We start from the raw sequence: 72089 nt of genomic DNA on the forward strand, positions 1-72089 counted from the left end.
TGTGAGTTTCTGCGTGTGGGTGTGTCTGTGTACCAGTGTGTGTGCAAGTCTCTTAGTGTCTGTACATGTGACAGTGTGTAATAACGATGCTGTTCATGACATAGTGAGTACACACATACATATATATATTTGTTGTTGTTGTTGTGATTGTTGTGCAGCTCTGCATGTTGGTGGGACCCTGCCATTCCAATCTCCGGAGGTATTGCTGGGCTACAGATTGACCTGTGCAGTGGACATGTGGGCACTGGGCTGCACGGTGGCGGAGTTGGTGACCGGCAGGGAATTATTCCAGTCGGACAGCCGCGACGACCACCTCCCGTGCTGCATGGAGGTATTTCCAACTGGGCGTTCACCCACTCGTGATTCCCCCCTCCTTCCTTGAAGTTGTAGGCTCTGGGGGAAGTAGGAGAGGGGGGGGGCGATTGGGTACTTGGTGACCTGGCGAATGGCAGCCATCGTATGTTGTATGTGTGTACACGTGTGTGTCTTGTACGTGTGGGGGAAGCAGTGGTGCAGCGGTTTGCGTGCTCAGCTACAAACCCGGTAATGCGAGTTTGATTCCAAATCACGGCCAACATCAGTGAGGATTATCTGAACCGGTACTGGGCATCCCCTTGTTCGACTCGGCCTCAAATGAGTACCTGGTGCGGTGTGTACCTGCTTCAATATGGCCAACCATCCCCTCTCTGTGTGTGTCACAGTCCTGGCCCTCAACAGGTGCCGCTACTGTTGCTGCTGTTTCTACTCACTACTATAAGCACTTGCCCCTACAGTCTGCTGCGGCTACATGGGTGACCTTTGCCTTTATCTCAACCATGTGCAGATCCTCGGGTTGCCTCCAAGATGTATGATGGATGCAGCTCCTGACGGAATGCACTACTTTGGTGAGTTGAAGGGTGGGGCGAGCAACCGACCGGATTCAGTGTTAGGGTGTGGCTTGGAGCTGTTGGGGTGGCCATGGGGGGGGCCTCTTTGTATTTTCAATTCCTTGGGTGAGTGGGTGGGTGGGCAAAAGGGTGTGTGGGAGAGTGGGTGGGTGGGTAAGTGGGCAAAGTAGTGGTTGGTGACTGTGTCTCTCCTGCTGTGCATGTCTCCTGCAGATCGTGTGGGCATGATGTTCTGCCCAGTCAAGAGAAGGGTGCCAGGGAGCTTGTCACTTCACGGGGCACTCAATAGCCAAGACCTGGAGTTTGTTGAATTCGTCAGCTCCTGCCTGCGGTAAGAATCATCCCCCCTCCCCATGAGGATTTCCCCCACCAAGGTGATCAACGATCGCTCTCCTCCGATCACCAGGAAGATGTGGAGCTGAGTGAATCTGCCGATGACCAGTACCACCGGTGTTAAGATCGCCCTCTTTGGAGGTTCATTAAAGATTCTACTCGGCAGTGCGAGGCTCAGGGCATTTTTAGAGTACTGCGTATTGAAGGATTGCCGCGGCTACCACGACTACCGCTGCTGCCGTGCGTTCCTGGACCTCGTGGGAGAAGGGAAGAAACGTCAATGCTCTCACCACGCCTCTCTCACCATGTGCGCCGCGTGTGACCCCCGTGTGTCTCTCAACAGATGGGATCCGGATTGTCGCATGACGCCAGCGCAGGCGCTGGGTCACAGCTGGCTCCGGACCGCGGCCACCAGCACCACCAGCAACGCCACCACCACTGCTACTCCTGGCAGTGTACAGTGTTTTGGAGCTGCTGAGCGACGGTAAGCCACGATCTGCTTGTCAAATGTTCAAGACAGTCCATAGGGAGGTGTGGAGCCCGGGGCAAGTCACAATTAAACCGGAAGTATTACTAATGATACAGGTTTGTTTCGGTTAGATCGCGTAGATATACGTGTGTTGTTAAACCCACCATCACCCAACACAGCCAATTAGTAAGGTGTATCATGTAAACAAAATGTGACAATTAGTTACTAGATCAGCACACCAGTGTGTTGGAAAGTAAACGCACCACATTTACAATTCGAGTACGACATTTTGCCAGGGATTGCAACCAAGCCTCATAAGGTGACGGCCAGAATTATGGAGAAATACTCCTGTTTCAGTCTTAAATAGTGATAAATGTGATGTCATCATTTGTGAGCCAATCTGGTACGAAAGCCTACGTGTTAAAAAGACATTACATCTGACACCGTGACATCGAAGCACAGGGCCGCCAGAAGCACGGTGCCCGGGGCGGTTTCCCCAGTACACCGTACCCGGCTCTATATTGATTACTACTACCCTTATTTAGCCAGCATGAGCCTCACTCAGTCTCAAGACTCTTTTTAATTAGAGTCCTGCCAAGTTGTTTGCAGTACAGAACAAATTTGCTTTTGCTACTGCTGCTATGCGATTCCTATTGAGTGATTTGGGGGTTCAATTTCTAACACTGCCGAGGATGTCCATCCAACACTGGTTGTGTGGCGTGTGTGTCAGGGTTCGGTTACGTGGAGGAAAATGCCAAACTCCAAGGAATGAAAGTTACATTTTAATGTACAATTTTATTGAGGGACTGTGTGTTGTCTTGGTGAGGTCTGGGGCTGTTTTTGTTGATGTTTTGCTGCCTTGCCCAAGTTTGTATTTAGTGCTGAAAAACTGGCAGGATTTTACGTACTTTGTGCTTATATGCTCAATTATTTTGTGACTTGCTTACATTTTACATGTTGCACTCATTTTCTTATGTTTGTTGTTGTAACTTGCTGACCCTGTGCCTCGACTGAATATCTGTGAAAGAAGAGCTTCATAGCTTATCGGATTCCTCTTCATCCAGTCTAAATAACACTGGTCAACAAAAAAACATGTTTTTCTGGCCTGGACTTTTGCAGCTGTTTTAGACTAATTTCAGTGTGCTGATTCCAAATCTTGTCTCAGATTTGCTCGATCACATCTCATTTTTATGCTATCGGCATACCCCATTTTCATTGATTTTATCCTAAATTAACTCTGTCACTTATGATTGCAAGTTGTTGCGAGTCAGTGACTGCTTTAGTGTTAAAATATGGTGCTGTATTTTTAGGATAGTGTGTTTATAATATCATTTTATGTAGATATCCACATTTATTTAATATTTTTCTTCTGCAGTTTTTATTGAAAGTGCAATATTTGAGATCTCAAAAACCTGATGTGATAGACACAAACTGAAGCCAGATTTGGAATCGGCACCCAAAAACCGTTGGAATACCTTATTCCAGAAAAAGTGTTGACCAGTGTAATTTTCCACATTCCACACGGAGAAAGTGGCCCAAGTTTGGGCATCAAACCCAGGTCCCTCTGACTGGGAGTTCCAGCCCTGCCGCCTGCAAACGAACACATGTACAGTTCAAACCCCACGTGTACATTCGGTATATATACGGATGTATTTTTATAATTGGTTTCTGGGTGAGGACAAATAATTAAGCAGCCATATCTTTGCCATGTAGCCTTTCATCCAGTGTGATATCGCAAGACTAATGCCCATTTTGTAACCAGACACACGATGGGCAAAGGTATGCTGCGTTACTGCAGCATCGTTATTAACCTGGTTAATCTATCTCCGCACGATGGTGGGGGGGGGGGTGCAATCTCTGCTGTAGCAGGAAGTTGGAACGGTGTCGTTCGCATCTCTTTACAGAGCAGAGCCGGCGCTGCCCCCATCCTCCGCGCTTGCCCAGGCCTCTAAATGGCTGACGGTTGTTGTGGAGGAGACCCTGACCCTGGTGGAGGAGCTGTTGGTGCAGGAGGAGGAGACCCTGGTGGAGGAGCTGGTGGTGCAGGAGGAGGAGACCCTGGTGGAGGAGCTGTTGGTGCAGGAGGAGACCCTGGTGGAGGAGCTGGTGGTGCAGGAGGAGGAGACCCTGACCCTGGTGGAGGAGCTGTTGGTGCAGGAGGAGACCCTGGTGGAGGAGCTGTTGGTGCAGGAGGAGGAGACCCTGGTGGAGGAGCTGTTGGTGCAGGAGGAGGAGACCCTGGTGGAGGAGCTGGTGGTGCAGGAGGAGGAGACCCTGGTGGAGGAGCTGGTGGTGCAGGAGGAGGAGACCCTGGTGGAGGAGCTGTTGGTGCAGGAGGAGACCCTGGTGGAGGAGCTGTTGGTGCAGGAGGAGGAGACCCTGGTGGAGGAGCTGGTGGTGCAGGAGGAGGAGACCCTGGTGGAGGAGCTGGTGGTGCAGGAGGAGGAGACACTGGTGGAGGAGCTGGTGGTGCAGGAGGAGGAGACCCTGGTGGAGGAGCTGGTGGTGCAGGAGGAGGAGACCCTGGTGGAAGAGCTGGTGGTGCAGGAAGAAGAGGAGATGAGGAGGGAGACAGAGGAGGTATGGACGAAGGAGCAGGAGGAGGAGATGGTGGTGCAGGTGGAGGAGACATTGGTGGAGAAGATGGTGGAGGAGATGAGAAGGAAAGAGGATCAGGTGATGGTGATGCAGGGGGAGAAGAGGAAGCGAGGGAGTCTGGCCCGCATAGGGAGAACCATCCGTTCACTCCTCCGACGCGTGCTGCTGTGTGGTGGCCGGTCCACCACACAGTAGAGGTGGTGGTGGTGGTCACGGATCTTTGTGAACCACGACCACTATCACCATACCCACCACACACACCCTGCACTCACCCACCCCATGATCCCACCCCCACCACATTCCACACCAAGGGTTAGGGGTTTAGAGGGTTAGGGATTTATAAAGTTAAGGGTTTAGAGGTTTCGGGTTATTTCAGGGATAAGGGGTTTAGAGGTTTCGGGATTTCGAGGGTTATAGGGTTCAGGGGTTGAGAGTGTCAGGGGTTGAGGGGATTCGAGAGTTAGGGGTTTAGAGGGTTAGGGTTTTCAGGGTAAAGGGGTTTAGAGGGTTAGGTGTTTAGAGGATTAGGCTATTTGGGGTATAGGGGTTTAAAGGGTGAAGGGTTTAGAGGTTTAGGATTTTAGAGGGTTAGGGTTTTCAGGGTAAAGATGTTTAAGGGTAAAGGGGTTCAGAGGGTTAGGGGTTTAGAGGGTTTTGGGTTTACAGTGAGGGAAAAAAGTATTTGATCCCCTGCTGTTTTTGTACGTTTGCCCACTGACAAAGAAATGATCAGTCTATAATTTTAATGGTAGGTTTATTTGAACAGTGAAAGACAGAATAACAACAACAAAATTCAGAAAAACGCATGTCAAAAATGTTATAACTTGATTTGCATTTTAACGAGGGAAATAAGTATTTGACCCCTCTGAAAAACATGACTTAGTACTTAGTGGCAAAATCCTTGTTGGCAATCACAGAGGTCAGACGTTTCTTGTAGTTGGCCACCAGGTTTGCACACATCTCAGGAGGGATTTTGTCCCACTCCTCTTTGCAGATATTCTCCAAGTCTTCTTTGGTTCTTTCGGTAAAGTCACGTAGAAGGGAAGTAATAAAATAATAAAAATAAAACATAATAAAACAATTCTCACGACGTTTCAGTCACAACGCAAGCAGCCGTCCTCAGGTGAAAACCAGGTCTGTTGAGGTGACAGCGTCTGAATAAAACAGCACACGTGCTTGGAGCATATATATAAGCTGGGTTGGAAGGGGGGAAAAGGGCGCCTTGACAAAAGAATATGCATATCAAGAGGAATTTAGCATATTTATGGGAAATGCAGGTATGTGATTAGTACTACTTATGACCGTGCATTATGCAGGATTAGCAGCATCAAAGGGAAGGGATATGGGAAATGCAGTTATGTGATTAGTACTACTTATGCCCGTCCATTATGCAGGATTATCAGCATCAAAGGGAGGGGACATGGGAAATGCAGGTATGTGAATAGTACTACTTATGTCCGTGCATTATGCAGGATTAGCAGCATCAAAGGGAGGGGATAGGGGTAGCATTAATAAAGGGAAGGAGTGTTAATAGTATGTAGCTGCAGTAACTAAAACCACAACGTAAACAACTAAAGTATAAACTACATAGTATCATCAGTATACTAAATATACTCTACAATAAGCTGAGTTACTAACAGTAAGTAATACATTACAATTCTACGTCGTAAAAAATATATAATATGCTTCCATCTAAACTTTATTCTCTTACATCACACGAGTCTACACCGTACTATATACTGCCATAGACAAACCCAACATTAAATTACATACTGTATTGCTATGAACCACCTTATACATTGTAATATTACACTATGTATTATTCTACCCACCCTAATGTATATCACACTGCTGTATATTGACTATACAATTACGATACTATATATTACTTTATACATTGTATTAAGCATATAAATGTTATACTATTTGTTATTATACACTGTACCATTGACCGTCGTGTGAAAGATACTAAGAGGAAGCAACGAAATATGTCAATGGGTCAGTATTGGTAGAAACTTGCAGCGGAGCAAAGAATCCATTCCCTGCGGAGAATACAATGTCAGTGAGTGGAACGCGGTCTGAAAGTCACCGTAAACGTGAACACAATCAGTTAAGATCCGAAATGGTTTATTACGTCCTTCCAATGATTGCTAAGCCAGAATCCATCTTCTCGGTTGAAATTGTCTCTGTGTTTGTATATGTGGATCACCTCATGAACGAATCTCTCATGGTAGCCAGACGGCTTGCAGAGAACCTCTGTCTTGGAGAAGTCAATATCATGTGAGCCCACTGAATTGTAACAGTGATCTGCCACAGTTGAGGTGTTTGTCCTACCGTGTTTCAAGTCTGCTTTATGTTCACGGATGCGGTCTGCGACATGTCGTTTGGTTTCTCCAATGTAACTGCTACCACAGAGGCAACTTAGTTTGTAGACGCCAGGGTACTGTATGTCTGGAACCACATCTTTTACAGACGGGACCAGATCATGGATTTTATGTACTGTGTTGAATCGGACCTGGATCTTGTGTTTTATCAGGATTTTGGAGATCTTTTTTGTGACCCCAGCAATGTAAGGTAAGGCGATGGTCTTGAAAGGCTCCTCAACAGGATCCTTTTTGATGGTTGGAGTAATGGCTTTGCGTATTGTGTAGTCGGAGTAACCATTAGCCTTAAGAGCTTGGCGTACGTGTTTGAGTTCACTGGCAATGTGTTCCTGGTCGGATATGCATTGGGCTCTATGGTATAGAGTCTTGATGAGGGAATTCTTCTGGGATGGATGGTGGTAGGAATCCGGTTTTAGGTAAGCATGCGTATGGGTGGCTTTCCTGTAGACAGAGTGGCTCATTGAACCATCAGGTCTCCTTTTAATTAGGACATCCAAAAAGGGTAGCTTGCCATCTTTTTCGACTTCCATGGTGAATCTGATGGCTGGGTGTATGGAATTGATGTGGTCGAGAAATTGGTCTAGAGCAGGCCGGCCATGTGGCCAGATGACAAAAGTGTCATCTACGTACCTCTTCCATAAGGTCGGGCGTAGAGTGGCAGTCTGGATGGCGTCAGTCTCAAATTTCTCCATGAACACGTTGGCTACAACCGGAGATAGGGGGGGGGGGCCCATTGGGGTGCCCTCAGTTTGATTTGTAGAAAGTTCCATTCCAGGTGAAGTATGTATTGGTTAAGCAGTGTCTCACCAGGGGGGGTACCCCAGCGTTCAGTCCTTGATGAACCAAGTCTTCAATGATTGCGATGGTGTCAGGTACAGGAACTTTGGTGAATAAGAAAACCACATCAAAACTGACAAGCAGGTCGTCTGGGGACAGGGAAATCCCCTTGATTGTCGATACCAGGTCAGTAGAGTTTAGTACCTCAGAGATGTTTTTTCCAGTGAAAGGCCGTAGGATTTCAGACAAAAAACGAGCCAGTTTGTAGGTGGGGGAGTTGATAGTAGAGACAATGGGACAAAGAGGTGTATCTTGTTTATGTATCTTTGGCAAGCCGTATAATCTTGGTGGCCTGGCTGCAGAAGGTTTCAACGAGAACTGTTTGGTCTGATCAATTAATGCGGTTGAAGCAGAAATGATTTTGTTGGTTTTAGAAACGAGGCTGTTGGTGGGGTCTCTTTTTATTTTTGTATAGCTGCCATCGTTGAGTAGTTCTTGAATTTTGTTGTTGTATTCTATTTTGTCCATGATGACAGTGGCATTGCCTTTGTCGGCTGAGAGGATGACAATGTCATCCCTCTTTTTTAATTGAGCTAATTAAAAACGCTCATCTTTGCTGATGTTGCTAGCTGGCATCTTAGCGTTTTTGAGGGTTGCAGAGATTTCAGATCTTGCTACGTCTGCAGCGATGTGACTCAGGCCCTTGAGAGCTACATGTACTCTAGCAATTATATCATTAACTGGTATGTGTCTAGGTGTGACTGCAAAGTTTAGTCCTTTAGCTAAAACGGATTTCAGACCTTCAGAAATAGAACTGTTAATGCGATTAATTACGACTTTGTTAACGTCTAGCTTTTCAATGTGTGGGTCCGGTCTCTTGTTTGAGAGGCGGTTGAATTTGGAAATCAAGTTGTCCTTACATTTGGTCGACATAGCGGCAGCTGAAGAGGCAGTCATTTTGTCTACATGTTCCCAATCCGATGTGGACATTGTTGCACTCAAAGATAAGTGTGATTTGTAGAGTGTCTTGTCTAACTGATCTAGATCGGTGTGCGTAAGTCTGATTTTCTCTGAGATAATGCTAAACTAATTCTGTCTAGAACTAGCTAAGCTCTTATCTCAGAAAATCCGCTGCAAGTTTCCCGTTCACTACTCACCCATTGACATATTTCGTTGCTTCCTCTTAGTATCTTTCACACGACGGTCAATGGTACAGTGTATAATAACAAATAGTATAACATTTATATGCTTAGTACAATGTACAAAGTAATATATAGTATCGTAATTGTATAGTAAATATATAGCAGTGTGATACACATTAGGGTGGGTAGAATAATACATAGTGTTATATGGTTTATAGCAATACAGTATGTAATTTAATGTTGGGATTGTCTATGGCAGTATATAGTACGGTGTAGACTCGTGTGATATGAGAATAAAGTTTAGATGGAAGCATATTATATATATTTTTACGACGTAGAATTGTAATGTATTACTTACTGTTAGTAACTCAGCTTATTGTAGAGTTTATTTAGTATACTGATGATACTATGTATTTTATACTTTAGTTGTTTACGTTGTGGTTTTAGTTATTGCAGCTACATACTATTAAAACTCCTTCCCTTTATTAATGCTACCCCTATCCCCTCCCTTTGATGCTGCTAATCCTGCATAATGCACGGGCATAAGTAGTACTTATCACATACCTGCATTTCCCATATCCCTTCCCTTTGATGCTGCCAATCCTGCATAATGCACGGTCATAAGTAGTACTAATCACATACCTGCATTTCCCATAAATATGCTAAATTCCTCTTGACATGCATATTCTTTTGTCAAAGCACCCTTTTCCCCCCTTCCAACCCAGCTTATATATATGCTCCAAGCATGTGTGCTGTTTCATTTAGACGCTGTCACCTCAACAGACCTGGTTTTCACCTGAGGACGGCTGCTTGCGTTATGGCCGAAACGTCGTGAGAATTGTTTTATTATGTTTTATTATTTTATTACTTCCCCTCTACGTGACTTTACTGAAAGAACCAAGAAGATGAATCCCTGCAGTCACTAAAGCTTTAAATAAAAAAATTCTCCAAGTCATTAAGGTTTCGAGGCTGACGTTTGGCAACTCAAACCTTCAGCTCCCTCCACAGATTTTCTATGGGATTAAGGTCTGGAGGCTGGTTAGGCCATTCCAGGACCTTAATGTGCTTCTTCTTGAGCCACTCCTTTGTTGCCTTGGCTGTGTGTTTTGGGTCATTGTCATGCTGGAATACCCATCCACGACCCATTTTCAATGCCCTGGCTGAGGGAAAGAGGTTCTCACCCAAGATTTGATGGTACATGGCCCAGTCCATCATCCCTTTTGATGCGGTGAAGTTGTCCTGTCCCCTCAGCAGAAAAACACCCCCAAAGCATAATGTTTCCACCTCCATGTTTGACGGTGGGGATGGTGTTCTTGGGGTCATAGGCAGCATTCCTCCTCCAAACACGAGTTGAGTTGATGCCGAAGAGCTCCATTTTGGTCTCATCTGACCACAACACTTTCACCCAGTTGTCCTCTGAATCATTCAGATGTTCAGTGGCAAACTTCAGACGGGCATGTATATGTGCTTTCTTGAGCAGGGGGACCTTGCGGGCGCTGCAGGATTTCAGTCCTTCACGGCGTAGTGTGTTACCAACTGTTTTCTTGATGACTATGGTCCCAGCTGCCTTGAGATCATTGACAAGATCCTCCTGTGTAGTTCTCACCTCCACAAGGTGAGACCTTGCATGGAGCCCCAGGCCGAGGGAGATTGACAGTTATTTTGTGTTTCTTCCATTTGTGAATAATCGCACCAACTGTTGTCACCTTATCGCCAAGCTGCTGAGCGATGGTCTTGTAGCCAATTCCAGCCTTGTGTAGATCTACAATCTTGTCCCTGACATCCTTGGAGAGCTCTTTAGTCTTGGCCTTGGTGGAGAGTTTGGAATCTGATTGATTGCTTCTGTGAACAGGTGTCTTTTATACAGGTAACAAGCTGAGATTAGGAGCACTCCCTTTAAGAGTGTGCTCCTAATCTCAGCTCGTTACCTGTATAAAAGACACCTGGGAGCCAAAAATCTTTCTGATTGAGAGGGGGTCAAATACTTATTTCCCTCATTAAATGCAAATCAATTTATAACATTTTTGACATGCGTTTTTCTGGATTTTGTTGTTGTTATTCTGTCTCTCACTGTTCAAATAAACCTACCATTAAAATTATAGACTGATAATTTCTTTGTCAGTGGGCAAACGTACAAAATCAGCAGGGGATCAAATACTTTTTTCCCTCACTGTAAGGGTTTAGGTTAAGGGTTCAGTGGGTTAGAGGTTTGAGGGTTTATGGGTTAGGATTTTAGAGGGTGATGGGTTTAGACCGTTATGGTTTTAAGGGTAAAGGGGTTTTGAGGGTTGGGTTTTAGAGGGTTACAGTTTAGAAGGATATGGGTTTAAAGGGTTCTCGGTTTAGATAATTAGGTGTTTAGAGGATTTATGGGGTTTGATTGTTAAAGGGTTAGTGGTTTAGAGGATTAGGAGTTTATAAGGCTTATGGGTTTAGAGGTTTGGGGTTTTTAGGGGATAAGCGGTTTAGAGGTTTTGGGGGTTTCAAGGGTTATGATGTTTTGGGGTTGAGTGTGTTAGAGGTTGAGGGGTTTAGAGGGTTAGGGATTTCGGTGTATTTGGGTTAGGATTTAAAAGGGTGAGTTTAGACGGATAGGGTTTTAAGGGTAAAGGGGTTGAGGTTTTTTTTATTTGATTAGAGTTTAGAAGGTTATGGGTTTAGAGGGTTCGGAGTTTAGAGAGTTGGGTGTTTAGAGGTTTAGAGGGTTCATGGGGTTTGATTGCTCGGTGTATTGGTTTACAAGGTTAGGAGTTTTAGAAGGTTATGGGTTTAGAGGTTTTGATGTTTAGGGAATTAGCGGTTTATAAGGCGAGGGGTTTAGTGGGTTACGGTTTTACAGGTTTAAGGGTTTCGACGGTTTGGGGTTTATACGTTTAAGGGTTTTGGCAGTTAAGAGTGTTGGGGGTTTATGGGTTGCGGTTTTATAGGGTGAGGTGTTTAGACGGTTGGGGTCTTAAGGGGAAAGTCCTTCAGAGGATTTGGTGTTTAGAGGGATAGAGTTTAGAACGTTTTGAGTTTAGAGGGTTTAGAGAGTTACGTGTTTAGAGGTTTATGGGTTTTAGAGGGTTAGGGGTTTAGAGAGTTACATGTTTAGAGGTTTATGGGTTTCAATTGTTGGATGTTGAATGGTTTAGATGGTTAGAAGTTGAGGAGGTTATAAGGGTATGTGTTTAGGGGTTTAGAGATATCGGGGTTTCAAGGGTTAGGGATTTACAGTGTTAGGGGTTTAGTGGTTTGAGAGTTGAGGGTTTAACACCTAGACTTTCACAACTAATATTGTCCGTAATAAAGTGTTTTTTTTCGTTAGTCTCCAACACTTAATGGCACTTTTTGTTGATGTGACAAATTTTACTAATTGGCTGTTTCAGGTGGTGGTTGGTTTAATGACACGTTTATATTTACATAATCCAACAAAAAAAACCTTTATGGGTTTAGAGGGTTACGGGTTTAGTGGATTATCTGTTTGGAGGGTTAGCATTTTAGGGGCATAGGTGTTTTAAGGGTTATGCGTCTAGAGGGTTCGTTCTTTAGAGGGTTGGGGTTTAAATGTGTTGGGATTAGGTTACGGATTTAGGGTTTTAGAACGTTTGGGGTTTGAGGGTTAGGGTTTTAGAGGTTGAGGATTTAGGAGGTTATGAGTTCAGAGGGTTAGGGGTCTAGAGGGTTAGTTCTTTAGAGGGTTGTGGTTTAGATTGGTTGGTATTTATAATGTTAGGGATTTAGGGTTTTAGAAGGTTAGGGTTTCAAGGTTTAGAGGGTTAGGGATTCCGAGGGTTTGGTTTTTTAATGGCTTAGACGGTTAGGGTTAAAATAATAAGGGGTTTAGAGAGTGAGGGTTTTGGTGGGTTAGGGTTTTAAGGGTAAAGGGGTTGAGGGTTAGGGGTATAGGAATTTAGAGGGTTAGGGGTTGAGTTGGTTAGGGTTTTGGGGGTTTAGAGGTTAAGCTTTTAGAGGGCGAGGGGTTTAAAGATTAGGGTTGTAAGAGTAAAGTGGTTGAGAGGGTTAGAGGTTTAGATGGTTATGGATTTAGATAGTTAGGGGTTTAGAGGGTTTTAATTGTTCGAGGTTTAGTGGTTAAGGTCTCTGTGCGAGTCCAACATGTTTGTATGAGTCTATGGTAAGATAAAAAGAGTTCAGTTTAATTTGTATATTTCGAAACAATTTGTTTACCTTTCCTGTGATGTTTTTGTATTGTATTTTTGTTGTTATTTTCTGACCCACCCGATTGGACGTCTGTGAAAACATCGTTATAGCTTATCAGATTCATTCAGTATAAATAAATATTCAAATTCAAATTCTATTGACCTCTGTGCGAATCTATGGATTTCTGTGTGAGTTTTTGGGCCTTTGAGTGTATGGATCTCTGTGTGAGGCTATGGGTCTCTGTGCATGTCTATCGGTCTCTGTGAGTATGGGGTCGCTGTGTGAGTCTGAGTGTCTGTAGGAATGTATGGGTCTCTGTTGGAGTCTATGGGTTTCTGGGTATGGTTGTTTGTGCGAGTCTTACATGCACACATTTAACTTAAAAAGGCCATTGAGGGTTGCGGAATCCAAGTTGAATATTAAGTTCCCTGCAGTGCAAGCCAGCTCTCTAGTCGTGTCATCAAACAGCCCCTTTAACTCTTTATAATAATAAAATAGACTTTCTCCAGGAGATCCACACTGAGTCACAGTCGGGTCCTGAATTGTTTTTTTACATTTTCGACGAATGAATGATGAGTTCTTACACAAGTGGAGGAAACCGGAGCACCTGGAGAAAACCCACGCATACGAGGGGCAGCACTTTAAACCGTACAGGCAAAGATGGCGATTATCCCACTTTTTGTCCTGCCTTCTCCTGGCCAGCCAGCCAGGAGAAGGCGCCTCGATGCCCACGGGAAGGGGGTTTCACAACATTCACTGTGTGATCCACTCACCCTTGCTGCCTTCCACTGCTGATTACAGGCTTGCAACACCACCGCCTGGCGAATAATAGTAATAATTTAAAGTTTTATAGCGCGCACAAGAACGACTCGGAGGCAGGAGGAACCACAGCCGTGCAGGAAGGAAGCCACGTGGTGAGCCAGTCCCAACAATTGTCCAAGCTCTGCAGTCCTCTATGGAGGCATTATGCGCTAATTAATGACGAGTGTTTATACCAGTGGGGGAAACCGGAGTACCCGGAGAAAACCCATGCGTGTGAGGGTGAAACACTCTATCCCTGTACAGGTGAAGATGGCGATTAGTCCACTTGCTCTACTGCCTTCTCCTGGCGAGTCAGGTTATGGCACCTCGACGCCCACGGGAAGGGTATTTTCCAACATCATTGTGCGGTGATTCACCAACCCTCGCTACCTTCCACAGTGCTGGATTAGAGACGTGCGCTACCAACACCAGGCGAATGATAACAACAATAATAACTTTCTACTTCTAACTTGATAACAATAGGCGAAAAATAACAACAGGCAAATGATAACGACAGGCGAATGAGAACAGTAATTATTATTTCCACTTATAACCTGATAACAATAATTATTTCTACTTTTAACGAAATAACAATTATTTCTACTTATAACGTGATTACAACAATAATAACTATTTCTACTTTTAACTTGATAACAGGCGAATGATAACAGGCAAATGATAAAAACAGGCACCACATCTACGCCTCTATATAAGGAACGAAACAGGTGAATGTCTCCACAAATGCGGCTGTTGCCTGATGAAGGTAGTTGTAATTACTGGCGAAACGTTGTACTCAGATTGTAAATGTTGTGGCTTGACTCTCCAACACACCGTGAGCTCTACTAGTTACAAATTGTACTAGTTACAAATTGGCATGTTCTGCATATGTGACAACCCTTACTAGTTGGCTGTGTCGGATGGTGGTGGGTTTTAACGACACATTTATATATTTACGCAATCTAACCCAAAAATAAACCTCTATTATGGATGATATTGGTCGCGAAAGTCTACGTGTTAAACAAACCCGAAGGAATCAGAGGAAAATCGACGTGACCACGGGAGAAGATGCAAACTCCAAATATACAGACATCAGGGTTGGGGTCAAAAATACGAATTCCAATATACCAGTTTAACACGTCGTCTTTCGCGAGGGAGTTTGCATCTCGCTCTGTGGTGCCTCATTATCTGACTCACTCAACCACTAAACTACGAAAGCCACCCACACACTCACTCACCCATTCACTCTGCCACCCACTCACCTTGCCACCCACTCAACCGCTAACTCACTCGTTCAAGCACACACTCAGCCACTCAATAACTTACCTGTGCACCCACCTACACACCCACTCATTAACTCAACGACCCACCCACCAACCAACTCAGTCACTTACTGACTTACTCACTCTAGACTCCACTCACCCACCCGCTCACCCAGCCACTTACCGACTCACCCACCCACCCAACCACCCACGCACTCAATCACCCACCTACCCACTCACCCACTCAATAAACGAAAACTTAACTATTTCTCACTGTACAAGCTAAGGCCCACAGAGCTATATAGATCTTTTTCAAAAGCGACCTTGTTACAAATAACAGGTAAACAAAGTGGCTTATCACATATACATTTATTGCAGCCAAATCCTCTGAATGCAAGTTTATTCTCAATGCAGAGGTAAAACCCCGAGGACCCGGAGAAAAATCCACGTGGCCATGGGGAGAACAAGCACACTCCAAATAAACAGATGACAGGGTCGGGATCTAATCACGACCACCTGTATACTAGGCGAGGTAGTTAACATCCCACCACCGTGGCCCCCTACTCTGACTCACCCACTAAACCAACCACCCACTCACTCACTCAATCAGCCACCGACCCATTCATCGATTCACTCACACAACTTACCCAAATACCCACTCAATCTCTAACCCATCCCACTCACTCACCGACTCGCCCACCCGTTAATTTGCACCCCCATCTTCTCAACCATTCATCAAGCCACCCAAGCACCCACCGAGTAACACTCACCCACTCAATAACCCACTAACCCATCCAGCACTCACCCACCGAGCTAATCAATCTCTAACCCATCAACTCGCTCTGCCACTGACTCTTTCAACCACAACTCACCCACGCACCCGCCGACTCACTCACCCAATCACTAACCCACCCACTCACTCAATTTCTAACCCACCCACTACCCACCTAACCTCCTACCCACACACTCACTCACCCACTCACACACCCACTCACTCATCCATCCACTCGCATTCTCACCTAGCCACTCACCTACTCACCCAGTCACATACACATCCACGTACCATGCCACATACTCCATTTTTAACCCACACACCCAACCACTCCCTCAGCTACTCACCCACTAACCACGTCATTATTCACCCACCCACCCATCACTCAACCACCCAATAATTCAACCACCCAATAATTCAAGCACCCATTAACTCAACCATCCACTACTACCCACGAGCCTCTCACAAGTACCCACCCACACACTCACCAACACACTACACTGAATCTAAATTATGTTTATTTTACCAGGTAAGGCTGACAGAGCTATATAAAATATTTTTCAGAAGTGACCTGGTTACAAATGATCGGTCAACAAAGTGGCTTATCACGTAATCATTTATTGCAACCAAATAAAAAAATGCTTGCTGATTTTAAATGTGGAGGGAAATATACAGGCGTCAAGGTTGGGATAAAACCCACAACCTTCTGCATACCAGGCGAGGTAGTTAACATCTCGCCACTGTGGTGCCCGATGTCTGACTCCCCCACCTACTAACCCACACACTCACCCACACACTCACCCACTCACACACCCACTCAAACATCCACACACTCATCCACTCAAATACCCACTCACCCACTCAAACACCCACTCAAATACCCAAACACTCACCCACTCAAACACCCACACACTCACCCACTCAAACACCCACTCAAATACCCACACACTCGCCCACTCAAACACCCACTCACACACCCACTCAAACACCCACACACTCGCCCACTCAATCACCCACCCACTCACTCAACTACCGAGCCACTGAACACACTCACCCACTCACCATGCCACCAAATCAATCACTAACCCACACTCATGCACCCAGCCACTCACTCACTAAGCCACTCACCTCCGACCCACCAACCCATCCACTCACTATTCTACCCACCTACACACTCACCCACTCATCCACACACTAAACTAATATTAAACAATTTTTTTTATTTTATCAGCTAAGACCCTCAGCTATATAGATCTTTTTCGGAAGCCACCTCAGCACAAATGACAGCTAAATGAAGTGGCTGTTCACGAATAAAGTTACAGCAACCAGATTCTATAAATGCATTTTCAAATATGGAGGAACAACCCGGAGAAAATTCCACGCGACCATGGGGAGAATATGCAAACTCCATATATACAGACGGAATGGCTGGGATAAAATACACAACCTCCTGTATACTAGGCGAGGTCGTTAACATCTCACCACCTTGGCGCCTTATTCTCTGACTCACCCATCCACTCACTCACACGCTGACTTACCCACTCAAACTCCCACATCAACTCACCCACCCACTCGCTGACCCCACTCAGTCAACAACTCACCCACCCACCCAACCACTCACTCCGTTAACCACTTTCTCACCCACCCACCCCTCACCAAGCTACACACTCACCCACCAACACACCCATTCACTGACTAACTCACCCACCCACGAACTCACGAACAAAAAAAACATACCCACTCAACCCATCGCTCACCCAACCCCTCACTCACCCACTTAGTCAATCACCCACCCACGCACTCACCGACCCAACTCACTTCACCCACCCAACACTCACTTACTGAGCCACTCAATCTCTAACCCACCCACTCACCCACTCAATCTCTAAACCACACACCAATCCTGCTACCGACTCAATCTCTTAACCAAAACTCACAAACCCACCCACCCACTCACTCACCCAGTGACTAACCGACTCACTCTATTTATAACCCACCCACTCATTCACTACCCACCTAACCTCCTACCCACACACACTCACTCACCCACACATCCATGCATCCACACACTCACCCACCCACTCACTCATCCATCCATCTACTCACTAACTCACCCAGACGTGCACCTACTCACCCACTTTAAGATCCACTCACCCTGCCACCTACTCAATTTATAACCCACCTACTCACCCACCCAACCACCCGCCGACTCCCTCAGCCACTTAGCCACTCACCCACTACCCACGTAATTATTGACCCACCCACTAATTTAATCACCTACTAACGTAACCACCCACTAACTCAATCACTGAGTCACTCGAACTTACCGACTCACAAAGCCACCCACTAAATCTCAAACCCACACTCATGCACTCACCCACCCGCCCACTTACTCACCAACACCCTTAACTAAATCTAAATTATGTTTTTTTCCCAGGTAAGGCCCACTGAGCTATATAGATTGTTTTGAGAAGCAGGGTTTGGATCGAACCTACGAACTTAAAAATACCAGGCAAGGTAAAGTCACGTAGAGGATTTGGCTCTCCACTCTCTGACTCTCCCACCCACGATAACACACACTCAAACACCCACCCACTAACTCAACCATCCATTCATTCAACCACCGAGCCAAGCACACACTCACCCACTCACCAAGCCACCCACTCAATCTCTAGCCCACACTCACTCACCCAGCCACTGACCTACTACCCATCAAACGTCGCACTCACTCATCCACTCTCCCACTCGGCCACTCATCTGCACACTAAATGAAAATTACGCTTTTTTATTTTACCAGGTAAGGCCCTCAGCTATATAGATATTTTTCAGAAAGCACCTGACCACAAATAACAGCTCAATTAAGTGGCTTTTCACGTATAAAGTTATAGCAGCCAAATTATATAATTGCATGTTTTAAAATGTGGAGGGAGAACCCGGAGCACCTGGAGAAAATTCCACGTGAACATGGGGAGAACATGCAAATATACAGGTGTCAGGGTCGGGATCGACCTCACGACCTCCTGTAAAAAAGGCGAGGTAGTTAACAGCTCGCCACCACGGCACTCCACCCACTCACCCATTCAAACACCCACCAACCCACTCACAAACCCACTCACCCTGCCACCCACTCAATCTTTAATCCACTCACTCAACAATTTACTCACCCACTCACCTATTCAACTATTCACACCCCCACTCACACACCCACCCATTCACCCACTCAACCTCTAACCTACCCACCAACGCACTCCACAACCCACCTACCCACTCACCCACCCAATAAACTAGACAATCTTTTTTATTTTACCAGATAAGGCTCAGAACTATATTAATATTTTTCAGAAGTGACCTGGTTACCTGATTATCACGGAGACATTTATTGCAGCCAAATCCTCTAAATGCATGTTGATCTTAAATCTGGAGAGAAAACCTGGAGGACCCGGAGAAAAATCCACACGACCACGGGGAGAACATGCCAACTCCAAATATACAGGTGGAAGGGATGGGATCGAATTCACAAACTCCTGTATACTAGGTGAGGTAGTTAACATCTCACCACCGTGGTGCCCCACTCTTCGACTCACCCACCCACCCAATCACACACTAACAACTCACCTGCTCAACCTTCGATATTCACTCACCCACCCACTAACTGACCCACCCAACAATCTACTCACCCACCCACTAACCTATTCACTCAACTCCTCACTCACCACTCCCCCACACAATCACGCACTGACCTACCCAATAAACTCACTCAGTCAGTCACTAATTCACCCCTCACTCAACCATCCACCCACTCATGCTACCATCCACTCACTTACTTATCCAGGCACTCACCTACTCACCCATTAAGCCACTCACCCACACAATCACCTAGTTACCCACCCACTCAATCTCTAACCCAGCAATTTACTCATCCACTCACCAACCCACCTCTCAGCCACTCCCTCACCCACTTCAAACTATTCACTCACCCACCCACTAATTCACACAATCACCCACCACCCACTCAATCTCTAACACACTCACTCACCCACTCACCCACCGACTCACCCATTGACTCACCCACCAACTCACTCACAGACCCACCCAGTTAATCACCCACTCTATGTGTAGTCCTCACCTCTTCCAGTATTGTGAGATATTCTTCCTCCCAGCGGTATCTTCACGACAACGCCCTGGGGGGTGGGCAAGCCTCTCAACGAGTCGGGCGAGCGGGGCAACAGCCTGGTCATGTTGGGTTCATAGCGCAGTGCGGCACACGCATACACACAAGCAGAACACACACATATGAACACAATAACAACAGTGGGAGCCACTCACGCGATAGGGATGGGCCGCATGGTCCACTCCAGCTCGATGTACGGCTTGCCCGGATACAATGTTAACTACCTCGTCTGGTATACAGGAGGTTGTCGATTAGATCCCAACCCTGACACCTGTATATTTGGAGTTTGCATGTTCTCTCCGTGGTCAAGTGGATTTTTATTCTGGTCCGCTGGATTTTCCCTACACATTAGAAACAGGCGTTTAGAGTAGTTGGCTGCTATAAATTTCCACATAAGGCACGTTGTTGACCTATCATTTGTGGCCAGGTCACTTCTAAAAAAAGAGTTATGTTACTCAGTGAGATGGTTGAGACACAGGTGATGAGCCTGTGTGTAAGGGGTTGAGTGAGTGAGCGGTTTAATTCATGATTGACTGATTGGTTGAGTGAATGGCTGAGTGAGTGGCTGAATGAATGATTTATGGAGCGATTGGTTCAGTGAGCGAGCGGGTGGTTGAGTGAGCGAGTGAGTGGTTCAGTGAGTGAGTGGTTGAGTGAATTAGTGAGTGGTTGAATGAGTATTTGAATGAGTGAGTGTTTGAACCAATGAGTGAGTGTTTGAGCGCATGAGTGTGTGGTTGAGTGAGTGGTTGAGTTAATGACTGAGTGAGTGATTGATTGAGTGGTTGAGTAAGTGGATGGTTGAGTGAATGGTTGAGTGAGTGGTTGAGTGAGTGAGTAGTTGAGTGAGTGGTTTAAGTTAGTGGATGAGTGAGTGAGTGGTTTTATGAGTGGCTGAGTGAGTGAGTGGATGAGTGAGTGAGTGGCTGACGCGCACCTTGGCTGCGTTGTCCAGAGTGTCCCGCTGGTGCCGCCCCACTGTGTTGCTGCACTCCGCCAGGGTGAGAGCGGCGGTGCCGCGCCCGCAGCTGCTCCAGCGACTACGCCATCTTGCCCAGTCCCTCCTGGCGAGCACGCAGCATGCCCTGGAGCTCCCATCACATGGTGCTGGCAATCTGAGACACCCGCCTGTAGCACACACACAGAAGAAGAGATACGGGAATGGATTATGGCGACCTGGGTGACGAGAAGATCACTACTTCGCCCGGTATACAGGAGGTTGTAGGTTTGATCCAAACCCTGATGCTTACATATTCAATTCTGCTCGTCCAGGCGGGGAGAATCCAATCACATTTATTCGATGCAATGTTTCTCATGGGATATAAGCGACAACATTTGGACCCCAAACCGAGAGGATTCTGGGATGTTTGTGGTTTTTTGGCAATAACTCTGGAAAGAAATGTCGCAGACCCATCAAGGTGGGACTCGTCCAGCGACATAATGGTTGAGTGACTGGTTGAATGAATTCGGGAATGGTTGAATGAGTGAGTGGTTGAGTGAGTGGTTCAGTCAGTTAGTGGTTGAGGGAGTGAGTGGCTGAGTGAGCGAGTGGTTGAGTGATTGAGATAGAGTGACTGAGCGGCTGAGCGGTTAAGTTAGTGAGTCGTTGAGTGAGTGTGGCTGATTGAGTGAATGGTTGAGTGAGTTAAAGAGTGATGGTTGAGTGGTTGAGTAAGTGATTAAGTGAGTGAGTGGTTGAGTGAGTAAGTAGCTTCGTGAGTAAGTTTCTTCGTGAGTGCGCGGCGGAGTGGTTGAGTGTGTGGCTGAGTGAGTGGCTAAATGAGTGAGTGGCTGAATGAAAGGGTGAGTGGCTGAGTGAAGGAGTGAGTGGCTGAGTGAGTGAGAAAGTAATTGGTTGAGTGGTTGAGTAAGTCATTAAGTGAGTGAGTGGTTGCTCTAGTAAGTGGTTAAGTGAATGGTTAAGTGAGTCCCCAAGCCGAGAGGATTCTGGTGAGTCGTTGAGTGGTTTGGTGAGGGGTTGAGTGAAAGGTTGAGTGAGGGGTTGAGTGAGTGAGTGAGTGGTAGAGTTAGTCGTTGAGCGAGTGGTTGGGTGAGTGGTTGAGTGAGCGAGTGCTTGAGTGAGCAAGTGAGTGGTTGAGTGAGCAAGCGAGTGGTTGAGTGAGTGAGTGAACGGGCTTAGCAATCATTGGAAGGACGTAATAAACCATTTCGGATCTTAACTGATTGTGTTCACGTTTACGGTGACTTTCAGCGGCTGCTGCTTCAGCTGAAGCGGCTGCTGCTTCAGCTGAAGCAGCAGCCCCCCCCCCATCCCCGGACCCCTCCCCTACCCTCCACTTCTCACCCTGACGCCACACAACCCGTGGGTAGGCGATGCCCCCTGGTGGACAAGACGCGGTACAGGCGGCAGCACGAGACGCCAGCAGCGTTGCGCTGCCAGGGTTACTCTCCCGAACACCTCCGTACACTTACACACACCTACACACACCTCTATACACTTACACACACATACACACACACCTCTACACACCTACACACACACCTCTATACACTTACACACACATACACACACACCTCTACACACCTACACACACCTACACACACCTCTATACACTTACACACACCTCTACACACCTACACACACACCTCTATACACTTACACACACATACACACACACCTCTACACACCGACACACACACCTCTATACACTTACACACACATACACACACACCTCTATACACTTACACACACCTACACACACCTCTATACACTTACACACACATACACACACACACCTCTACACACCTACACACACCTCTATACACTCACACACACCTACACACACCTCTAAACACTTACACACACCTACACGCACACCTCTATACACTTACACACACCTACACACACACCTCTATACACTTACACACACCTACACACACACCTCTATACACTTACACACACCTACACACACACCTCTATACACTTACACACACACCTCTATACACTTACACACACCTCTCTACACCTAAACACCCACACACACACCTCTATACCCTTACTCACACCTACACACAACAACAACCGCCATTCGCCACTAAGTGGCGGTGACGTCACCACGACGCTTGTGCCAGGCCATGTGCACCCTGAGGCCACGTGAAGTGCTCGCAAGAGAGGTGTGGCAGTCGTGCCTCAAGGAGAGATGGGACGACGAGACGTCGTTAAAGTGACTGTCTGAGAGCAGTCTGGGTCGAGTCGTGCTCGGTCTCGCAACTCGGCGTGCGACGCAGCGTTGCGACAGGGCTCGCAAGAGAGCGGGGGCAGATCGTGCCTCGAGAAGTGATGGAACGAGGAGGGGTCGTTCGAGTCGCAGAAGTCTGAGTTCAACCTGGGTCGGGGCTGGGTTTCAGCCGTGCTCCGGCTGGCGGAGCGTCGTGAGGAAACGAAACACCGATGCCGATAGCCGGTGTCGCTTCTCGCAGAACGAAGTTAAGTGCGAGTGAAGCTGGCAGCTGCACGAACAAGGGAAGCACGGAGCAGAGAGAGTGACGAGTGACGACAAGCAATCAACCTGTAAAAGGGCGGAGATCGCCAAGCGTCGACCAAGCGTGCAAAGCAGAGAGCGCGAAGCAGTGGAGAAAGCCTGGTCAAACGGCTGTGAGGAAGAGGACAGCGCCATCGAATGCGCCGTGTGTTTGAGGGCACACCTACCAACGACCAGTGTAAACAGACAAGACGTCCAGAGCGACGGCGAGCGTCGTGCCAACTCGTCATCCAGCAGTGGAGAGAGAGCGCAAGAGCAGCACTACTCGGACGTCACCGGGCGTCACCGAGCGTCGTGCCAACTCGTCACCTGGCAGTAGAGGGAGAGAGAGCGCAAGAGCAGCACGACTCGGACGTCACCGGGCGTCACCGAGCGTCGTGCCAACTCGTCATCCAGCAGTGGAGGGAGAGAGAGCGCACAAGCAGAGACACGCAGGGGCTCGCGGCGGCCACGCCCAACCCAGAGAAAACTTCTGGCCGCTTGTATCCTCCTACACCACACAAGCTAACGACACAATTAATATTACGAGGGGACAACGCACACACAGCACGCACACGAATAAGACTTTAAAAAAAAAATTATCTTTGCGTTTCAGAAGGGTTGCCATTTCGAGGTGGTGCGTTCAATATCAACTGATCGTGCAAAGCAGTTGCTGCCGTCGAGTTACATGAATAAGAAATGTTTTAGTCATTCATTTTCGTTAACTGCATAATTTCGCCAATGAATAAAAAAATGTTTAGTCATTCATATTAGGTAATTGCATAACCTCGTAATTGCATAAGGATTTTAGTTATTCATATTAATCGAATGCATAGTATCGCAAATGCATAAGAGTTTGGTTATTCATGAATTATTGACGCATGTTTGACCTGCATGATAGAATGTCACATGCTTGTTAGAATAAATTGTTTAACACCAACTGTTCGAGTGCTTAATTCCAAGTCCATGCAAAACTATCTTATTCATAAGAGCTGTTGTTTGTGATGAGATCTGAAACTGGAGACCTAAAATAATATAAACACACTAAGATAATCAGTAAATGTTTAATCGATGATAATCGTGTTATCCTGATTGATATAACTCTGGATAAACGAAGCTAAGCCTAATTATCACAACTGCTCACATTAACATCATCGCAAGCATCCGCATAAATTACTACGATTATCTCAGCGATTATCATAATTTATGCATATAATCACATGCATTAGCATAATTTATGCATGTTAATACACACACTATCATAATTAATGCGATTTGCGCATTTTTCAGAAAATTATTAATTTTTATTATTTTCATCAAAATTTCATAACCCGACACATACAACAGAGGGTTCCGGGTGTAGTGGATTATGTGTTTAGAGGGTTAGCATTTTAGGGGCATAGGTGTTTTAAGGGTTAGGTGTCTAGAGGGTTCGTTCTTTAGAGGGTTGGGGTTTAAATGTGTTGAGATTAGGTTACAGATTTAGGGTTTTAGAACGTTAGGGGTTTGAGGGTTAGGGTTTTAGAGGTTGAGGATTTAGGACGTTATGAGTTCAGAGGGTTAGGGGTCTAGAGGGTTAGTTCTTTAGAGGGTAGTGGTTTAGATTGGTTGGTATCTAGAATGTTAAGGATTTAGGGTTTTAGAAGGTTAGGGTTTCAAGGTTTAGAGGGTTAGGGATTCAGAGGGTTTAGAAGGTTTGGTTTTTAATGGCTTAGACGGTTAGTGTTAAAAGAATAAGGGGTTTAGAGAGTGAGGGTTTTGGTGGGTTAGGGTTTTAAGGGTAAAGGGGTTGAGGGTTAGGGGTATAGGAATTTAGAGGGTTAGGGGTTGAGATGGTTAGTGTTTTGGTGGTTTAGAGTTTAAGCTTTTAGAGGGCGAGGGGTTTAAAGATTAGGGTTGTAAGGGTAAATGGGTTGAGAGGGTTAGCGGTTTAGATGGTTATGGATTTAGATAGTTAGGGGTTTAGAGGGTTTTAATTGTTCGAGGTTTAGTGGTTAAGGTCTCTGTGCGAGTCCAACATGTTTGTATGAGTCAATGGTAAGATAAAAAGAGTTCAGTTTAATTTGTATATTTCGAAACAATTTGTTTACTTTTCCTGTGATGTTTTTGTATTGTATTTTTGTTGTTATTTTCTGACCCACCCGATTGGACGTCTGTGAAAACATCGTTATAGCTCATCAGATTCATCCAGTATAAATAAATATTCCAATTAAAATTCTATTGACATCTGTGCGAATCTATGGATTTCTGTGAGTTTTTGGGCCTTTGAGTGTATGGATCTCTGTGTGAGGCTATGGGTCTCTGTGCATGTCTATCGGTCTCTGTGAGTATGGGGTCGCTGTGTGAGTCTGAGTGTCTGTAGTAATGTATGAGTCTCTGTTGGAGTCTATGGGTTTCTGGGTATGGTTGTTTGTGCGAGTCTTACATGCACAAATTTAACTTAAAAAGGCCATTGAGGGTTGCGGAATCCAAGTTGAATATTAAGTTCCCTGCAGTGCAAGCCAGCTCTCTAATCGTGTCATCAAACAGCCCCTTTAATTCTTTATAATAATAAAATAGACTTACTCCAGGAGATCCACACTGAGTCACAGTCAGGTCCTGAATTGTTTTTTTACATTTTCGACGAATGAATGATGAGTTCTTACACAAGTGGAGGGGGGGGAATTCGAGAGACTTGCACCGTTGTTTCAACTGCCATAGAAACAAACTGGTGACCTAAGGATCATCGCAAATCCAGTGTGCTAACCATTACACTGTGGCAAATCACCCACACGCTCACTCACCGAGCTACACGCTCACCTGTACACACATTCACTCAGGACCGCAGCTCACAACACTTCTCTTTCTGCTTCTTCTCTTTTACTGACCCCATGCATAAAACATCAAGGTGCCTTGCAATGGGGGGGGGGGTAAGAAGTGGCTAAGTTAAAATTCGAGATGCTTTCTTAAAAGATAAATATTTTTAGGGGGGACCTGAAGGCCCAAACTGAACTAGACTCCCTGAACAACTTTGACAGAGAGTTCCAAAGTCCAATGGCCACCGAAGCAAAATCCCGGTCGCCCATGGACCACTTTGAGCTTTCTTCTCGCGACACAGAGATCTAAATCAGCGATTCTGATGATGCAATTTACATGAAAGTGACGCTTCACAGTGGACGTTACAATTCCCGCTGATGGCATTACTACTATAATAGCCCAGAAATGTGTGTAATGCACGTGACGTCACTCCACATACCCCCTCCCCCGTCATTAATAATAAAATAATCATGAGCGGGTGGATTTTTACACTCACGCGGAAGGCCGAGTGGAAAGATAGTTTTTTCGCAAAGTTGCTTCAAATATGACGTTTCTTTACAGAAAGTAAAAAATAAATATACGCAGCAGTGCTAAATCCGTACGTGACGTCACTGCAAAAGAGACATCCCCCCCTCATTCATAATCATGAGCGGGTGGATTTTTACATTCCCGCAGGTTGATTGGAAATAATTTGTTTAACGCAAATTAACTTTAAATTTGACGTTTCTTTATTGAAATGTAATCAAATCAATATTTCTACGCAGCAACAAAGTGTATTTGGTGTCTTTATTTATTTCTTCAGCACTTGAAACAAAAGGTAAGTCTAATTTTTGCTTCTAAATTATTATAAAAGTAGCCTATAGCCCGTCCAAGGACGGGTGTATTGCAGTTAATCTGAAATATTCAATCGAAAATAAAGACCCGCTCATGATTATTAATGAGGGGGTGGGGCCAGGGTCCACATGAGTGACGTCATCATGCCATGATTATTGATGAAGGGGGGGGAGCTCCATGTGGAGTGACGGAATCCGCTCATGATTATTGATCAGGGGGGGGAACTCCATGTGGAATGACATCATCCACTCTTGATTATTAATGAGGGGGTGGGTGGCGTGGTCCACATCAGTGACGTCATCCGCTCATGATTATTAATTAGGGAGTTTGTGTCCCGCGCGTGACGTCACTCCACATGCCGCACCCCCGTCATTAAGGTAGAGCAGAATTATTATTTGTTGCAAATTCGCTTTAAGTTTCACGTTTCTTTATTTAAAATGAATCTAATAAATAATTCTACGCGGCAACAAATTGGATTTGGGGTCTATATTTTTTCCTAAGATAAGTCTAATTTATGCTTCTACATTTTGGTTAAATAGACATTTCTCGGTGATTTTCCAGATATTGTATTGCAATCCAATTTATTTGCACCCCAGCGACCGAAAGCAGAAAATAATAAAGTATCAGAGCAGTGAATTAGAACAAATTGAAGGTCAGTTATATACAGTGCTACAGTGAAATGCAGTGAAGTGTTTTATGACATAATTTCGTGCAAGATTCACTGCCATTCAATTAACACAAGATACAATTATACTCTGCTAATTTTCTTCGTAAATATTACAGCTTCCGTCCTAGGATGGGCAAAGAAGCTAGTTTGATAAGAGATGGCCAATGTGTGTTGCTGTCACGGTTCAAATTTTCCAAATTCACAAATGACCGACAAATTCCTCAATTGGCATTCCACAAAGCAACATCACAACATGTAGCTACTGCAGACTACTGTATGTGCTGTACTGCGCCTTCGTGATAATTCTTTATAATAATTCTTTATAATAATAAAATAGACTTACTCCAGGAGATCCACACTGAGTCACAGTCAGGTCCTGAATTGTTTTTTTACATTTTCGACGAATGAATGATGAGTTCTAACACAAGTGGAGGGGGGGGAATTCGAGAGACTTGCACCGTTGTTTCAACTGCCATAGAAACAAACTGGTGACCTAAGGATCATCGCAAATCCAGTGTGCTAACCATTACACTGTGGCAAATCACCCACACGCTCACTCACCGAGCTACACGCTCACCTGTACACACATTCACTCAGGACCGCAGCTCACAACACTTCTCTTTCTGCTTCTTCTCTTTTACTGACCCCATGCATAAAACATCAAGGTGCCTTGCAATGGGGGGGGGGGTAAGAAGTGGCTAAGTTAAAATTCGAGATGCTTTCTTAAAAGATAAATATTTTTAGGGGGGACCTGAAGGCCCAAACTGAACTAGACTCCTTGAACAACTTTGACAGAGAGTTCCAAAGTCCAATGGCCACCGAAGCAAAATCCCGGTCGCCCATGGACCACTTTGAGCTTTCTTCTCGCGACACAGAGATCTAAATCAGCGATTCTGATGATGCAATTTACATGAAAGTGACGCTTCACAGTGGACGTTACAATTCCCGCTGATGGCATTACTACTATAATAGCCCAGAAATGTGTGTAATGCACGTGACGTCACTCCACATACCCCCTCCCCCGTCATTAATAATAAAATAATCATGAGCGGGTGGATTTTTACACTCACGCGGAAGGCCGAGTGGAAAGATAGTTTTTTCGCAAAGTTGCTTCAAATATGACGTTTCTTTACAGAAAGTAAAAAATTTATATACGCAGCAGTGCTAAATCCGTACGTGACGTCACTGCAAAAGAGACACCCCCCCCTCATTCATAATCATGAGCGGGTGGATTTTTACATTCCCGCAGGTTGATTGGAAATAATTTGTTTCACGCAAATTAACTTTAAATTTGACGTTTCTTTATTGAAATGTAATCAAATCAATACTTCTACGCAGCAACAGAGTGTATTTGGTGTCTTTATTTATTTCTTCAGCACTTGAAACAAAAGGTAAGTCTAATTTTTGCTTCTAAATTATTATAAAAGTAGGCTATAGCCCGTCCAAGGACGGGTGTATTGCAGTTAATCTGAAATATTCAATCGAAAATAAAGACCCGCTCATGATTATTAATGAGGGGGTGGGGCCAGGGTCCACATGAGTGACGTCATCATTCCATGATTATTGATGAAGGGGGGGGAGCTCCATGTGGAGTGACGGAATCCGCTCATGATTATTGATCAGGGGGGGGAACTCCATGTGGAATGACATCATCCACTCTTGATTATTAATGAGGGGGTGGGTGGCGTGGTCCACATCAGTGACGTCATCCGCTCATGATTATTAATTAGGGAGTTTGTGTCCCGCGCGTGACGTCACTCCACATGCCGCACCCCCGTCATTAAGGTAGAGCAGAATTATTATTTGTTGCAAATTCGCTTTAAGTTTCACGTTTCTTTATTTAAAATGAATCTAATAAAATAATTCTACGCGGCAACAAATTGGATTTGGGGGTCTATATTTATTCCTAAGATAAGTCTAATTTATGCTTCTACATTTTGGTTAAATAGACATTTCTCGGTGATTTTCCAGATATTGTATTGCAATCCAATTTATTTGCACCCCAGCGACCGAAAGCAGAAAATAATAAAGTATCAGAGCAGTGAATTAGAACAAATTGAAGGTCAGTTATATACAGTGCTACAGTGAAATGAAGTGAAGTGTTTTATGACGTAATTTCGTGCAAGATTCACTGCCATTCAATTAACACAATATACAATTATACTCTGCTAATTTTTTTTGTAAATATTACAGCTTCCGTCCTAGGATGGGCAAAGAAGCTAGTTTGATAAGAGTAGGCCAATGTGTGTTGCTGTCACGGTTCACATTTTCCAAATTCACAAATGACCGACACATTCCTCAATTGGCATTCCACAAAGCAACATCACAACATGTAGCTACTGCAGACTACTGTATGTGCTGTACTGCGCCTTCGTGATAGCCTTGCGCTGTAAGCCTTGCGATTTTACACCTCCCCCTTTTATATCGTTTAGAAAATACGTTGTCACTTCATTATCAACACCACCGCTACCCGACTAGCGTTGCCTCAACCCACACTCATGTCGCTGACAGCATCGTCTGCCCTTTCTCGTAACCGTCGCCTCTCAACCTTCACCTCCACCTAACCCTGTACACAAACTACTTTGCATCGCGCATAAAGAAATGTTCTGTACTGTGGAGTACAATATAGTAATTACGCATGATATTTTAGTGATTTTATTTTCATAATGTACTGCTAATAATGTTTTAACGTTTACTGCCGAAACTAGTATTGAGTGTAGTATTTTTAGTAATTGAATGTAATGTTGCGGATACGTCTAGGATGAAGATGCATGCATTAACACGGCTTCAGCATTGTTTAGTCCTCGTGGCAAAATTGCGTTGATTTACGTCGTTTCGGTATTCGGTGTCGCACATTTAAGGAAAGCATCCCCGACATAAACCGGGGTATTACTGTCAACTAAATTATTATTATTCAAGACTTACCACCTCACGTGTAGGTCGTCGCGATCGCATGCTAGAAGCTTGCACATTTGCCTGTTTCTCATTACGAACGTGTCCCAAGGCCTTGTTCAGATCACCTTGAGTGTGGGCCAAGGCAACTGCGTGCACGGACAGTGACCCACACTCGGCGCGGAGACGTGCCACCACCCCACGCACCTCGCGGCTGTACAGGTACATGTGGCGCACACTCACATTCACCTCCACCTGTCAGGAGGACAGAAACAAGAGTTAGGGACAAGGACATTTTTATTATTGTTACACTTCCTGACCCAGAAAATCCTAAGTATCAAGAATATTTTTAACGAGGGTCATGCCATTTTTTTGGCAGCAGGAGGGGATGATGATTGCATCTGTCATCCGAATTCAGTAATTTTGCAAGTAATTTCCAGCATTGGGATAGATGAGCAATACATGTTCAATTGGAAGGGGTTTTTTATTTTATGGGAGGAAATCCATGTGTAGTGAGTCCAACTGAGTTGCAGAAGTTCTTCTTCAGAGGCAACACAGCGCGCACCGCTGGCAGACGGCGCGCTGGGAGCCGTCTCCGCGTCGCCACGTGGCCGATGGCTCACGGAGACCCGCGACGTGGTCCAGCTTCCAGCTCTCACCAACTGACCTCGAGCCCCTTCCGGCTCTCCATTATATCCCCTTCCCGCGTCACCCAGACTCTGTCCTTCACCACACCCCTTAAGAACTTTCCAGATAATACCACCCCCTAGCGCCCGCGGGCTCCACCCTTGAACCCTTTACCCGATGGCTCGTGTCGCCTGGATGGCTTAGGGGCTGGGGCGGCGAAGCCCCAGCCTACGCTCGCATTACACATGTAAGAATTAAAGCTGTTGGGAATGCATTCCCATATATACAATTGTCTAATGAACTCCTTTATGCGCCGATTTGATTAGTGGCCACTTCTCCAGCATACACATTTTGAGCGCTAAGCGAGGTCTGCCTGTACAATAATTTTCACTATTATTATTCAAGCACACAAATACCTCTCTAGACGTGGGCAGCATGGCTCAACCTCAGGTCTTGCTCCGTGAATTGCCGGCATTCTCGCAGACGCCCCATGCCTCACTGCATGCAGCTAAAGACATGGCTGTACTCTCCAATTGCTGTCAAATGAGAAGAGAGTTTAAGACACCATGAAGCACTTTTCTTGACACTGCAACACCACCACACCATCTTGACTAGTTTTACCGTGTCAATGACCACATATGCCAATGCAATTTATATACAGTGAGGGAAAAAAGTATTTGATCTCCTGCTGATTTTGTACATTTGCCCACTGACAAAGAAATGATCAGTCTATAATTTTAATGGTAGGTTTATTTGAACAGTGAAAGAAAGAATAACAACAAAATCCAGAAAAACGCACGTCCAAAATGTTATAACTTGATTTGCATTTTAATGAGGGAAATAAGTATTTGACCCCCTCTCAATCAGAAAGATTTCTGGCTCCCAGGTGTCATTTATACAGGTAACGAGCTGAGATTAGGAGCACACTCTTAAAGGGAGTGCTCCTAATCTCGGCTTGTTACCTGTATAAAAGACACCTGTTCACAGAAGAGTTTTAGAAGGTCATGGGTTTAGAGGTTTTGATATTTAGGGGATTAGGGGTTTATAAGGTGAGGGGTTTAGTGGGTTACGGTTTTACAGGTTGAGGGGTTTAGACGGTTTGGGGTTTATAAGGTTAAGGGTTTAGGCAGTTAAGAGTGTTGGGGGTTTATGGGTTGCGGTTTTATAGGGTGAGGTGTTTAGACGGTTGGGGTCTTAAGGGGAAAGTCCTTCAGAGGATTTGGTGTTTAGAGGGTTAGAGTTTAGAACGTTTTGAGTTTAGAGGGTTTAGAGAGTTACGTGTTTAGAGGTTTGTGGGTTTTAGAGGGTTAGGGGTTTAGAGAGTTACGTGTTTAGAGGTTTTTGTGTTTCGATTGTTGGATGTTGAATGGTTTAGATGGTTAGTAGTTGAGGTTATAAGGGTATGTGTTTAGGGGTTTAGAGGTATCGGGGTTTCAAGGGTTAGTGATTTACAGTGTTAGGGGTTTAGTGGTTTGAGAGTTGAGGGTTTAACACGTAGACTTTCACAACTAATATTGTCCATAATAAAGTTTTTTTTTGGTTTAGTCTCCAACACTAAATGGCACTTTTTGTTGATGTGACAAAGTTTACTAATTGGCTGTTTCAGGTGGTGGTTGGTTTAACGACACGTTTATATTTACATAATCTAACAAAAAAAACCTTTATGGGTTTAGAGGGTTCCGGGTGTAGTGGATTATGTGTTTAGAGGGTTAGCATTTTAGGGGCATAGGTGTTTTAAGGGTTAGGTGTCTAGAGGGTTCGTTCTTAAGAGGGTTGGGGTTTAAATGTGTTAGGATTAGGTTACAGATTTAGGGTTTTAGAACGTTAGGGGTTTGAGGGTTAGGGTTTTAGAGGTTGAGGATTTAGGAGGTTATGAGTTCAGAGGGTTAGGGGTCTAGAGGGTTAGTTCTTTAGAGGGTAGTGGTTTAGATTGGTTGGTATTTAGAATGTTAAGGATTTAGGGTTTTAGAAGGTTAGGGTTTCAAGGTTTAGAGGGTTAGGGATTCAGAGGGTTTAGAAGTTTTGGTTTTTAATGGCTTAGACGGTTAGGGTTAAAAGAATAAGGGGTTTAGAGAGTGAGGGTTTTGGTGGGTTAGGGTTTTAAGGGTAAAGGGGTTGAGGGTTAGGGGTATAGGAATTTAGAGGGTTAGGGGTTGAGATGGTTAGTGTTTTGGTGGTTTAGAGTTTAAGCTTTTAGAGGGCGAGGGGTTTAAAGATTAGGGTTGTAAGGGTAATTGGGTTGAGAGGGTTAGCGGTTTAGATGGTTATGGATTTAGATAGTTAGGGGTTTAGAGAGTTTTAATTGTTCGAGGTTTAGTGGTTAAGGTCTCTGTGCGAGTCCAACATGTTTGTATGAGTCTATGGTAAGATAAAAAGAGTTCAGTTTAATTTGTATATTTCGAAACAATTTGTTTACCTTTCCTGTGATGTTTTTGTATTGTATTTTTGTTGTTATTTTCTGACCCACCCGATTGGACGTCTGTGAAAACATCGTTATAGCTCATCAGATTCATCCAGTATAAATAAATATTCCAATTAAAATTCTATTGACATCTGTGCGAATCTATGGATTTCTGTGAGTTGTTGGGCCTTTGAGTGTATGGATCTCTGTGTGAGGCTATGGGTCTCTGTGCATGTCAATCGGTCTCTGTGAGTATGGGGTCGCTGTGTGAGTCTGAGTGTCTGTAGTAATGTATGAGTCTCTGTTGGAGTCTATGGGTTTCTGGGTATGGTTGTTTGTGCGAGTCTTACATGCACAAATTTAACTTAAAAAGGCCATTGAGGGTTGCGGAATCCAAGTTGAATATTAAGTTCCCTGCAGTGCAAGCCAGCTCTCTAGTCGTGTCATCAAACAGCCCCTTTAACTCTTTATAATAATAAAATAGACTTACTCCAGGAGATCCACACTGAGTCACAGTCAGGTCCTGAATTGTTTTTTTACATTTTCGACGAATGAATGATGAGTTCTTACACAAGTGGAGGGGGGGAGGAATTCGAGAGACTTGCACCGTTGTTTCAACTGCCATAGAAACAAACTGGTGACCTTAGGATCATCGCAAATCCAGTGTGCTAACCATTACACTGTGGCAAATCACCCACACGCTCACTCACCGCGCTACACGCTCACCTGTACACACATTCACTCACGACCGCAGCTCACAACACTTCTCTTTCTGCTTCTTCTCTTTTACTGACCCCATGCATAAAACATAAAGGTGCCTTACAATGGGGGGGGGGAGGTAAGAAGAGGCTAAGTTAAAATTCGAGATGCTTTCTTAAAAGATAAATATTTTTAGGGGGGACCTGAAGGCCCAAACTGAACTAGACTACCTGACCATCTTTGACAGAGAGTTCCAAAGTCCAATGGCCACCGAAGCAAAATCCCGGTCGCCCATGGACCACTTTGAGCTTTCTTCTCGCGACACAGAGATCTAAATCAGCGATTCTGATGATGCAATTTACATGAAAGTGACGCTTCACAGTGGACGTTACAATTCCCGCTGATGGCATTACTACTATAATAGCCCAGAAATGTGTGTAATGCACGTGACGTCACTCCACATACCCCCTCCCCCGTCATTAATAATAAAATAATCATGAGCGGGTGGATTTTTACACTCACGCGGAAGGCCGAGTGGAAAGATAGTTTTTTCGCAAAGTTGCTTCAAATATGACGTTTCTTTACAGAAAGTAAAAAATAAATATACGCAGCAGTGCTAAATCCGTACGTGACGTCACTGCAAAAGAGACATCCCCCCCTCATTCATAATCATGAGCGGGTGGATTTTTACATTCCCGCAGGTTGATTGGAAATAATTTGTTTAACGCAAATTAACTTTAAATTTGACGTTTCTTTATTGAAATGTAATCAAATCAATATTTCTACGCAGCAACAAAGTGTATTTGGTGTCTTTATTTATTTCTTCAGCACTTGAAACAAAAGGTAAGTCTAATTTTTGCTTCTAAATTATTATAAAAGTAGCCTATAGCCCGTCCAAGGACGGGTGTATTGCAGTTAATCTGAAATATTCAATCGAAAATAAAGACCCGCTCATGATTATTAATGAGGGGGTGGGGCCAGGGTCCACATGAGTGACGTCATCATGCCATGATTATTGATGAAGGGGGGGGAGCTCCATGTGGAGTGACGGAATCCGCTCATGATTATTGATCAGGGGGGGGAACTCCATGTGGAATGACATCATCCACTCTTGATTATTAATGAGGGGGTGGGTGGCGTGGTCCACATCAGTGACGTCATCCGCTCATGATTATTAATTAGGGAGTTTGTGTCCCGCGCGTGACGTCACTCCACATGCCGCACCCCCGTCATTAAGGTAGAGCAGAATTATTATTTGTTGCAAATTCGCTTTAAGTTTCACGTTTCTTTATTTAAAATGAATCTAATAAATAATTCTACGCGGCAACAAATTGGATTTGGGGTCTATATTATTTCCTAAGATAAGTCTAATTTATGCTTCTACATTTTGGTTAAATAGACATTTCTCGGTGATTTTCCAGATATTGTATTGCAATCCAATTTATTTGCACCCCAGCGACCGAAAGCAGAAAATAATAAAGTATCAGAGCAGTGAATTAGAACAAATTGAAGGTCAGTTATATACAGTGCTACAGTGAAATGCAGTGAAGTGTTTTATGACATAATTTCGTGCAAGATTCACTGCCATTCAATTAACACAAGATACAATTATACTCTGCTAATTTTCTTCGTAAATATTACAGCTTCCGTCCTAGGATGGGCAAAGAAGCTAGTTTGATAAGAGATGGCCAATGTGTGTTGCTGTCACGGTTCAAATTTTCCAAATTCACAAATGACCGACAAATTCCTCAATTGGCATTCCACAAAGCAACATCACAACATGTAGCTACTGCAGACTACTGTATGTGCTGTACTGCGCCTTCGTGATAGCCTTGCGCTGTAAGCCTTGCGATTTTACACCTCCCCCTTTTATATCGTTTAGAAAATACGTTGTCACTTCATTATCAACACCACCGCTACCCGACTAGCGTTGCCTCAACCCACACTCATGTCGCTGACAGCATCGTCTGCCCTTTCTCGTAACCGTCGCCTCTCAACCTTCACCTCCACCTAACCCTGTACACAAACTACTTTGCATCGCGCATAAAGAAATGTTCTGTACTATTATTCAAGACTTACCACCTCACGTGTAGGTCGTCGCGATCGCATGCTAGAAGCTTGCACATTTGCCTGTTTCTCATTACGAACGTGTCCCAAGGCCTTGTTCAGATCACCTTGAGTGTGGGCCAAGGCAACTGCGTGCACGGACAGTGACCCACACTCGGCGCGGAGACGTGCCACCACCCCACGCACCTCGCGGCTGTACAGGTACATGTGGCGCACACTCACATTCACCTCCACCTGTCAGGAGGACAGAAACAAGAGTTAGGGACAAGGAAATTTTTATTATTGTTACACTTCCTGACCCAGAAAATCCTAAGTCTCAAGAATATTTTTAACGAGGGTCATGCCATTTTTTTGGCAGCAGGAGGGGATGATGATTGCATCTCTCATCCGAATTCAGTAATTTTGCAAGTAATTTCCAGCATTGGGATAGATGAGCAATACATGTTCAATTGGAAGGGGTTTTTTATTTTATGGGAGGAAATCCATGTGTAGTGAGTCCAACTGAGTTGCAGAAGTTCTTCTTCAGAGGCAACACAGTGCATCGCACGCCGTGCTCTGCTAGAGCCGGCATCACTCTGCAACACACACGATGCTGTCCGGCACCATACAGTGACATCCCCAATGTCACTCACTACACATGTATAGAGTAGTATGACGACATGACATCATGAGCGCTGTGAGGCGCAATGACGTCATGTCACGGCAAATACTTAAGGGGGACCCCGTGGCGAAAGCGGGGTCGTTGTGGGAGCCCGGGATGGTGAGCGTCTTAAGAAGGTCTCTCCTGCTCGTGACCGGACGGTGTTGGCTGATCCCCAGTCCGGGTTCTACGAGTAGGAGAGCCGAAGATACAGCCAGGGGTAGGGCTCAGAGAAGTCTGCAAGAGCCGGTTAAGATTACGTGGGGTGCTGCTCTCCTCGGTCGGGTGGTGTTGGATAAGCCCCCATCCCAACTCGAGTGAGAGGCCAAGAGATAGCCCAGGCTAGGAATAGATAGAGCCTGACGTCCGCGCCAAGGACTGAGTGTAGGGACACCTACCTCTGGTGTGTTTTGTTACCTCTGTGTTAATAAACTGGCGCAAGCCCTTACTAAGAGTTCAGTCTACGAGTCGTCCATGTACAGCAGGTGGAGAACATACACACTCCTCAATTAAGCCCACAAATCAACTATGCATCATAACGCTGGCTGTGGAAACCTAAGTTTATGAATAAAATAATTGACATGGCTCAGCGGTAGTGCATTTGCCACTTGTTGCAGAGGTTTGCGGTTCTATTCCCACAGGCCGTCCTGGTTAATACTAAGATGTACGAGCCGTAAAATAAACGCCATCGGCTTCACAGGGGACATCGAATATCCCGTTTAACACGTAGGCTTTCACGACGAACATCATCCATAAGAGGTTTGTTCTGTTAGATCGTGTAAATATATGTGTCGTTAAAATCCACCACCACCCGACACAGCCAACTAGTAAGGGTTGTAATGTAAACAGAACATGCCAATTTGTCACTAGTACAGCACACTGGTGTGTTGGAGAGCCAAGCCACAACATTTACAATCTGAGTACGATGTTTTGCCAGTATTACAACTAGCTTCATCAGGCGACAGACAGATTTGTGGAGAAGTCCACCTGTTTTGTTCCTTATATAGAGGCGTAGACGTGGTGACCACACTTCACGCTCTTGCGCAAAGTGGAGGGGGGGCGATTAATGAGTCAACGTACATTATGCATGTGCATTATACGAGCCCTTTAATCTTGTCCTTCCAGTCCATTGTGTGTATTAAAATAGCCGTATCAATGACAATACTATATTCTATCAAAAAAATAAAAAATATATTTTGAAACAATCTTTTTTACATGGTATGTTTCGGCTTCGGTCTAATTGTCAACGCTCAACTTACGTAGGCTGTAATTGACCACGGTCCCTTACATTATGGCAAGCCTCGGGGCCACTTCCTGGAGTTGTGGAGTTCTGCCAATACTCATACGGTACATTTCATTAAAGCGTGTTTAAAAAAAAATATTTTAAAATATTACTTATTCAAAAGAAGTTTTAGCATCTGTATTATTAGTGCTGTTACCAATACCTCAATGAAGCCCTCATATATTGCTCATACATGTGCAATAATACAGGTCGACGACAAGCGACTGTGTTCATTCAGACGCTGTCTTTCCGACAGACCTGTTCTTCACCTGAGGACGGCTGCTTGCGTTGTGGCCGAAACGTAGTGAAAATTGTATTTTATTATGTTTTATTTTTATTATTTTATTATTTCCCTTCTACGTGACTTTACCGAAAGAACCAAGAAGAAGCGACTGTGTCTCCGTCTGTTTATTTCTTCGTTATATGGACAGCTCGCGTTCCGCTCTCTCGGACGTTCCGCGGCGCGTCGCGTGAGCTGGCGTCCCGCTCTCACGGCATTCTCTCGCTCTCGGCGCGTCGCGTGAGCTGGCGTCCCGCTTCCCCGCTCCCGCGCACCGCTGGCAGACGGCGCGCTGGGAGCCGTCTCCGCGTCGCCACGTGGCCGATGGCTCACGGAGACCCGCGACGTGGTCCAGCTTCCAGCTCTCACCAACTGACCTCGAGCCCCTTCCGGCTCTCCATTATATCCCCTTCCCGCGTCACCCAGACTCTGCCCTTCACCACACCCCTTAAGAACTTTCCAGATAATACCACCCCCTAGCGCCCGCGGACTCCACCCTTGAACCCTTTACCCGATGGCTCGTGTCGCCTGGATGGCTTAGGGGCTGGGGCGGCGAAGCCCCAGCCTACGCTCGCATTACACATGTAAGAATTAAAGCTGTTGGGAATGCATTCCCATATATACAATTGTCTAATGAACTCCTTTATGCGCCGATTTGATTAGTGGCCACTTCTCCAGCATACACATTTTGAGCGCTAAGCGAGGTCTGCCTGTACAATAATTTTCACTATTATTATTCAAGCACACAAATACCTCTCTAGACGTGGGCAGCATGGCTCGACCTCAGGTCTTGCTCCGTGAATTGCCGGCATTCTCGCAGACGCCCCATGCCTCACTGCATACAGCTAAAGACATGGCTGTACTCTCCAATTGCTGTCAAATGAGAAGAGAGTTTAAGACACCATGAAGCACTTTTCTTGACACTGCAACACCACCACACCATCTTGACTAGTTTTACCGTGTCAATGACCACATATGCCAATGCAATTTATATACAGTGAGGGAAAAAAGTATTTGATCCCCTGCTGATTTTGTACGTTTGCCCACTGACAAAGAAATGATCAGTCTATAATTTTAATGGTAGGTTTATTTGAACAGTGAAAGACAGAATAACAACAAAATCCAGAAAAACGCACGTCAAAAATGTTATAACTTGATTTGCATTTTAATGAGGGAAATAAGTATTTGAGCCCCTCTCAATCAGAAAGATTTCTGGCTCCCAGGTGTCATTTATACAGGTAACGAGCTGAGATTAGGAGCACACTCTTAAAGGGAGTGCTCCTAATCTCGGCTTGTTACCTGTATAAAAGACACCTGTTCACAGAAGAGTTTTAGAAGGTTATGGGTTTAGAGGTTTTGATATTTAGGGGATTAGGGGTTTATAAGGTGAGGGGTTTAGTGGGTTACGGTTTTACAGGTTGAGGGGTTTAGACGGTTTGGGGTTTATAAGGTTAAGGGTTTAGGCAGTTAAGAGTGTTGGGGGTTTATGGGCTGCGGTTTTATAGGGTGAGGTGTTTAGACGGTTGGGGTCTTAAGGGGAAAGTCCTTCAGAGGATTTGGTGTTTAGAGGGTTAGAGTTTAGAACGTTTTGAGTTTAGAGGGTTTAGAGAGTTACGTGTTTAGAGGTTTATGGGTTTTAGAGGGTTAGGGGTTTAAAGAGTTACGTGTTTAGAGGTTTTTGTGTTTCGATTGTTGGATGTTGAATGGTTTAGATGGTTAGTAGTTGAGGTTATAAGGGTATGTGTTTAGGGGTTTAGAGGTATCGGGGTTTCAAGGGTTAGTGATTTACAGTGTTAGGGGTTTAGTGGTTTGAGAGTTGAGGGTTTAACACGTAGACTTTCACAACTAATATTGTCCATAATAAAGTTTTTTTTTGGTTTAGTCTCCAACACTAAATGGCACTTTTTGTTGATGTGACAAAGTTTACTAATTGGCTGTTTCAGGTGGTGGTTGGTTTAACGACACGTTTATATTTACATAATCTAACAAAAAAAACCTTTATGGGTTTAGAGGGTTCCGGGTGTAGTGGATTATGTGTTTAGAGGGTTAGCATTTTAGGGGCATAGGTGTTTTAAGGGTTAGGTGTCTAGAGGGTTCGTTCTTAAGAGGGTTGGGGTTTAAATGTGTTGGGATTAGGTTACAGATTTTGGGTTTTAGAACGTTAGGGGTTTGAGGGTTAGGGTTTTAGAGTTTGAGGATTTAGGAGGTTATGAGTTCAGAGGGTTAGGGGTCTAGAGGGTTAGTTCTTTAGAGGGTAGTGGTTTAGATTGGTTGGTATTTAGAATGTTAAGGATTTAGGGTTTTAGAAGGTTAGGGTTTCAAGGTTTAGAGGGTTAGGGATTCAGAGGGTTTAGAAGTTTTGGTTTTTAATGGCTTAGACGGTTAGGGTTAAAAGAATAAGGGGTTTAGAGAGTGAGGGTTTTGGTGGGTTAGGGTTTTAAGGGTAAAGGGGTTGAGGGTTAGGGGTATAGGAATTTAGAGGGTTAGGGGTTGAGATGGTTAGTGTTTTGGTGGTTTAGAGTTTAAGCTTTTAGAGGGCGAGGGGTTTAAAGATTAGGGTTGTAAGGGTAAATGGGTTGAGAGGGTTAGCGGTTTAGATGGTTATGGATTTAGATAGTTAGGGGTTTAGAGGGTTTTAATTGTTCGAGGTTTAGTGGTTAAGGTCTCTGTGCGAGTCCAACATGTTTGTATGAGTCTATGGTAAGATAAAAAGAGTTGAGTTTAATTTGTATATTTCGAAACAATTTGTTTACCTTTCCTGTGATGTTTTTGTATTGTATTTTTGTTGTTATTTTCTGACCCACCCGATTGGACGTCTGTGAAAACATCGTTATAGCTCATCAGATTCATCCAGTATAAATAAATATTCCAATTAAAATTCTATTGACATCTGTGCGAATCTATGGATTTCTGTGAGTTTTTGGGCCTTTGAGTGTATGGATCTCTGTGTGAGGCTATGGGTCTCTGTGCATGTCAATCGGTCTCTGTGAGTATGGGGTCGCTGTGTGAGTCTGAGTGTCTGTAGTAATGTATGAGTCTCTGTTGGAGTCTATGGGTTTCTGGGTATGGTTGTTTGTGCGAGTCTTACATGCACAAATTTAACTTAAAAAGGCCATTGAGGGTTGCGGAATCCAAGTTGAATATTAAGTTCCCTGCAATGCAAGCCAGCTCTCTAGTCGTGTCATCAAACAGCCCCTTTAACTCTTTATAATAATAAAATAGACTTACTCCAGGAGATCCACACTGAGTCACAGTCAGGTCCTGAATTGTTTTTTTACATTTTCGACGAATGAATGATGAGTTCTTACACAAGTGGAGGGGGGGGAATTCGAGAGACTTGCACCGTTGTTTCAACTGCCATAGAAACAAACTGGTGACCTTAGGATCATCGCAAATCCAGTGTGCTAACCATTACACTGTGGCAAATCACCCACACGCTCACTCACCGTGCTACACGCTCACCTGTACACACATTCACTCACGACCGCAGCTCACAACACTTCTCTTTCTGCTTCTTCTCTTTTACTGACCCCATGCATAAAACATAAAGGTGCCTTACAATGGGGGGGGGGGGGGGGGTAAGAAGAGGCTAAGTTAAAATTCGAGATGCTTTCTTAAAAGATAAATATTTTTAGGGGGGACCTGAAGGCCCAAACTGAACTAGACTCCCTGACCAACTTTGACAGAGAGTTCCAAAGTCCAATGGCCACCGAAGCAAAATCCCGGTCGCCCATGGACCACTTTGAGCTTTCTTCTCGCGACACAGAGATCTAAATCAGCGATTCTGATGATGCAATTTACATGAAAGTGACGCTTCACAGTGGACGTTACAATTCCCGCTGATGGCATTACTACTATAATAGCCCAGAAATGTGTGTAATGCACGTGACGTCACTCCACATACCCCCTCCCCCGTCATTAATAATAAAATAATCATGAGCGGGTGGATTTTTACACTCACGCGGAAGGCCGAGTGGAAAGATACAATTATACTCTGCTAATTTTTTTCGTAAATATTACAGCTTCCGTCCTAGGATGGGCAAAGAAGCTAGTTTGATAAGAGTAGGCCAATGTGTGTTGCTGTCATGGTTCAAATTTTCCAAATTCACAAATGACCGACAAATTCCTCAATTGGCATTCCACAAAGCAACATCACAACATGTAGCTACTGTAGACTACTGTATGTGCTGTACTGCGCCTTCGTGATAGCCTTGCGCTGTAAGCCTTGCGATTTTACACCTCCCCCTTTTATATCGTTTAGAAAATACGTTGTCACTTCATTATCAACACCACCGCTACCCGACTAGCGTTGCCTCAACCCACACTCATGTCGCTGACAGCATCGTCTGCCCTTTCTCGTAACCGTCGCCTCTCAACCTTCACCTCCACCTAACCCTGTACACAAACTACTTTGCATCGCGCATAAAGAAATGTTCTGTACTGTGGAGTACAATATAGTAGTTACGCATGATATTTTAGTGATTTTATTTTCATAATGTACTGCTAATAATGTTTTAACGTTTACTGCCGAAACTAGTATTGAGTGTAGTATTTTTAGTAATTGAATGTAATGTTGCGGATACGTCTAGGATGAAGATGCACGCATTAACACGGCTTCAGCATTGTTTAGTCCTCGTGGCAAAATTGCGTTGATTTACGTCGTTTCGGTATTCGTTGTCGCACATTTAAGGAAAGCATCCCCGACATAAACCGGGGTATTACTGTCAACTAAATTATTATTATTCAAGACTTACCACCTCACGTGTAGGTCGTCGCGATCGCATGCTAGAAGCTTGCAGATTTGCCTGTTTCTCATTACGAACGTGTCCCAAGGCCTTGTTCAGATCACCTTGAGTGTGGGCCAAGGCAACTGCGTGCACGGACAGTGACCCACACTCGGCGCGGAGACGTGCCACCACCCCACGCACCTCGCGGCTGTACAGGTACATGTGGCGCACACTCACATTCACCTCCACCTGTCAGGAGGACAGAAACAAGAGTTAGGGACAAGGAAATTTTTATTATTGTTACACTTCCTGACCCAGAAAATCCTAAGTCTCAAGAATATTTTTAACGAGGGTCATGCCATTTTTTTGGCAGCAGGAGGGGATGATGATTGCATCTCTCATCCGAATTCAGTAATTTTGCAAGTAATTTCCAGCATTGGGATAGATGAGCAATACATGTTCAATTGGAAGGGGTTTTTTATTTTATGGGAGGAAATCCATGTGTAGTGAGTCCAACTGAGTTGCAGAAGTTCTTCTTCAGAGGCAACACAGTGCATCGCACGCCGTGCTCTGCTAGAGCCGGCATCACTCTGCAACACACACGATGCTGTCCGGCACCATACAGTGACATCCCCAATGTCACTCACTACACATGTGTAGAGTAGTATGACGACATGACATCATGAGCGCTGTGAGGCGCAATGACGTCATGTCACGGGAAATACTTAAGGGGGACCCCGTGGCGAAAGCGGGGTCGTTGTGGGAGCCCGGGATGGTGAGCGTCTTAAGAAGGTCTCTCCTGCTCATGACCGGACGGTGTTGGCTGATCCCCTGTCCGGGTTCTACGAGTAGGAGAGCCGAAGATACAGCCAGGGGTAGGGCTCAGAGAAGTCTGCAAGAGCCGGTTAAGATTACGTGGGGTGCTGCTCTCCTCGGTCGGGTGGTGTTGGATAAGCCCCCATCCCAACTCGAGTGAGAGGCCAAGAGATAGCCCAGGCTAGGAATAGATAGAGCCTGACGTCCGCGTCAAGGACTGAGTGTAGGGACACCTACCTCTGGTGTGTTTTGTTACCTCTGTGTTAATAAACTGGCGCAAGCCCTTACTAAGAGTTCAGTCTACGAGTCGTCCATGTACAGCAGGTGGAGAACATACACACTCCTCAATTAAGCCCACAAATCAACTATGCATCATAACGCTGGCCGTGGAAACCTAAGTTTATGAATAAAATAATTGACGTGGCTCAGCGGTAGTGCATTTGCCACTTGTTGCAGAGGTTTGCGGTTCTATTCCGACAGGCCGTCCTGGTTAATACTAAGATGTACGAGCCGTAAAATAAACGCCATCGGCTTCACAGGGGACATCGAATATCCCGTTTAACACGTAGGCTTTCACGACGAATATCATCCATAAGAGGTTTGTTTTGTTAGATCGTGTAAATATATGTGTCGTTAAAATCCACCACCACCCGACACAGCCAACTAGTAAGGGTTGTAATGTAAACAGAACATGCCAATTTGTCACTAGTGAAGTATTGGAAAATGACGGCAGGAAACTCCTTGACGGGAACACACTTCTTTTATTAAATCTTGACTTGTAACGATACAACGCGTGGCCTCTCTTCTTCACAATGCGGTCACCATACAACGGTACAACTCGTGACCTCTTCTTCTTCACCCTACGCTTCTCTTGACTCTCTTAGATTCTGTGCTGCTGGCTCTCTGTGCCTCGTGTAGACTCCGCGCCTCGGCTACACTCTTCTCTCGCCTCGTGTAGACTCTGCGCCTCTGCTACACTCTCCACTCGCCTCGTGTAGACTTTGCCTCTCTCTCTCTGGCTACACCGTATGCATACTCGGCTCGTGTAGACCTTCCTCTCTCTCTGGCTACACCGTATGCATACTCGGCTCGTGTAGACCTTTCTCTCTCTCTGGCTACACACTATACATCACTCAGCTCGTGTAGACCGTTCTCTCTCTCTGGCTACACACTATACATTACTCAGCTCGTGTAGACCGTTCTCTCTCTCTGGCTACACACTATACATTACTCAGCTCGTGTAGACCGTTCTCTCTCTCTGGCTACACACTTATACCTTACTCTCCTCTACTCTCCATTACTCTCCTCTACTCTCCATTACTCTCCTCTCCGGGCTCTATCTCTGCACCTTCGTCTTCATTCTTAGATGGTTCCACTTCTGCCCCCTGCTCCTCTGTGCATCACCTTATATACCTCTTCTTCCCGGGAGACGGAGCGGATGCGGACCTCAACGTCGGCACCGCTCCTCAGTTACCCAATCCCCACGCGCTATCCCTACGATCCGGTTCCGCTCAGCGCGTGTTTCCACTCCCCGACCAATCACACCGCGCTGCTACCCGATCACTCCCTCTGGGCGCGTCACCGGCACACAGCCAATCAGCAGCACTACCCCCACCCGCGCACTGACGCCTGCTCCTCCCCGTCAGCGCGCGTCACCACACACACACCCGTACATACGCGCTGGCACACGACATATACACCCAGCGCGTATCACCACTACATCACCCCCTCCCACATAGCTCGCAGCCGGCCCGGCTGCTAACAACAACCAACCGCGACGATAAAACGACAACCAACAAAAAAAACCCCGTAACCCCCCGAGTGTGCCCCGTAACATAACACAACAACAACAACAAGAATAACTATGTACAGATTGACAATGAACACGAAAAGTCAACAATAACACGATACGAGCAAATTCGAAAACGAACGCGCCCCACGTCCCTGCGGCTACACGCAGTGACGAGGCGCTCCAACTGCCCCGACTCCTCACGAGGCAGGTCATGCAAAGTAGCACGACCTGGCGCGAGTCCGTCTGGCTGGTCCATCGTATGGGGCGGGACACTGACGACCGTCCGGCGGTTCCGGCTGCTCCAGATGGCGCGGAACGGGCCTGAAAGGGCCGGCCCCGCCGTGGAGATCCGGCCGCCGGTGATCGGCAGCTGTCAGTTTCGAGACACCTGGGAGCAGATCAGGCGAAAATACGTGTGGATCAGGCAGAGACATTTCCCCCTCTGGGTCGCCGGTCACGTCACACGCCCGGCCATCACGACACAAGGGGAGCCCATATGGAGGCGAGAACGGTTTCAGTCGGGAGGGGTGAACGTACCAACGGCGCTTTCCCCACTTTATCTGAACGCACTGGGGCCGTGCAACGCGCACGACCTCCACGGGTCCCCTCCACGGTCTCAACAATTTAGGCGACGTAGCCAAGGGTGCCTGAGGGCAATGCAGCCAGGCCCTGTCACCTGGTTTCCATTCGTGCATGGACACCTTCCGTGCCCGCAACCGTTCATTAGCAATTTGGCGAGCCCGCGAATTAAGCCGTGCGGCCTCCCTCGCCTCTGTCAGCTTGTGAATATTAAACTTAATATGTTCTGCCAAATTAGAATTAGTTCGTGGAGCGGACAGGCCAAGTTGCGTTTCCATTGGCGGGTCAGCTTCCCGACCGTACATCAAATAGAATGGGGAAAACCCCGTAGCTGCATGGGGGGCCATTCTATACGCGGCAAGGACTCCCGGGACCTGCAGGTCCCAATCTACATGTGCCTCGCACACCTGCTGGCACAGCATGGAAGTCAAAGTTTTGTGGAGTCTCTCCACCATCCCGTCAGTCTGCGGGTGGTACGGGGAGGTACGCACCTTCTTGGTACCCAACAGATCGCACACCTCTTGCAACAATTTACTCGAAAAATTTTTACCTTGGTCGGTCAGCAGGCGTTCGGGAGCCCCCTTGTCCAGGACATAGCCCTGGACGAAGGCATCCGTCACAGCCGCTGCCGACTGGTTAGCGAGAGGCCACGCCATAGGCCATCGGGTAAAGTATTCGACCCCCACTAACAAATATTTATTCCCTCTCGGCGTGACTGGGAAGGGCCCCAAAATATCGAGTGCAACGAGCTCGTTGGTACGCGAGACCTGAATAGATTGCAGCGGTGGATTAGCTGCCACGGCCGGTGGTTTACGCCTGGCGCACTCAACGCACCCCTTCAGAATATGTACCACATCACTTCCCATTCCCGGCCAGTAATAGTCACGCTGAAGCAGGGCAAGCGTCTTGTTAACTCCCAAGTGCAAGAGGCGTTCGTGTGCCGCCAAGACAACCCTCCCCCTCACAGCGGAAGGCACCACGAGTGCGTTCCGCCGGGACAAACTGTCCCATCTCAATAACACGCCCTGCTCAAGTACATAGGAGCCGGTACGCTCCTGGTCCCCCTCGGGACCCCCAACCTTGCGGCGCAATGCTAGCAGCGAGCTGTCCGCCATCTGGAGGCGGCCCCATTCGCTGAGCGACAGCGAGAGCAGCGAGTCCCGACCCTGAGAGGCAGTGGAATCATCCACGATCGGTGCGCCCGCTGTCGCAGCCAGTGCCCCCATCTCCCCCGCAAGCGTCGGTTTACAGCGCGCCGATCCCGACAAACACGCGCATTCATCACAAGGCAACAACCCCGACAAGCAATCGGCATTTGTGTGTCGCAACCCCTTACGGTACGTAGTCGTAAACTGATAGTCCTGGAGGACTTCCAACCAACGCGACAACTGGCCCGAGGGCTGGGCGACCCTCAATGAATACTGTAGCGCCGCGTGGTCCGTTCGGACTGTAAAGTGACGACCATAGAGATATGGCCTAAACTGCTGCACAAAAAAAACAATGGCAAGCAGCTCGCGACGGGTGACACAGTAGCGCTGCTCCGCCGGAGACAACACCCTACTACCGTAGGCGACAACTCTTTCGACACCCCCAACGACTTGGGATAGCACCCCCCCAATGCCCGTGTTGCTAGCATCCGTGTCCAGCAAAAAGGGACTGGCAAAATCGGGATAACACAAGGGTGGGGCACCCACCAAGGCGTCCCGGAGGGAGCGAAACGCGACCTCCTCCTCCGGTCCCCATTTGAACTTCACTCCCTTCGCCGTTAGAGCGTGCAAGGGTTTTGCAATAGTGGCGAAGTGCTCAACGAACCGCCGATAATAAGAAGCAAACCCGATGAAACTACGCACGTCGGAAACGGACGTAGGTGTCGGCCACGAACCGACACAATCCGTCTTCGCGGGATCGGTGGAGATCCCCGAAGAATCGACAATGTGACCCAAGTATCTAACCGACCTACGAAGGAGGTGACATTTGGCCGGTTTAAATTTCAACTTAGCCGATCGCATTCGCAAGAACACCCCTCTCAATCGCCGGAGGTGTTCTTCAAACGTTTTACTGAAAACAATGACATCGTCCATATAAATCAAGCATGTATCCCACTGCAAGCCCGACAAAACCAGCTCCATAAGTCGCTGAAACGTCGCTGGAGAGGAGTGAAGTCCCATGGGTAACCGGTTAAACTGGAACAGCCCCCCTGGAGTCCGAAATGCTGTCTTAGGTTTCGACTCTTCGTCGAGCGGCAACTGCCAAAACCCCGATAACAAATCAAGAGTCGAAAAATATCGCGCACCAGACAATGCATCGAGGGACTCATCCATCCTGGGGAGAGGATACGCGTCAGCCACAGAGATCTTATTCAGGCGACGGAAATCAACGCAGAATCGCAGGGACCCGTCCTGCTTCTTAACCAGCACAATAGGCGCTCCCCACGGGCTAGAGGAGGGCGAAATAATATCGGCTTCTAGCATATCGTTAACAGCCGACTGAACATGTTCCTTCTCCACGGGACTCAGTCGGAAGGGATTTAGCCTGACCGGCGCCGCATCGCCCGTTTCAATGTGATGGTGCAACAAATCCGTGCACCCAATGTCATACTTATGTTTACTGAATACATCAGAGAATTCAATGAGCAACTCGCGCAGCGCACCCAACTGCGCCGCCGACAAATCGTCCGAGGCGGCACATAGCGAATGGACCCACTCAAGGTCTTCCCTTGGCTCAACGTTCCGCGCGGGGCTCGAGCCCACCTGCGCAACCAACCCATCATCCACAGGGACCTGCGCCGCGTGAGCCAGCACGGTGCCCTGCGGAATGACAGCTGGTCGCGACCCCGCGTTCAAAACCATCACAAACGGATCCCTGTCAGCCCGCACCAAAGTGTGAGCCACCGATAAATCAAGACCCCCGACAGCCTTGTTAGAAGGACCCAAAAGCATACTTTGTCCCGAAGCCTCCCTCACCCATGGTTTCCGCAACCGGAGGGGAATCAACATCTGTGAACCCGGGGGCACTTGCACTGTCTGCGTCGCCACCGCTTGTATCGTAGCGCACGCCGTCCGAATGTCAGTAGGGCCCGTCAAAAATGAAATCCGGCGACCCGATGGCAGTTCAATGCATCGTTGATCGATAAGAATTTTAATAGGCATTTTAGCCAAAAAATCAGTGCCCAAAAGACACGGAACTGCCAAAGAAGACGAAACGAAAACGGGTCCCGACAATTTGATATCTCCAATGCAAATGGACGCCCTAACCTGACCGATAATGCCCAACGATCCCCCATTAGCGGCGTAAAATGGCACATCCACTGGAAGCAGCGGACGACATTGGACTGGAAGAATATTATAAATGAGGTCCGATATAATAGTTGCCGATGCCCCCGTGTCCACTAACACCCTAATCTCAACCCCATCAATAGATCCCGAAACAACGGACGAACCCGCCGAAGCAGCCACAATTCTATGCCCCAATTCCGCCCATTCAATGTCTCCCTGGTCCCGGCCGAACCCCCCTCGCCGAACCGAATCCCCGAACCTTAACCGGCCCTCCTCCGCCGCAACGCGGCGTCCCATGTGTGCCGAATAAACAGGCCGAGCGTGTGAGGTGCCGCGACTTGCCGGGGATTGTAGAGATGACTTGGGCTCTCGGTCGTCGTCCAGCCGAGCTCCCATGGCGCGCTGCCGCGGAGCGCGGCACCCGGACGCCACGTGGCCCCGGAGGCCGCAGTTATAGCACGTGACGAGGGTCGGAGTAGATCTTGGTTGCTCCGACTTTCGGCCCGATCGCAGAGGCGACCGGGCCCCCGGCCTCCAGTCCCCTGGTCGTCCCGTGGCGAACGCCTCCTCTCGTGGGCTGACGACTTGGGGTTCGGCGACCACCAAACCCGGGGCTGCGACGACAGCAGCGTTGCAACCAACGCCTTGCTTCCGTTGTAGGGCCTCGTGCGCTTGAATACTCGTGGCGACTCTCAAAGAAGAAATATCAATCTCGTCAGCTGTTGATAGGGACCCCCAGGTCCTGCGCCAACTTGAGCAGCTGCTCCAAAACCATCGCGTCTTGGCCCTCCTCGTCCATCCGAGGGAACGCAGCATCAGCAAGAGCCAGCAACGCCGTGCGATAGGCCAGCGCGGTCTCCGTGGCCGCTTTCCGTCTTGCGTAGAACTGATGGCGGCACATAGAGGGAGGTCCGTAGACCCTGGCCAACAAACCCAGCGCATCCTTCAGCGTGGAGCGGTCCGACTTCCGTGCAGCCCTGAAGGCCGCGAGCGCATCGTCGTCCAGCATGGCGGGCAATGCCCGCAGCGCCGTAGCATCGGACCACGCTGACATCTCTTGATGCACCAAAAACCTTCGCTGAAATTGGCCCCAGTCTCCGCCTTCCGCCTTGAAGGCTGACAACGTGGGCAGGCGCTGCTGAAAAATGAAGTCATCCGCCTCGTGGTTCCTCTCCGCCTCTCCGTCGGTGTGTAAGATGGCGGCTCCAGCAGCAGACGTAAAATGGCGGACCCCCTCGCGCGCTGATGACGTCGATGCGCGCGCTTGGGAACCCACCACCACGTGGCGCTCGCCGTTCCCGCCAAAAGTAGGCCCAGGCGCAATGGCGGGAATCCCCCATTCGCTTTGGCGGGAATCTGCGGGGCGACCTTGTAAAATGTCACCCACCGTCCCCGCTCCTCCCGACGAGCTGATCTCCGCCAAGATGGACGCGGCGGCGAGCAGCAGCTCCGCCAGTCGGGAGTGCGCCTCACGAAGCCCGGCGTCGGTCCCCGGTCGCTCGGCCGGCGCCGTCGACGGATCCTGTAGCGTGGGCAAGTCCTCCTCCTCACCCCCCGCCACCAGCGGCCCCGAGTCGTCCAGGTTTTCCTCGCGGTCAATCCCGTGGGTCCTACGGGTCTTCCTTGTCTCCATGCTTGGAAGCCCGTTTCACTTCTGACGCCAGATGAAGTATTGGAAAATGACGGCAGGAAACTCCTTGACGGGAACACACTTCTTTTATTAAATCTTGACTTGTAACGATACAACGCGTGGCCTCTCTTCTTCACAATGCGGTCACCATACAACGGTACAACTCGTGACCTCTTCTTCTTCACCCTACGCTTCTCTTGACTCTCTTAGATTCTGTGCTGCTGGCTCTCTGTGCCTCGTGTAGACTCCGCGCCTCGGCTACACTCTTCTCTCGCCTCGTGTAGACTCTGCGCCTCTGCTACACTCTCCACTCGCCTCGTGTAGACTTTGCCTCTCTCTCTCTGGCTACACCGTATGCATACTCGGCTCGTGTAGACTTTCCTCTCTCTCTGGCTACACCGTATGCATACTCGGCTCGTGTAGACCTTTCTCTCTCTCTGGCTACACACTATACATCACTCAGCTCGTGTAGACCGTTCTCTCTCTCTGGCTACACACTATACATTACTCAGCTCGTGTAGACCGTTCTCTCTCTCTGGCTACACACTATACATTACTCAGCTCGTGTAGACCGTTCTCTCTCTCTGGCTACACACTTATACCTTACTCTCCTCTACTCTCCATTACTCTCCTCTACTCTCCATTACTCTCCTCTCCGGGCTCTATCTCTGCACCTTCGTCTTCATTCTTAGATGGTTCCACTTCTGCCCCCTGCTCCTCTGTGCATCACCTTATATACCTCTTCTTCCCGGGAGACGGAGCGGATGCGGACCTCAACGTCGGCACCGCTCCTCAGTTACCCAATCCCCACGCGCTATCCCTACGATCCGGTTCCGCTCAGCGCGTGTTTCCACTCCCCGACCAATCACACCGCGCTGCTACCCGATCACTCCCTCTGGGCGCGTCACCGGCACACAGCCAATCAGCAGCACTACCCCCACCCGCGCACTGACGCCTGCTCCTCCCCGTCAGCGCGCGTCACCACACACACACCCGTACATACGCGCTGGCACACGACATATACACCCAGCGCGTATCACCACTACACTAGTACAGCACACTGGTGTGTTGGAGAGCCAAGCCACAACATTTACAATCTGAGTACGATGTTTTGCCAGTATTACAACTAGCTTCATCAGGCGACAGACAGATCTGTGGAGAAGTCCACCTGTTTTGTTCCTTATATAGAGGCGTAGATGTGGTGACCACACTTCACGCTCTTGCGCAAAGTGGAGGGGGGGGCGATTAATGAGTCAACGTACATTATGCATGTGCATTATACGAGCCCTTTAATCTTGTCCTTCCAGTCCATTGTGTGTATTAAAATAGCCGTATCAATGACAATACTATATTCTATCAAAAAAAATATATATATATTTTGAAACAATCTTTTTTTACATGTTATGTTTCGGCTTGGGTCTAATTGTCAACGCTCAACTTACGTAGGCTGTAATTGACCACGGTCCCTTACATTATGGCAAGCCTCGGGGCCACTTCCTGGAGTTGTGGAGTTCTGCCATTACTCATACGGTACATTTCATTAAAGCGTGTTTAAAAAAAAGTATTTTAAAATATTACTTATCCAAAAGAAGTTTTAGCATCTGTATTATTAGTGCTGTTACCAATACCTCAATGAAGCCCTCATATATTGCTCATACATGTGCAATAATACAGGTCGACGACAAGCGACTGTGTTCATTCAGACGCTGTCTTTCCGACAGACCTGTTCTTCACCTGAGGACGGCTGCTTGCGTTGTGGCCGAAACGTCGTGAAAATTGTATTTTATTATGTTTTATTTTTATTATTTTATTATTTCCCTTCTACGTGACTTTACCGAAAGAACCAAGAAGAAGCGACTGTGTCTCCGTCTGTTTATTTCTTCGTTATATGGACAGCTCGCGTTCCGCTCTCTCGGACGTTCCGCGGCGCGTCGCGTGAGCTGGCGTCCCGCTCTCACGCCATTCTCTCGCTCTCGGCGCGTCGCGTGAGCTGGCGTCCCGCTTCCCCGCTCCCGCGCACCGCTGGCAGACGGCGCGCTGGGAGCCGTCTCCGCGTCGCCACGTGGCCGATGGCTCACGGAGACCCGCGACGTGGTCCAGCTTCCAGCTCTCACCAACTGACCTCGAGCCCCTTCCGGCTCTCCATTATATCCCCTTCCCGCGTCACCCAGACTCTGCCCTTCACCACACCCCTTAAGAACTTTCCAGATAATACCACCCCCAAGCGCCCGCGGGCTCCACCCTTGAACCCTTTACCCGATGGCTCGTGTCGCCTGGATGGCTTAGGGGCTGGGGCGGCGAAGCCCCAGCCTACGCTCGCATTACACATGTAAGAATTAAAGCTGTTGGGAATGCATCCCCATATATACAATTGTCTAATGAACTCCTTTATGCGCCGATTTGATTAGTGGCCACTTCTCCATCATACACATTTTTAGCGCTAAGCGAGGTCTGCCTGTACAATAATTTTCACTATTATTATTCAAGCACACAAATACCTCTCTAGACGTGGGCAGCATGGCTCGACCTCTGGTCTTGCTCCGTGAATTGCCGGCATTCTCGCAGATGCCCCATGCCTCACTGCATGCAGCTAAAGACATGGCTGTACTCTCCAATTGCTGTCAAATGAGAAGAGAGTTTAAGACACCATGAAGCACTTTTCTTGACACTGCAACACCACCACACCATCTTGACTAGTTTTACCATGTCAATGACCACATATGCCAATGCAATTTATATACAGTGAGGGAAAAAAGTATTTGATCCCCTGCTGATTTTGTACGTTTGCCCACTGACAAAGAAATGATCAGTCTATAATTTTAATGGTAGGTTTATTTGAACAGTGAAAGACAGAATAACAACAAAATCCAGAAAAACGCACGTCAAAAATGTTATAACTTGATTTGCATTTTAATGAGGGAAATAAGTATTTGACCCCCTCTCAATCAGAAAGATTTCTGGCTCCCAGGTGTCATTTATACAGGTAACGAGCTGAGATTAGGAGCACACTCTTAAAGGGAGTGCTCCTAATCTCGGCTTGTTACCTGTATAAAAGACACCTGTTCACAGAAGAGTTTTAGAAGGTTATGGGTTTAGAGGTTTTGATATTTAGGGGATTAGGGGTTTATAAGGTGAGGGGTTTAGTGGGTTACGGTTTTACAGGTTGAGGGGTTTAGACGGTTTGGGGTTTATAAGGTTAAGGGTTTAGGCAGTTAAGAGTGTTGGAGGTTTATGGGTTGCGGTTTTATAGGGTGAGGTGTTTAGACGGTTGGGGTCTTAAGGGGAAAGTCCTTCAGAGGATTTGGTGTTTAGAGGGTTAGAGTTTAGAACGTTTTGAGTTTAGAGGGTTTAGAGAGTTACGTGTTTAGAGGTTTATGGGTTTTAGAGGGTTAGGGGTTTAAAGAGTTACGTGTTTAGAGGTTTTTGTGTTTCGATTGTTGGATGTTGAATGGTTTAGATGGTTAGTAGTTGAGGTTATAAGGGTATGTGTTTAGGGGTTTAGAGGTATCGGGGTTTCAAGGGTTAGTGATTTACAGTGTTAGGGGTTTAGTGGTTTGAGAGTTGAGGGTTTAACACGTAGACTTTCACAACTAATATTGTCCATAATAAAGTTTTTTTTTGGTTTAATCTCCAACACTAAATGGCACTTTTTGTTGATGTGACAAATTTTACTAATTGGCTGTTTCAGGTGGTGGTTGGTTTAACGGCACGTTTATATTTACATAATCTAACAAAAAAAACCTTTATGGGTTTAGAGGGTTCCGGGTGTAGTGGATTATGTGTTTAGAGGGTTAGCATTTTAGGGGCATAGGTGTTTTAAGGGTTAGGTGTCTAGAGGGTTCGTTCTTAAGAGGGTAGTGGTTTAGATTGGTTGGTATTTAGAATGTTAAGGATTTAGGGTTTTAGAAGGGGAGGGGTTTGAGGGTTAGGGTTTTAGAGGTTGAGGATTTAGGAGGTTATGAGTTCAGAGGGTTAGGGGTCTAGAGGGTTAGTTCTTTAGAGGGTAGTGGTTTAGATTGGTTGGTATTTAGAATGTTAAGGATTTAGGGTTTTAGAAGGTTAGGGTTTCAAGGTTTAGAGGGTTAGGGATTCAGAGGGTTTAGAAGTTTTGGTTTTTAATGGCTTAGACGGTTAGGGTTAAAAGAATAAGGGGTTTAGAGAGTGAGGGTTTTGGTGGGTTAGGGTTTTAAGGGTAAAGGGGTTGAGGGTTAGGGGTATAGGAATTTAGAGGGTTAGGGGTTGAGATGGTTAGTGTTTTGGTGGTTTAGAGTTTAAGCTTTTAGAGGGCGAGGGGTTTAAAGATTAGGGTTGTAAGGGTAAATGGGTTGAGAGGGTTAGCGGTTTAGATGGTTATGGATTTAGATAGTTAGGGGTTTAGAGGGTTTTAATTGTTCGAGGTTTAGTGGTTAAGGTCTCTGTGCGAGTCCAACATGTTTGTATGAGTCAATGGTAAGATAAAAAGAGTTCAGTTTAATTTGTATATTTCGAAACAATTTGTTTACTTTTCCTGTGATGTTTTTGTATTGTATTTTTGTTGTTATTTTCTGACCCACCCGATTGGACGTCTGTGAAAACATCGTTATAGCTCATCAGATTCATCCAGTATAAATAAATATTCCAATTAAAATTCTATTGACATCTGTGCGAATCTATGGATTTCTGTGAGTTTTTGGGCCTTTGAGTGTATGGATCTCTGTGTGAGGCTATGGGTCTCTGTGAGTATGGGGTCGCTGTGTGAGTCTGAGTGTCTGTAGTAATGTATGAGTCTCTGTTGGAGTCTATGGGTTTCTGGGTATGGTTGTTTGTGCGAGTCTTACATGCACAAATTTAACTTAAAAAGGCCAATGAGGGTTGCGGAATCCAAGTTGAATATTAAGTTCCCTGCAGTGCAAGCCAGCTCTCTAGTCGTGTCATCAAACAGCCCCTTTAATTCTTCATAATAATAAAATAGACTTACTCCAGGAGATCCACATTGAGTCACAGTCAGGTCCTGAATTGTTTTTTTACATTTTCGACGAATGAATGATGAGTTCTTACACAAGTGGAGGGGGGGGGAATTCGAGAGACTTGCACCGTTGTTTCAACTGCCATAGAAACAAACTGGTGACCTTAGGATCATCGCAAATCCAGTGTGCTAACCATTACACTGTGGCAAATCACCCACACGCTCACTCACCGAGCTACACGCTCACCTGTACACACATTCACTCAGGACCGCAGCTCACAACACTTCTCTTTCTGCTTCTTCTCTTTTACTGACCCCATGCATAAAACATCAAGGTGCCTTGCAATGAAGGGGGGGGTAAGAAGTGGCTAAGTTAAAATTCGAGATGCTTTCTTAAAAGATAAATATTTTTAGGGGGGACCTGAAGGCCCAAACTGAACTAGACTCCCTGACCAACTTTGACAGAGAGTTCCAAAGTCCAATGGCCACCGAAGCAAAATCCCGGTCGCCCATGGACCACTTTGAGCTTTCTTCTCGCGACACAGAGATCTAAATCAGCGATTCTGATGATGCAATTTACATGAAAGTGACGCTTCACAGTGGACGTTACAATTCCCGCTGATGGCATTACTACTATAATAGCCCAGAAATGTGTGTAATGCACGTGACGTCACTCCACATACCCCCTTCCCCGTCATTAATAATAAAATAATCATGAGCGGGTGGATTTTTACACTCACGCGGAAGGCCGAGTGGAAAGATAGTTTTTTCGCAAAGTTGCTTCAAATATGACGTTTCTTTATAAAAAGTAAAAAATAAATATACGCAGCAGTGCTAAATCCGTACGTGACGTCACTGCAAAAGAGACACCCCCCCCTCATTCATAATCATGAGCGGGTGGATTTTCACATTCCCGCAGGTTGATTGGAAATAATTTGTTTTACGCAAATTAACTTTTAAATTTGACGTTTCTTTATTGAAATGTAATCAAATCAATATTTCACCGCAGCAACAAAGTGTATTTGGTGTCTTTATTTCTTTCTTCAGCACTTGAAACAAAAGGTAAGTCTAATTTTTGCTTCTAAATTATTATAAAAGTAGCCTATAGCCCGTCCAAGGACGGGTGTATTGCAGTTAATCTGAAATATTCAATCGAAAATAAAGACCCGCTCATGATTATTAATGAGGGGGTGGGGCCAGGGTCCACATGAGTGACGTCATCATGCCATGATTATTGATGAAGGGGGGGAGCTCCATGTGGAGTGACGGAATCCGCTCATGATTATTGATCAGGGGGGGGAACTCCATGTGGAATGACATCATCCACTCTTGATTATTAATGAGGGGGTGGGTGGCGTGGTCCACATCAGTGACGTCATCTGCTCATGATTATTAATTAGGGAGTTTGTGTCCCGCGCGTGACGTCACTCCACATGCCGCACCCCCGTCATTAAGGTAGAGCAGAATTATTATTTGTTGCAAATTCGCTTTAAGTTTCACGTTTCTTTATTTAAAATGAATCTAATAAATAATTTTACGCGGCAACAAATTGGATTTGGGGTCTATATTTATTCCTAAGATAAGTCTAATTTATGCTTCTACATTTTGGTTAAATAGACATTTCTCGGTGATTTTCCAGATATTGTATTGCAATCCAATTTATTTGCACCCCAGCGGCCGAAAGCAGAAAATAAGAAAGTATCAGAGCAGTGAATTAGAACAAATTGAAGGTCAGTTATATACAGTGCTACAGTGAAATGCAGTGAAGTGTTTCATGACATAATTTCGTGCAAGATTCACTGCCATTCAATTAACACAAGATACAATTATACTCTGCTAATTTTTTTCGTAAATATTACAGCTTCCGTCCTAGGATGGGCAAAGAAGCTATTTTGATAAGAGTAGGCCAATGTGTGTTGCTGTCACGGTTCAAATTTTCCAAATTCACAAATGACCGACAAATTCCTCAATTGGCATTCCACAAAGCAACATCACAACATGTAGCTACTGCAGACTACTGTATGTGCTGTACTGCGCCTTCGTGATAGCCTTGCGCTGTAAGCCTTGCGATTTTACACCTCCCCCTTTTATATCGTTTAGAAAATACGTTGTCACTTCATTATCAACACCACCGCTACCCGACTAGCGTTGCCTCAACCCACACTCATGTCGCTGACAGCATCGTCTGCCCTTTCTCGTAACCGTCGCCTCTCAACCTTCACCTCCACCTAACCCTGTACACAAACTACTTTGCATCGCGCATAAAGAAATGTTCTGTACTGTGGAGTACAATATAGTAATTACGCATGATATTTTAGTGATTTTATTTTCATAATGTACTGCTAATAATGTTTTAACGTTTACTGCCGAAACTAGTATTGAGTGTAGTATTTTTAGTAATTGAATGTAATGTTGCGGATACGTCTAGGATGAAGATGCACGCATTAACACGGCTTCAGCATTGTTTAGTCCTCGTGGCAAAATTGCGTTGATTTACGTCGTTTCGGTATTCGTTGTCGCACATTTAAGGAAAGCATCCCCGACATAAACCGGGGTATTACTGTCAACTAAATTATTATTATTCAAGACTTACCACCTCACGTGTAGGTCGTCGCGATCGCATGCTAGAAGCTTGCACATTTTCCTGTTTCTCATAACGAACGTGTCCCAAGGCCTTGTTCAGATCACCTTGAGTGTGGGCCAAGGCAACTGCGTGCACGGACAGTGACCCACACTCGGCGCGGAGACGTGCCACCACCCCACGCACCTCGCGGCTGTACAGGTACATGTGGCGCACACTCACATTCACCTCCACCTGTCAGGAGGACAGAAACAAGAGTTAGGGACAAGGACATTTTTATTATTGTTACACTTCCTGACCCAGAAAATCCTAAGTCTCAAGAATATTTTTAACGAGGGTCATGCCATTTTTTTGGCAGCAGGAGGGGATGATGATTGCATCTGTCATCCGAATTCAGTAATTTTGCAAGTAATTTCCAGCATTGGGATAGATGAGCAATACATGTTCAATTGGAAGGGGTTTTTTATTTTATGGGAGGAAATCCATGTGTAGTGAGTCCAACTGAGTTGCAGAAGTTCTTCTTCAGAGGCAACACAGTGCATCGCACGCCGTGCTCTGCTAGAGCCGGCATCACTCTGCAACACACACGATGCTGTCCGGCACCATACAGTGACATCCCCAATGTCACTCACTACACATGTGTAGAGTAGTATGACGACATGACATCATAAGCGCTGTGAGGCGCAATGACGTCATGTCACGGGAAATACTTAAGGGGGACCCCGTGGCGAAAGCGGGGTCGTTGTGGGAGCCCGGGATGGTGAGCGTCTTAAGAAGGTCTCTCCTGCTCGTGACCGGACGGTGTTGGCTGATCCCCCGTCCGGGTTCTACGAGCAGGAGAGCCGAAGATACAGCCAGGGGTAGGGCTCAGAAAAGTCTGCAAGAGCCGGTTAAGATTACGTGGGGTGCTGCTCTCCTCGGTCGGGTGGTGTTGGATAAGCCCCCATCCCAACTCGAGTGAGAGGCGAAGAGATAGCCCAGGCTAGGAATAGATAGAGCCTGACGTCCGCGTCAAGGACTGAGTGTAGGGACACCTACCTCTGGTGTGTTTTGTTACCTCTGTGTTAATAAACTGGCGCAAGCCCTTACTAAGAGTTCAGTCTACGAGTCGTCCATGTACAGCAGGTGGAGAACATACACACTCCTCAATTAAGCCCACAAATCAACTATGTGAAGTACCGGTAAATACGCTGGACACCCAGGTTGAGGCACACGTATCTTTATTACAAGTTGTCGGTACAGGACAGCACTAGAGGGGGTAGCGGCCCCCTCACCCGGATAACTGGGGATACACTCTAGCTAATCCTGACCTACCCCCAAGTCCTCCACTAACGGGCTAGGGGAGGCTAACTGGCCCGACACTGGTGAGTCGGGCTACGGTCTCCGGAGTCCCAGGGTACTGACCCTGGTTCACGGAACCACGCCTCTGGCTCGATCCTCCGCAGCCCTTACAAGGGCGGCGTTGAGGGGAGTCCAGGGCTTCTAACTAGAAGATCTTCCTTCTTCCTCCTTCGTTCCCAGACTGAGCCACGAGCTCTCTCTGTCCTCCCCCTTTATACCCCCCCATCAGGATCACAACCCCCCAGGCTGCCTGATGCGGACGTCGCTGCGGGCACCCCCCCCGTGTACTCCCGGAGCTCCGCCCACTGTGTTTATTCCCCGTTGGATCCTATGCACCTACAGCCCTCCCGTAACAACCCTACATCACTCCCCCCATTACAGCTCGCAGCCGTCCCGGCTGCAACAATTCCAATAAAGGAACATTTACCCCTCGACCCCGTGTGTGCCTAATTTTTTTTCAACAAAATGCAAATTGAACAACAACAACAAGAACAACAACCACACCCCCGAAGGGAATGTCCGACGCACCCCCCCCCCCCCCCCCGTATAAATACGAAATCCGTAAAAGCACGTATATACAACTAGCCAGGAACTCCCCCAGCACACACAGCACACCCACGACACACAACGCACCCACAACACACACACCCCGCCCACACACACAACACAACACACACAATGTGCCAGGAGCGCACCACCGACGCAGCATACAGTAACCATGACACGTGAAATAAAAAAAATTTTTCTTCCTTTCGTATATTATAAGAGTCTGCGCATTTTAGCGCGCGTCCTTGCCGCAGGCCCGTCACACGGGGCAACCCCGGACGGCGGACCATCCGGTGGCGGCTGTCCCTTTCGAGATGAGGTCGCGATTGAAGTGGCGCGACCGTCGGCATCACCCATGTGGGTTGTAGGGCATGAGCCCGTCATTCCCGGTGCACCTGTGGGTGGGACAGCCGGCAACACATCAGGCGAGAGCAGCGACGGACCCTCCGAGTCGGTTGACCCCCCACATGCTTGGCCCCGCGTGTGTGGAGTGGGCCCTCGCACCGCAACAAACGGTTTTAGCCTAAAGGGGTGTACAAACCACCGGCGCCTCCCCCATTTGATTCGAACGCACTGAGGCCTCAAAACCTCGACAACCTCGACGGGGCCCCGCCACGGGCGTACGAGTTTAGAGGAGGTCGCGAGTGGTACCTGGGGACAGTGCAGCCATGCCCTGTCCCCCGGCTTCCACTGCAGCACGTGCGCGCGAGCCAGCCTGAGGCGCTCGTTCGCCTTTTGACGCCTGTCAGAATTTAGCCTCGCAGCATCCCGCGCCTCAGTCAGTTTGTCAAGGTTAAATTTAACGTGTTCGTCCAATTTAGTTTTACCCAGCGGCGCGGGGATCTGCAGCTGTGCCGGAACAGGTGGGTCGGGTTCGCGGCCATACATAAGAAAGAAGGGTGAAAATCCCGTCGCAGCATGGGGAGCCAATCTGTATGCCGCTAGAACCCCTTGAATTTGTAAGTCCCAATCAGTCTGTGAGTCCGAAACTTGCTGCGACAACATAGACGAGATGGTGCGATGCAGACGCTCGACCATCCCGTCCGTTTGCGGGTGATAAGGAGAGGTTCGAATTTTTTTCGTTCCTAGGAGATCACAGACTTGTTTTAGGAGTTTCCCGGAAAAATTTCTACCCTGGTCGGTCAGCAACCGCTCCGGAGCACCTTTGTCCATGACATAACCCTGGACAAAGGCGTCGACGATGGCTGCTGCCGACTGATTTGGCAGGGGCCAGGCCATAGGCCAGCGCGTAAAATATTCGACCCCAGTAAGCAAATATCTATTTCCCCTGGGGGTGGCGGGGAATGGCCCCAGAATGTCCAGTGCGACCAGTTCATTTACTCTGGAGACCTGGATGGACTGCAAGGGCGGGTTCGACTCCCGTGCCGGTGGTTTGCGCTGCGCACACCGAGGGCATGCTGCCAACAGATCAGCGACATCCCTTGTCATGCCCGGCCAAAAAAAATTCAACTGGAGCAAGGCGAGAGTTTTCTGGGTACCCAGGTGGAGGAGGCGCTCATGAGCAGCCCACACCACCTTACCCCGTAATCCCGAAGGGACCACCAGCCGGTGATGGTGGGATTTGCTGTCCCAATGCATGAGCAACCCTGCGTGCATCCCCCAAGCGTCGGCCTCACCCGTCCCCCGCCCCCTCTCCCCGGCGCGACGACGCAGCGCGAGGAGGGAGGTATCCTCCATTTGGAGGCGCCCCCATTCATTAACGGGCAACCCAAGCAGGGAATCTTTCCCCTGTTCCGCGATATCATTGGTGACCAATGTTTCGTCATTGGCGGCGGCCGCCAGGACCGGAACCATCATGTCCCCTGCTGGCTTGCAACGCCCAGACCCCAGGAGGCATGCGCATTCGGAGGCGGTTGGCATCCGTGACAGAGCGTCAGCGTTGGTGTGGCGAACGCCCTTACGGTAGGTGGTTTCGAAATCGAAATCCTGGAGGACCTCCAACCATCGGGACAATTGTCCCGATGGCTGTTGAACCTTCAGGGCGTACTGCAGTGCCGCATGATCTGTGCGGACGGTGAAATGCCGACCGTACAGATATGGGCGATACTGTTGGATGAAATAGACAATTGCCAACAGTTCCCTACGGGTGACACAATATCTTTGCTCCGCTGGAGACAACACCCGACTGCCGTACGCAACCACCCGTTCCACGCCGTCAACCACCTGGGAAAGCACGCCTCCAATACCCGTGTTGCTCGCGTCGGTGTCGAGCAAAAACGGCCTCGAAAAATCTGGGTAAATCAGGGGAGGAGCCTTTACCAGGGCGTCCCGAAGGGAGCAAAAAGCAGCTTCCTCATCCTGACCCCAGTGGAACCGAACCCCTTTAGATGTTAACGCGTGTAGGGGTTTGGCAATCGTTGCAAAATTAGCGACGAAGCGTCGGTAATATGATGCGAAGCCAATAAAACTCCTGACCTCTCCCACCGAGGTGGGAGTCGGCCAGGAGCTGACACACTGCGTTTTGGCGGGATCGGTAGCAATACCCGAGCGCCCTACGATGTGCCCCAAATAACGCACTGACTCGCGTAACAAATGGCATTTCTGGGGCTTAAATTTCAAATTAGCAGCCCGCATCTTTAGGAAAACCGCCCGCAACCTCTGGAGATGTTCGTCAAAAATTTTACCAAAGACAATAACGTCATCCAAATAAATCAGGCACAACTCCCATTGCAATCCAGCCAAAACCAATTCCATCAATCGCTGGAAAGTTGCCGGTGCTGAGTGTAAGCCCATCGGCAACCGGTTGAATTGGAACAGGCCGTGCGGTGTACGGAAAGCAGTTTTAGGCTTAGAATCATCGTCCAGAGGAAGCTGCCAGAATCCCGAAAGTAAATCTAGTGTGGAGAAGAATCGCGCTCCCGCCAAGGCGTCCAGCGATTCGTCCATCCGTGAAAGCAGGTATGCGTCGGCAACCGAAATTTTATTAAGGCGCCGAAAATCCACGCAAAACCGCAACGAGCCGTCCTGCTTTTTAACCAGGACGATCGGCGCTCCCCAAGGGCTGGTGGAGGGAGAAATGATGTCGGCGGCTAACATGTCATCAACAGCCGATTTGACATGGTCCTTTTCGGCGGGACTTAACCGAAACGGATTTTGGCGAATTGGCGCGCTGTCACCCGTGTCAATATGGTGACGCAGCAGGTGAGTGCAACCCAAATCATATTTATTCCGACTGAAAACGTCGGAAAATTCCCTCAGTAGCGTTCTAAGCTGTTGGCGCTCTGAATTTGTCAGGTCCGTCGATCCCGCACAAAGCGCGTCGAGCCACCCTTCATCGCTGTCCGAATGTGGGAGCATCCGGGAAGCAGTGCCAACATGGTTCGCGACAGGTTCCTCGCAGGGCACCGGCGTCGCGTGAGCGAGCACCGTCCCTTGAGGAACCACCACTGTCTGCGACCCCACATTGAGGACCGCGATGAAAGGGTCCCCGTCCCCTCTTACGACGGTCTGGGCCGGAATCAAATGAGGTGCATTAACCCCGGCCCTAGACGGTCCCAGCAAAACACCCTGATCCCCTACGCCCTTAGCGAAGGGCTTACGAAGTTTCAGAGGCACTAGCATTTGAGCTCCCGGCGGCACACGAACTGTTCTGACGACGAACGCCGGTACCGTCGCGAACGCCGTCCGAGCCGCCGCAGGGGAAGGCAGGAACGCCATGCGTCGCCCCGACGGAAGCTCAATGCATCCTTGGTCGATCAAAATACGAATTGGCATTTTGCCTAAGAAATCCGTCCCCAGCAGGCACGGAACCGCCAGCGAGGAGGAAACGAAAATCGGCCCCGACAATTTGATGTCCCCAATACAAATTTGCGCTCGAATCTGTCCCATGATGCCCAGAGAGCCCCCGTTAGCGGCATAGAATGGGACGTTAACCGGCAGTAAAGGCCGGCTTTGTACAGGCAGAATATTGTAAATTAACTCCGAAATGATTGTCGCCGATGCCCCCGTATCGACCAGGATGCGTACCTCTACCCCGTCAATGTGTCCGACCACGGCCGACGACCCTGACGACGCGGCTACCACGCGATGGGCCAACACGGACCACTGTTTGGGCTCGATTTGAGTCCCCGCAGTGATCCGCGTTGGCCCGTCGCAACGCAACATCGGCCCCCCGTTCGTTGTGGTGCGAGAGTGTGCAACGGGTGGGTGCTTTGGCCAAACATGTGTGGTGCCGCGACTCGCCGGATCATGTTGCTGGAGCTTGGGAGGAGGCCCGGCGTCCCGTCGAGGCGTCGTCCCGCGCTGTCGAGGCGAGCGGCACCCCGAGGCGACGTGGCCCCGAATGCCGCAGTTGAAACACCGCGGGAGCCCCGGTGGAGACGATGGACGGTCGAAACGGCTTGAGCCGTCCCGGCACGACCGTGCTCCTTGCGCCTGTTGCCGTCGATGGTCGACGGCGTAGAGCTCCTCCGTCGGAAGGGTGGCTGCAGCCACCGCACGCCCGGCCGATGCCCTGCTGGCTTTCCGCCGCAGGGACAGAAGGTTGGCGTGAAGGAGGCGCGCCGCCTGAAGAGAGGTCATCTCGGCGTCCTCCTGTGCGACGACAGCGATGTCCAGGTCGTCTGCCAGGAGGAGGATTTTCTCCGTGACCATCGCGTCCACGCCGTCGTCGTCCATACGGGGAAAAGCCGTCTTGGCCAGCGCCAGGAGGCTCGTCCTGTATGCCAGGGGCGACTCTTTTTCACCCCGCTTGCGGTCGTAGAACTGCTGTCTGCATTCTGCTGATGGTCCATAGACCCCAGCCAGCAGTTGTAGCGCCCTCGGCAGAGTAGAACGCTTCTCTCTTGGCGCCGATGTGAGGGCGGCGAGCGCGTCGGCGTCGAGGAGCGCCGGCAGCGCGCAGAGGGCTTCGTCGTCCGACCACCTTGCCATTTCTTGGTGGGCGATGAAGCGTCGCTGGAAGCCGCCCCAGTCGCCCTCCGCGCCAACAAATTCCTTCAGCGGAGGCAGCCGTTGTTGCAGCGCAGCGTTCGCCTTGGAAGTCTGCAGGCTGCTATCCCCAGGACTCGGCTGTGCGTCGGCGCGAATGGCAGATAGAATCGCCTGTCGCAGCCGTGATGACGCTCCTGCCGCTGGCGATGACGCGGCTGCCCCAGCGAGAGCGGTGTCGGACCCAAGGTTGAGCCCGGCCACGCCCTCTGCAGCTGCCGTGGCGATGGCGGGAAATTCAAAGTTGGAGTCTTCCGAAATGGCGGGAAGGCGCTCTGGTCGTCGACTCCCCTCGCCCCGTGGTGGACCACCAGCCCCCAGCCGCGTGATGTTTTCCAGCGTGGCGGCAGCGGCATACAGTAGCTCCGCCAGCCTCTCGTGAGCCAGCCGTAGCGCGTCTGGCTGCGGCCCCTCTTCATGCCGATGCCCCGGCAGGAACGCGTCAGGCCCCGGCTGCACCATGTCTTGGTGAGCCGTCTCGGGCTCAACGAATTCAGCAGTGTCCTCGTCCGGTACTCTGGCTCGAGCTGTCTGACGTGTTTCCATGTCCGTAATTCTTCTGACACCAGATGAAGTACCGGTAAATACGCTGGACACCCAGGTTGAGGCACACGTATCTTTATTACAAGTTGTCGGTACAGGACAGCACTAGAGGGGGTAGCGGCCCCCTCACCCGGATAACTGGGGATACACTCTAGCTAATCCTGACCTACCCCCAAGTCCTCCACTAACGGGCTAGGGGAGGCTAACTGGCCCGACACTGGTGAGTCGGGCTACGGTCTCCGGAGTCCCAGGGTACTGACCCTGGTTCACGGAACCACGCCTCTGGCTCGATCCTCCGCAGCCCTTACAAGGGCGGCGTCGAGGGGAGTCCAGGGCTTCTAACTAGAAGATCTTCCTTCTTCCTCCTTCGTTCCCAGACTGAGCCACGAGCTCTCTCTGTCCTCCCCCTTTATACCCCCCCATCAGGATCACAACCCCCCAGGCTGCCTGATGCGGACGTCGCTGCGGGCACCCCCCCCGTGTACTCCCGGAGCTCCGCCAACTGTGTTTATTCCCCGTTGGATCCTATGCACCTACAGCCCTCCCGTAACAACCCTACATATGCATCATAACGCTGGCCGTGGAAACCTAAGTTTATGAATAAAATAATTGACGTGGCTCAGCGGTAGTGCATTTGCCACTTGTTGCAGAGGTTTGCGGTTCTATTCCGACAGGCCGTCCTGGTTAATACTAAGATGTACGAGCCGTAAAATAAACGCCATCGGCTTCACAGGGGACATCGAATATCCCGTTTAACACGTAGGCTTTCACGACGAATATCATCCATAAGAGGTTTGTTTTGTTAGATCGTGTAAATATATGTGTCGTTAAAATCCACCACCACCCGACACAGCCAACTAGTAAGGGTTGTAATGTAAACAGAACATGCCAATTTGTCACTAGTACAGCACACTGGTGTGTTGGAGAGCCAAGCCACAACATTTACAATCTGAGTACGATGTTTTGCCAGTATTACAACTAGCTTCATCAGGCGACAGACAGATCTGTGGAGAAGTCCACCTGTTTTGTTCCTTATATAGAGGCGTAGATGTGGTGACCACACTTCACGCTCTTGCGCAAAGTGGAGGGGGGGCGATTAATGAGTCAACGTACATTATGCATGTGCATTATACGAGCCCTTTAATCTTGTCCTTCCAGTCCATTGTGTGTATTAAAATAGCCGTATCAATGACAATACTATATTCTATCAAAAAAAATAAAAAATATATTTTGAAACAATCTTTTTTTATATGTTATGTTTCGGCTTGGGTCTAATTGTCAACGCTCAACTTACGTAGGCTGTAATTGACCACGGTCCCTTACATTATGGCAAGCCTCGGGGCCACTTCCTGGAGTTGTGGAGTTCTGCCATTACTCATACGGTACATTTCATTAAAGCGTGTTTAAAAAAAAGTATTTTAAAATATTACTTATCCAAAATAAGTTTTAGCATCTGTATTATTAGTGCTGTTACCAATACCTCAATGAAGCCCTCATATATTGCTCATACATGTGCAATAATACAGGTCGACAACAAGCGACTGTGTTCATTCAGACGCTGTCTTTCCGACAGACCTGTTCTTCACCTGAGGACGGCTGCTTGCGTTGTGGCCGAAACGTCGTGAAAATTGTATTTTATTATGTTTTATTTTTATTATTTTATTATTTCCCTTCTACGTGACTTTACCGAAAGAACCAAGAAGAAGCGACTGTGTCTCCGTCTGTTTATTTCTTCGTTATATGGACAGCTCGCGTTCCGCTCTCTCGGACGTTCCGCAGCGCGTCGCGTGAGCTGGCGTCCCGCTCTCACGCCATTCTCTTGCTCTCGGCGCGTCGCGTGAGCTGGCGTCCCGCTTCCCCGCTCCCGCGCACCGCTGGCAGATGGCGTGGCCGATGGCTCACGGAGACCCGCGACGTGGTCCAGCTTCCAGCTCTCACCAACTGACCTCGAGCCCCTTCCGGCTCTCCATTATATCCCCTTCCCGCGTCACCCAGACTCTGCCCTTCACCACACCCCTTAAGAACTTTCCAGATAATACCACCTCCTAGCGCCCGCGGGCTCCACCCTTGAACCCTTTACCCGATGGCTCGTGTCGCCTTGATGGCTTAGGGGCTGGGGCGGCGAAGCCCCAGCCTACGCTCGCATTACACATGTAAGAATTAAAGCTGTTGGGAATGCATCCCCATATATACAATTGTCTAATGAACTCCTTTATGCGCCGATTTGATTAGTGGCCACTTCTCCAGCATACACTTTGAGCGCTAAGCGAGGTCTGCCTGTACAATAATTTTCACTATTATTATTCAAGCACACAAATACCTCTCTAGACGTGGGCAGCATGGCTCGACCTCTGGTCTTGCTCCATGAATTGCCGGCATTCTCGCAGACGCCCCATGCCTCACTGCATGCAGCTAAAGACATGGCTGTACTCTCCAATTGCTGTCAAATGAGAAGAGAGTTTAAGACACCATGAAGCACTTTTCTTGACACTGCAACACCACCACACCATCTTGACTAGTTTTACCGTGTCAATGACCACATATGCCAATGCAATTTATATACAGTGAGGGAAAAAAGTATTTGATTCCCTGCTGATTTTGTACGTTTGCCCACTGACAAAGAAATGATCAGTCTATAATTTTAATGGTAGGTTTATTTGAACAGTGAAAGACAGAATAACAACAAAATCCAGAAAAACGCACGTCAAAAACTTGATTTGCATTTTAATGAGGGAAATAAGTATTTGACCCCCTCTCAATCAGAAAGATTTCTGGCTCCCAGGTGTCTTTTATACAGGTAACGAGCTGAGATTAGGAGCACACTCTTAAAGGGAGTGCTCCTAATCTCGGCTTGTTACCTGTATAAAAGACACCTGTTCACAGAAGAGTTTTAGAAGGTTATGGGTTTAGAGGTTTAGATATTTAGGGGATTAGGGGTTTATAAGGTGAGGGGTTTAGTGGGTTACGGTTTTACAGGTTGAGGAGTTTAGACGGTTTGGGGTTTATAAGGTTAAGGGTTTAGGCAATTAAGAGTGGTTTATGGGTTGCGGTTTTATAGGGTGAGGTGTTTGGACGGTTGGGGTCTTAAGGGGAAAGTCCTTCAGAGGATTTGGTGTTTAGAGGGTTAGAGTTTAGAAAGTTTTGAGTTTAGAGGGTTTAGAGAGTTACGTGTTTAGAGGTTTATGGGTTTTAGAGGGTTAGGGGTTTAGAGAGTTACGTGTTTAGAGGTTTTTGTGTTTCGATTGTTGGATGTTGAATGGTTTAGATGGTTAGTAGTTGAGGTTATAAGGGTATGTGTTTAGGGGTTTAGAGGTATCGGGGTTTTAAGGGTTAGTGATTTACAGTGTTAGGGGTTTAGTGGTTTGAGAGTTGAGGGTTTAACACGTAGACTTTCACAACTAATATTGTCCATAATAAAGTTTTTTTTGGTTTAGTCTCCAACACTAAATGGCACTTTTTGTTGATGTGACAAATTTTACTAATTGGCTGTTTCAGGTGGTGGTTGGTTTAATGACACGTTTATATTTACATAATCTAACAAAAAAAAACCTTTATGGGTTTAGAGGGTTCCGGGTGTAGTGGATTATGTGTTTAGAGGGTTAGCATTTTAGGGGCATAGGTGTTTTAAGGGTTAGGTGTCTAGAGGGTTCGTTCTTTAGAGGGTTGGGGTTTAAATGTGTTGAGATTAGGTTACAGATTTAGGGTTTTAGAACGTTAGGGGTTTGAGGGTTAGGGTTTTAGAGGTTGAGGATTTAGGAGGTTATGAGTTCAGAGGGTTAGGGGTCTAGAGGGTTAGTTCTTTAGAGGGTAGTGGTTTAGATTGGTTGGTATTTAGAATGTTAAGGATTTAGGGTTTTAGAAGGTTAGGGTTTCAAGGTTTAGAGGGTTAGGGATTCAGAGGGTTTAGAAGTTTTGGTTTTTAATGGCTTAGACGGTTAGGGTTAAAAGAATAAGGGGTTTAGAGAGTGAGGGTTTTGGTGGGTTAGGGTTTTAAGGGTAAAGGGGTTGAGGGTTAGGGGTATAGGAATTTAGAGGGTTAGGGGTTGAGATGGTTAGTGTTTTGGTGGTTTAGAGTTTAAGCTTTTAGAGGGCGAGGGGTTTAAAGATTAGGGTTGTAAGGGTAAATGGGTTGAGAGGGTTAGCGGTTTAGATGGTTATGGATTTAGATAGTTAGGGGTTTAGAGGGTTTTAATTGTTCGAGGTTTAGTGGTTAAGGTCTCTGTGCGAGTCCAACATGTTTGTATGAGTCAATGGTAAGATAAAAAGAGTTCAGTTTAATTTGAATATTTCGAAACAATTTGTTTACTTTTCCTGTGATGTTTTTGTATTGTATTTTTGTTGTTATTTTCTGACCCACCCGATTGGACGTCTGTGAAAACATCGTTATAGCTCATCAGATTCATCCAGTATAAATAAATATTCCAATTAAAATTCTATTCACATCTGTGCGAATCTATGGATTTCTGTGAGTTTTTGGGCCTTTGAGTGTATGGATCTCTGTGTGAGGCTATGGGTCTCTGTGCATGTCTATCGGTCTCTGTGAGTATGGGGTCGCTGTGTGAGTCTGAGTGTCTGTAGTAATGTATGAGTCTGTGTTGGAGTCTATGGGTTTCTGGGTATGGTTGTTTGTGTGAGTCTTACATGCACAAATTTAACTTAAAAAGGCCATTGAGGGTTGCGGAATCCAAGTTGAATATTAAGTTCCCTGCAGTGCAAGCCAGCTCTCTAATCGTGTCATCAAACAGCCCCTTTAATTCTTTATAATAATAAAATAGACTTATTTCAGGAGATCCACACTGAGTCACAGTCAGGTCCTGAATTGTTTTTTTACATTTTCGACGAATGAATGATGAGTTCTTACACAAGTGGAGGGGGGGGAATTCGAGAGACTTGCACCGTTGTTTCAACTGCCATAGAAACAAACTGGTGACCTTAGGATCATCGCAAATCCAGTGTGCTAACCATTACACTGTGGCAAATCACCCACACGCTCACTCACCGAGCTACACGCTCACCTGTACACACATTCACTCAGGACCGCAGCTCACAACACTTCTCTTTCTGCTTCTTCTCTTTTACTGACCCCATGCATAAAACATCAAGGTGCCTTGCAATGGGGGGGGGGGGTAAGAAGTGGCTAAGTTAAAATTCGAGATGCTTTCTTAAAAGATAAATATTTTTAGGGGGGACCTGAAGGCCCAAACTGAACTAGACTCCCTGACCAACTTTGACAGAGAGTTCCAAAGTCCAATGGCCACCGAAGCAAAATCCCAGTCGCCCATGGACCACTTTGAGCTTTCTTCTCGCGACACAGAGATCTAATTCAGCGATTCTGATGATGCAATTTACATGAAAGTGACGCTTCACAGTGGACGTTACAATTCCCGCTGATGGCATTACTACTATAATAGCCCAGAAATGTGTGTAATGCACGTGACGTCACTCCACATACCCCCTCCCCCGTCATTAATAATAAAATAATCATGAGCGGGTGGATTTTTACACTCACGCGGAAGGCCGAGTGGAAAGATAGTTTTTTCGCAAAGTTGCTTCAAATATGACGTTTCTTTACAGAAAGTAAAAAATAAATATACGCAGCAGTGCTAAATCCGTAAGTGACGTGACTGCAAAAGAGACACCCCCCCCTCATTCATAATCATGAGCGGGTGGATTTTTACATTCCCGCAGGTTGATTGGAAATAATTTGTTTTACGCAAATTAACTTTAAATTTGACGTTTCTTTATTGAAATGTAATCAAATCAATATTTCTACGCAGCAACAAAGTGTATTTGGTGTCTTTATTTCTTTCTTCAGCACTTGAAACAAAAGGTAAGTCTAATTTTTGCTTCTAAATTATTATAAAAGTAGGCTATAGCCCGTCCAAGGACGGGTGTATTGCAGTTAATCTGAAATATTCAATCGAAAATAAAGACCCGCTCATGATTATTAATGAGGGGGTG

General features: G+C 47.2%; 3 long non-coding RNA genes across 7 annotated transcripts; all 3 read right to left on the reverse strand.

Moving 5' to 3' along the window:
* Positions 1 to 4174: 4174 nt before the first annotated feature.
* On the reverse strand, positions 4175 to 20859 carry LOC144942424 (uncharacterized). The gene is made up of 3 exons (XR_013639378.1): positions 20674 to 20859; positions 19692 to 19795; positions 4175 to 4224 (listed from the first exon to the last, which is right to left on the reverse strand). It is a non-coding gene; the product is annotated as an uncharacterized LOC144942424 (long non-coding RNA).
* A 4112-nt stretch (positions 20860 to 24971) lies between these two features.
* LOC144942423 (uncharacterized) lies at positions 24972 to 39195 on the reverse strand. Of its 5 annotated transcripts, none has more exons than XR_013639376.1 (6): positions 39157 to 39195; positions 36214 to 36435; positions 33451 to 33513; positions 31451 to 31570; positions 30444 to 30662; positions 24972 to 25371 (listed from the first exon to the last, which is right to left on the reverse strand). It is a non-coding gene; the product is annotated as an uncharacterized LOC144942423 (long non-coding RNA). The 5 variants fall into 5 exon arrangements; XR_013639374.1 differs by having other exon boundaries at positions 30441 to 30662; XR_013639377.1 differs by lacking the exon at positions 24972 to 25371 and having other exon boundaries at positions 30392 to 30662; positions 36217 to 36435.
* Positions 39196 to 43212: 4017 nt separating this feature from the next.
* LOC144942425 (uncharacterized) lies at positions 43213 to 58805 on the reverse strand. Its single transcript, XR_013639379.1, has 3 exons — positions 58761 to 58805; positions 53721 to 53840; positions 43213 to 43379 (listed from the first exon to the last, which is right to left on the reverse strand). It is a non-coding gene; the product is annotated as an uncharacterized LOC144942425 (long non-coding RNA).
* Positions 58806 to 72089: the final 13284 nt, after the last annotated feature.

The sequence above is a fragment of the Lampetra fluviatilis genome, chromosome 27 (genome assembly GCF_964198595.1).
Source record: "Lampetra fluviatilis chromosome 27, kcLamFluv1.1, whole genome shotgun sequence".
NCBI lineage: Eukaryota > Metazoa > Chordata > Hyperoartia > Petromyzontiformes > Petromyzontidae > Lampetra > Lampetra fluviatilis.